Raw genomic sequence first — 72,089 nt, 5'->3', positions numbered from 1 at the left:
CTGACCTCGCATGTTCTCCTTTTCCCAGGCACGACCCACTGCATCGCCTTCTCAGCTGTCGGCTGACCATCCATCGGAGGTGGCTTCTTTGAACTGCTGGTGATGGATTGTGGAGCCCCAGATTGCGCCGGTTGAGGGGCTGCCAGGCTGTGGCTACTGACGGACACCATCAGCCCCCATGCACTCGCTGGCTTCTGTGTGCGAGGGCCGATGGTGTCAGGCAGCAGCCGCCCCAGCCCTTGCCTTGCCCCATGGCAATGACATCCCCACCCTGCCTCACCTCACCCTGCAGGACGAGCCTTCTGCCTACCGCCACACCTACCAGAGACCCACTGGATCTCCCCCAACCCTGCCCACCCCCCACAGGTGTCCCTCCCCACGGGCAACATTGAGGTGACTGCATCCACCTTGGCCACACCCACCCAATCTTCCATGACCGCCACACCCACCCAGTGGGCCACGCCCACCTGGCACCCAGCAATAAATAAGTGGGTTTTGGTTTGCAGTTTGGGCACTTGGTCTCTAAAAGGTTCGTCATCACTGACCTATGACTAGCAGATAAACGTATGTGTATTTGACTAGATAAAATAGTTGCCCTTTATCACCTCATTTAGACTGAGAATTAAAATGTTCATTGATTTTTCTGTTTTGAGCAGCTTATATCTGAAAAGTCATTTCTTGGGAAAGTACCCTGCTAGGTTTACTTTTCTTCAGACAGACGTTTTCATGTAAGAAGATTCTCCTAGAACTGAAATATCTTCTGTGAAGCCAGATGGGGGGGAAGGGGAAATGACAGTCTCCTTTAATCTAAGTGTCCATCAAGAATTTCCTTGGGTCAGCTTGCACCAAGTGCTTTGGGGACTTTGATAGAATTTAAACTTCATTCTCAGCTGTTAAGGATTGTTCCATGCATAGAAGGCTCTTCTCTCTGCTCTGTGTGAATGTGGGAGTGAGAAGGATCAAGAGTTAGTTAAAAAATCAGATATCAAGGAGTCAGCAAGGGGGAGAGGGAATGGTTCTGCACAAGCAGTGGGACGCACACATTTATGCCAAAAATTGAGCTGTGATCACCCATCGCTTGCACAAATGGAGCTGTGCATGCCCGCCCGCCCGCCTGCGCAGCCCAGTTCCAAATGGGCCACAGTCCAGTACCAGGCTGCGGCCCTGGTCTAAAATAAAACAATGCATACTAAATGTTTTTATTTTTTTATCCTGATATATGAGGCTCGAGTAGAAGCAAAATTAACTGAAATTTGGTTGTATCTATATTTTCACCAGGGTTTTGATGTAACAATATGAGAGAGCCAGTTTGGTCTAGTATTAAGAGACCAGACTAGATACCAGGATTTCTCATACTGCATTAGGCATGAAAGCGGGATGGATGGCTTTGGGCTGTGATGTCAGGCTTGAGCGACAAGTCGATCAATTCCTGTTGCAACCGATGGATCAATACTCAGTTGATTTGAAAAATGTGGACCCTGCACTTGTGGGAAAATGCTAGGGGAAAAAAATCATGCAACAATATGATGTATATATTTCCCCGGTACGTAGACCAGGCCAGGAAATGTCACAGGAAGACTAATGCTTCTTTTATCGCAGTGACTATAATAACAGAATCTTGCAAGTCTGATTGCACTGTACCTCTTCCTTCTGTGAATTCGGGAGGCATCTGCCTGAGGTGTTCCCAAATGTTATCTCCTTGTTCTGGATTTTAAAAAAATACTTCAGCCCCTTTTGCCTAGGTAATAATTCCTGCATGTCTCTGCCAAGGTTATGTTCCTTACTCTACAACAGGGGTGTCAAACTGCAGGCCGGGTGCATCATGCCAAAACCACGCCCAGCCCAGCTCCAGCAATGGGGAAAAAGTCGCAACACGTCACGTGACATGGTGAGTTTGACACCCCTTCTCTACAATATATTCTGAGTAACCAGCTCACAATCGTCAGGGCACTTTGAAGTTCTATTATTCAGAGGCAGTCCAGTCATTAGACTGGGTGATAATTTGAATAAGAAATTGAAGCTGCTGAACAGTACACTCTTGAGTTCCTCAAATACACACACACACACACACACACAAAATACCCTTAGCCAATGTTGAAAAAAATATAGGTTTATGGTACGAAGATACCAAATGCTGATACTGCTAATTATGAAGAAATATAGTCTTATCTTATTGGTAGTCCTTGACCTATTGACTTATGCTCATTCATTTAGCGACCATTCGAAGCTTTGCTGACACTGGAAAAAAATAACCTGCAACTGGCCCTCACATGTATAACTCTCATAGTGTCCCCATGGTCACATGACCCAAAATTTAGGTCCTTGGCAACCAGCATTAATGTAGTGCCTGGGATCACACAATCACCATTTACAACCTTCACAGGGGGATTCCAACAAGCAAAGTCAAAGGGGGAATCCAGATTTGCTTAGCGGCCATGGCAAACAAGGTTGTTAAATTGGGCATGGCTCACTTAATCTCATTGTTTAGTGACAGAAGTTCCAGTCCCAATTGTGGCTTTAGGTCAAGGACAACCAGTAAATGACATGATTGATGGAGCATTTGAACTACAGATATTTTTTTTAAAAAAAGTTATTGCAGCCAAAAACCCAGTTGACACATTGCAAAAGAAAGCATGGAACCTACATTTAAATGACACAGAAACAAAATTATGAGTGTTAAGGAGTGACTTGAGTCATAAAGGATACAGCCCAAGCAAAATGAAGGTATTGAGAACCATGGAACAAAATATGGATGAGGAAAATAAAGAGGAAATTATTGTGTCAGAAACAACAGGGGGTTTGGTAGGTAAAAGCATAGCTTACCAAGTGGAAAGAAGGGTAGAAGAAAAACAATTGGCTAATTGATCTACACAAGAATATATATCCTCAGAATATGAGTTAAACGTGTTTTGAAAGCATCTCTTAAATAGCAGACATTGAGCTGGGGAGCCCCGAAAGGAAATGGAATATGACATCCTTTAAACTTGCTTCCACTTACCTACCAACTAAACAAGGAACTTAGTGTCTTGGTCAAGCATTTTAAACAGATTCTTCTTTCAAAATCCTGCTCTGGAAGTGTTGGGGCTTCCGAGTGTTTGGAAAATGGGGCAGCCACACTTCTTGTGATCATAATTTTGAAGTATGGTAGGGCTGGCGTTTAAAAGCCTGCACATGATCACATCATTGCCGGTGTGTATCTGTCTTTATAAAGAATAGCTTCTTTTAGAGGGTGTGCACTTGATTGGAGCTTTTCTTAAGCCAACCAGCTTATTCTTGCTCTCTGCCCTTTTGAGTTTCACTTTTGTCAGCACTTTCTTGGCTCAGGCCTTTGGGGATCTCCTTTCACCAAGGGACAACTGCAGCATTCCAAGGGGAAAAACAAATTCCTTCTTGGCACGCCTTCCACTTTCCATAATGTGCTGTAAATAACTGGGGAGTCAAAGTCGGTGGGAAGGAGACAGAGCCTTTCGTTACTCTTCATCTGCCTGCCCAAGTCATACCTTGCTCAGTCAGAAGAGGACACCCAAAACCATTGAGAATTATGAAAACTTGCCAATTGGTTTGGAGCGGGGGGGCTTGGGGGGAGGGTGAAGGATATGATGCATGGAATGTTATACAGATAAAATGCTTAACCTAGGTTCAGGGATTTTTGTTTTTTTTAAAATAGAGCTGTTGCAAATCTAGAAATGAGACTAAAATTAATACTCTGCATAAAAAAGTGGAAGAATCTTTCTTTTCCTAATGCGGTTGCAGGGCTTTCATTGCTTGGCAAATCCTCGATCAATGTTCCTTCTAATTAATGTTAAAACTTACTGCATTGCTGACTCATAATGATTCCTTGATTTTCCAGCAACAGATCTCTGTGAGAATAAAGATTTTTATTTTTTCAAAAATGAATGGGAACTAAAATTTCATCTGTAGCCATTGGCCTATGATGATGCGTGTGGTCCATGTTCAGCACAGTGTATATATATGAATAGAAGACTCAAGGCCTTATTTGTGTATTATAAGGTGAGAGAAAAGATCATCATGTGTAGATGAAATCGAAGGAAAACCAGAAAGGAGGAGAAAACCCCCCCCCAGCATTTCTCAATATTGTGGGCACTCTGTCACTGTGGCTGCTAGGTCAGCCTAGTGCATTCACACCTGCTACAGGGGATTTTCCTGCTTGTAAAACACTACCTACAATATTTCTAGTTATCATAGGTTAATTTTCAATAAGGTTTAAAGGTTTCCCTTGCCCAGTCGGGAGGGTGGTGCTCATCTCTGATTTTCAGCTGAGGGAGCCAGGGTTGTCTGAGAGGCACTTCCATCATCATGTGGCCAGCATGAAAATATGGAATGCAGTAACCTTCCCACTGAAGCAGTACCTACTGTATTTATCTACTTGCATTTGCAGACTTTTGAACTGCTAGGTTGGCAGGAGCTGGGGCAAGTAATGGGAGCTCACCCTCAGCGTGTAGCGCTTTGGTCTCAGTAACCCAGGCTGTCGGCTTTCCAGCTGGCAATCCCACCATCTTAACCACTTGACCATTGTGCCCCCTTCCACTGAGCCATTGCGCCCCTTTGATAACTTTTGATAACTGTATAACTATCAACTATTCAATAACTATCCTTGTTTCACTTTATCCTTTCTTTGTGGGGTGGTAAGTACACATTCACACCCAGCTTTGGGAACAGTAGTCCATGATGTAAATTTCTGGAGAACTTTCGCAAAATCTCAGTACTTTTCGGTAAATAAATATGCTGGAGGCTGGCATTTTGCATACCCTTCCTGTAAATATTGGGGTTTGCTGTTGTTGGGCTCTGTTGTTTGTAGGATCGATAGGGCTTGGGGTTTTTGGAACTCTAGTGCACTGACAATTGCTTGTCATTGCAACTGTTTTTAACTGGGTTGTTGGTCATCCAGAGTTGGTGCAGCCAGACAGGCAGCCATATCAATTTTTTTCAATAAGATAAAAAATTAAAATAGCATTTCAAAAATATAAAAAGGATAATTCAGGCCAGGATCTTAGAGAATTTCAAGGAGAATGCTTTCTAGATTCCTTGTATCCCAAGGTTCCACACTGGGAAATCCATATTTAATTTTTTTTTTTAGCCAACATTCTTAAGCCAGGATTTTGCAAGTAGAAGCACATATTTTCTGGGATTACAGTCTTCTTTGCTTTTATTGACTGTTCTTTTATTTGTACACTGACAATGCTGACAACAATAAATCTGTACAAACATTATAGTTTATTATATGGTACAAGAGATTGCTCTTTAGAATCACTGAATGTTTAAAATGAAGGGATCTTCATTTCAACACACTGGTCCTTGCCCTGCTGTCAGTTTCCATCAAGAATGTGACCAAAACAGAATCACTTTTTTCTAATGGGGTAAGGGGATAGCAGAGGTGAAAGACAAGAGAAGAAATGCAGACTCATCTCAGACTTCTTTTCAAAGATCTCCTTGTAACACTCTGGTCTTTGAAGATGTGATGGGTTTTTCATCCATCTGCTCAATTAGGACCATTTGGGAACTAAGGAATAGTTGAGCAAAACAGCAGACTGGTATGGAATAACAGCATGAACAGTGTTGCGGGACTAGCCATGAAAATAAAAAACAGGTTCCACAAAGCACACAGCCAGTCAAAAGTGGCAACGAAAGGAAAAGTAGCAGTCAATTGGCAAGTGGTATTCCATGTGGAAATAATAGGTAATATTGATGGAATGATAATGAGCCATCTCTGCCATTGGGTGGTGGGGGTAGTGGAGAGAGTGGATGAAACATACTCTGTATAAGCCTTTTGCAGGGAGATCACAGGAATTTTGGAATGGCCGTAGAAAGGAAAGGTGTGTATGTCTTTCTGTTGTAGGTTGGATATTTTGAGATGTAAAAATGGGGCCTGAAAAGGCACTTTACTCAGAAAGGTAGTAGATACACCAGGAGGAACAGAGAGGAAAGGAAAACTGGGGTATACTTTCCATCTGGTTCTTGAGATCTTGTGGTAGACAATTTTTCATAAGAGTAGAAAAGGCAACAAAGATGATAAGAGGTCTGGAGGCTAATTCTTATCATGGATGGTTATGGAAACTAGGTATGTGTAGCCTGAAGAAGAGATGGCTTAGGGGAGACCTGACAGCAGTCTTCCAATACTTGAAGGTCTATCACAGGGAAGAGGAGTTCGGTTTATTCTCCAGAGCACCTGAGGGCAGGACAAGAAGCAGTAGGTGAAAGTTCATCAGAAGGAGATCCAGTCTGGAAATAAGAAGGAATTTTCTGGCAATAAAAATGGTTAATCAGTGGAACAGCTTGCATCCTGGAGTTCTGAATGCTCAATCACTGGAAATTTTCAATAAAATTGGACATCCATTTATCCAGGATAGCATAAGCTCTCCTGCCTTGGGCAGGGACTTGGACTAGAAGATGCCCAAGTCCCTTCTAGACTTATGAGTCTATAGGTTTGCAAAAGGAAGAGAGAGAATTCTATCAATAGCTGCTTTCCAGCAGTGGCGTAGCGTGGGTTGTCAGCACCCGGGGCAAGCACCCGGCCGCTGCACTGTCCCTCCCCCAGATAGTCCCTCGCTCTCTCTCCGCACCGCACCGCACGCCTGGCACACCCCCCTCCACAGTGGGCAGCGACCCGGCGGCTTGGATCGGATTCGCACAGCCAGCACTGCAGTGAGAGAGAGTGAGTGAGCCAGGCAGGGGCAGAGAGCTGCGAGTGCGAGCACGCCCCCCCAGATGTTGCGCCTGGTGCGGCCGCCCCCCCCTGCACCCCCCACGCTATGCCACTGCTTTCCAGCACTTTTTGGCTGTGCCAGTTTAATGTGTTCCATGACTTCCTGAACCCATAGTTCCTTTGTAGTTGGGGAGTCAAACTAGTTAGAATCAGTTGAGTGGGCAAAGGCAGTTGATTATTCCAAGCTGTGCAAATAACTCAGGAGGGATTGCTCCAGGGACCTGAGAAAGTTATGCTTCAGAGGTCTAAAGAAGGGCAATATACTGGAGACACTGAGTTCAGCTCTTGTTTGGCCTAGTGACTTTTCCTTTAATTTTTATAATTTTCATTAGAATAAGATTTTACAAATATTTTTTGAAAACTACAGAAACAAAAAGGACCAGAAAAAGATTATAAAAGGATAACAGAAAAAGTGAATAACAAAAAAGAAGAAAGAAACGTATCTAAAGAAGCGACTTCTGACCTTTGCAGCAGGTATTCACATAACAATTGTCATCTCCAATCTCCCATGTTGCATATCATAGTTCCCTTAAACAAACCTTTTAAATCAATAAATCCTGAAATCGTCAGCAGAAATTTAATCCACTTTCAGCAAAAAAAAATATATAAAGGGTTTTCAGTTTTTATATAAGTAATTGTAGTACCCTCCTCAATCAAAACATCAATTTAGCCATTACTGCAAACTTAGCCATCTTCACTATCCATTCCTTCATTACTGATATTTCTTTAGTCTTCCATCTTCCATTGTGCATATAATAATAACTCACTGCAGTTAAGCATATATAAAACCCATTGTCCAAGAGTCTTTTCTAGTTGAGTGGCCATAATTTCTGATGAGAAAAATTCTGATTTCATCTGAATGTTAATTTTTAAAATGTTTTTTGTCACCACTTGTATTTGTATCCAATATCACTTAGTTTTTTCACAAGTCCACCAAGCATGGTGGTTATGACCTATAAAGCCCTAAATGGCATGGGTCCGGGTTACTTACGGGAGCATCTGCTGCCGGCATCAACTTCCCTTCGTTCAGTGCGCTCCCACAGAGAGGGCCTCCTTAGGGTGCCATCGGTCAAAGAGTGTCGACTGGCGGCCCCCAGGGGGAGGGCGTTCTCTGTGGGCGTGCCAGATCTTTGGAACCGTTTACTGGTGGAGCTCCGGACGGCTCCCGACCTTCGCTCCTTCCGACGTGACCTAAAAACATATTTATTTGAACAAGCCGGCCTGGTCTGATGGGTTTAGGGGTATTTTAACATTTTGTATTAATCTATTTAATTGGGCTACTGTATTTAATGTTTCTTTTAATTTTTATATATTGTATTTTATTGTATTGCCCTGTACACCGCCCTGAGTCCTTCGGGAGAAGGGCGGTATAAAAATTAAATTAAAAAAAAAGATGTCCCTTCATATTTTTCACATTTTCAATAGTGATTAGAAGTACCTTTATACATCTTAGGCAATTTCTTTGTTATCGCATACCAATAATGCATAATATTTTAAAAGTTTTATTTTAAATTGTAATGCAATGTGAATTTCAGGTCTTTTACATTCTTTCCCATTGATCCATTTGAATATTATCACCAAAATTGTTGGCCCATTTTACCACACGGTCTTTATCTTGCTCTTCCTCCATTTCAAATCTCAACAAAAGTTTATACATTTAATGAATGCATAAAAACGTATAAAAAGTATGCACTTAACAAATTCATCATTTGGTACTTCCTTGATTGGAAACTGATAACAAACACAAACAAGCCAGCAATAAACAACAGTCTAATCAGGAATCACCAAGACTGCTCCTACCAACACTGACTGGAGAGGTCACTAGTACATAAAAATAAGAGCAACCCCCCATCCCCTTCTGGCACTGATGATGTTACCTAGTTGGGTATTGAAACATCTGCAAGAAAACCACCAAGCTCAGAGAGCACCAAGCTCAGAGAGCACAGTTTAACCTTGAGTTACAAATATTCTCTTATATCATTTAACACGTAAGGAAGAAAAAGCATAGCCTCAGCAAACGTATCCAAAATAATTTCCTCCTTCTATTTCCCCCACAACAGCAATGCTGAGAGGTGGGTTGGACTGAGATAGAGTGACTGATCCAAGGTTACCCAACTGGCTTTCATGGCTAAGACGGGACTAGAACTCACAGTCTTCCAGTTTCTAGCCTGATGCCTTAACCAGTAGACCAAGCTGGCTCTTAATTTTTTTACTAACTTCCTTACAGACTTTAGATCTACCGTAGCTTTACTCTAGCAAAATATTTGACGAAGTGCCCCACAACATTCAACATAGAATATTTAAATGCAGGTGTTCAAGCAGAGTCTAGACAGCTACCTGTCAGGGATGCTTGGAATCTTATTTATTTTATTTATTTATATTTTATTTTATTAGACTTATATACCGCCCTTCTCCTGTAGGATTCAGGGCGGTTCACAAGGTTTTTTTAAAAACAATACAACAAGTTACAAAAATTTAAAACAATTAAAATGATTACACTAACCTTGAACCAAAAACCCCAATTACAATTAAAATACAATTAAAACCCCATTTAATACTCTCAGTCCAGGCCAGAAAGCTCGAAGAGCCAGGTCTTCAGGTCCCGGCGGATTGACCGAAGGTCAGGGGCAGTCCTAAGCTCTACAGGCAGCTGGTTCCAAAGGGCCGGCGCACCCACAGAGAAGGCCCTCCCCCTGGGTATTGTCCGCCGGCAATCTTTTACCGGAGGTACCCTGAGAAGACCCTCCCTGTGGGAGCACACAGGATGAAGGGAGCTTGATGCCGGCAGCAGGTGTTCCCTCAGATATCTCAGACCCAAGCCATTTAGGGCTTTATAGGTCATCACCAGCACCTTGAATCTCACCCGGAGGGCAACCAGAAGCCAATGCAGCTCGCGGAGTAGAGGTGTTACATGGGAGTATCGGGAAACCCCCATCACAACCCGCGCGGCCGCATTCTGCACCAGCTGGAGCCTCCAAGTGGTCCTCAAGGGCAGCACCATGTAGAGAGCGTTGCAGTAGTCCAATCGGGAGGTCACGAGCGCATGAGTGACTGTGCGCATATATACTGAGTAGAGGGTTGGTCTCAATAGGCTAAAAAGCTCCTTTCAACAATAAGCACCTTTGGCCGGAGCCTTCAACATTAAAATCACACTGTAGCATGCAACTATTATCTTTTCCATTTCAATCTTGGTTTAAGCTGGGTTTCAAGATTGGCATTTCTTTGTTTTGTTAATATACGCTTTAGGATAGCCTGTGGGAATTTAAACTTTATGAACATTTCACGCTACCATATTTATGCACACAAATGATTATGAATAGAATGCTTTCAGAGAGTAAGGAGCTCTTTTGCGTTAGTTTCTGTTCTGTCTGATGCAATAGCTTTCATAGAAGACATAATAGATCTCAGGTTTTTTCCCCCTTAGGACTGTATTAAAAACCTGTTTAAAAACCAAGTGAGGCATCTAGCAAAGAACTATGCCACTGACACCTCTCTTTCTCCTTCATTGTCAACTGGTGTGTGAGCAGTAGGCATTTTGAATTTATGCCTGGATATGGCTAAGGAGAAGAGTTGAACTCAAAGACAATATACCATAAGTAAACTGGCAGTCTGGGTAATGTAGGAAAGTGAGCTTTACAGATGGAATCACCTTCTGATTAAAGAACCAGTTACAAAAACCGTTCCTGAATGTGCACAGCAGGTGCATTTTATGTTACCTAAAATTGTTTGGTAGCTATGATTTATTATCATTAAAACAACTTTATTTATTAGTCTTTGATCAGCATTATAAATAAGGGGGGGGGGAAGAAAATACTGTAGATTGCTGCAGAAAGGCCATTACCAACAATTATTGTAAAACAACAGAACATCACATCTAAGACAAAGCTTTGCACAATTGTAGTACCAAATGTTAGACTGCTACAAGCCCTTACTTCATTGTGAGGTATTTTCATAATCTTTATAAAATTTGATTTGTCAGCGTATTAGTCCTGAAAATTAGTTCTACTGTGCTTTTTTCTTTAAAAAAAAAAAGAATATTCATTCTGGTCCGAGCAGTTTTAAAAAGACATTGAAGTTGCAGTCCTATTCCTGAAGAAGATATGCAAGCAAATAACTTCCATCATTAAAGCCATCTTTATTTCAATGATGCAAGGACATTGGCACATGGGCGGAGATTTTATGCATTAATACAGAGCCTATAATAGCAAAATCTTGGGTGGAGATTTTAACGATAGCAAAATTGCTATGGCGAGCACTGAATTATCAAGAGCACTGAGAAACATCAACATTTTTTCTTTGATGGCTATTGCACATCTAATTTTAAACATTTATTTTGAATTCAAACCTTTTCACCATAAAATAGGATCTCCTGAGAATAGCTGCTCCTTTCCGCCCCCTCCCCTCAGGGTTTTGCCTATGCCATCCTACGCCAGGGCATCATGATAGAAGCTCCTCTGGAATGAGATGCTGTAGTTCCATTTGTCTCCTTGAGAAGCAGTTGCATTCCTGGTATGCAACACAGAGTGCCAGAAAAAGGACCTTGACCAATGGAATGACAATGCGCCAGATGAAGTCGAAAGACTTGAGACATTCCAAAGGAGAAGGACAGCACAGGTGGGCTTCTTTGTGGCCAATCAAACCAGAGAGAGAAGAGCAAGAAGAACACACACTTTTTATGGGAATGCCAAAATAGATTCGAGGGGGCATGCCAGTATCCAGGGCTTTGTGCTATATACAACTGCAAGAAAAAAGGATAAGAGTTAGGGCGATGGAATTAACAGGAAAGGATACTAAGTACAAATGTACTCAATGTTTCTGTGAAACAAATGCATCTGGAATATCTGATAAATATTGTCCAATGCTAATGTCATGTAACTAGTTCCCAAAAATTGATAAGTAAGTAAAGCAAAGAAGTTTTGGTTTTTTTTTAAAAAAAAATCCTGACATCATTGTAATGTAAAATTGGAGGTTGTGTCTCACGTGAGTGAGATGAGTGGTCTCTAAATCTGATAAATGAATAAAGTAAATAAGTAAAACGTATTCAGCTACTTTTCTTGATTCCTTATAGAGAATTTCAACACAAAACATATCCTAGCACAAGTGTCATCTTTCTTATTCTAAGCATTTAGCCCAAGAAAATCGAGACCCTGTTGAAAGTCAATAGACACCCCTCAAGAGTTTCCTATAAAACTTTGAAAGAATCTATTTTTATTTTTTTTATTTTAATTCCATTTATATCCCGCCCTTCTCCGAAGACTCAGGGCGGCTTACAAGCTTAGCAGTAGCCTTCATTCTACGTATATGCCTGCTTATTAGGGCTTTCACACACACCCCAAGCGGCATTATTACAAAGTCAGCTTAATTGCCCCCAACAATCTGGGTCCTCATTTTACCTACCTCAGAAGGATGGAAGGCTGAGTCAACCTTGAGCCTGGTGGGATGCGAACCTGCACTAATTGCAGGCAGCTGGTGTTACTTAAGGAGGCATTAGCCCACTGCTCCACCAAGGCTCATCTAGCTGTTGTATCTTTCCTTGATAAAGCTGTTTTTGTTGAAAAATGTTTTAACTTCAGTATGTATTTTATATGGGTGCTATTTTCCATGACGGCACATAATACATTTTAGAAGAATGCTGGATTATTTTGTACTGTTGGTGCAACTAATTAAATCTGAAATGTAAGCATGCTGCTAGAGACTTTCAAATTCCTATCTTCATAGCCATCTATGCAGCCCCACCTGCTGTGACCTTTTTGGTTATTCTGGTTTCTACGTGTTTGCCACAATCCAGTAAAGAAAATTTGAATGCTAACTATCTGAATGAAAATTAATTTACTCTCACATTACATTTCCTAACACATCACTGTCTTTGTTCATATCAATATCTAGATAAGAAACTCAGGTATGTCAAATTGCGATTTTCTGTTCTGACATTGAGTTATTTGTTACTTTATAGAACCCCTGAGTAATACAAATTTTCTAGCAAGAAAAAATAAACAATAATAAAATACATTGAAACGGTTTAGCAATGTTTGAAAATAATCTTGTTTCACAGAGCTACTTCAAAAGTGAACAACCAGTTCATTGTAGAACAAAGGTGTCTCTAAGTCATAAAAATCCACTGGGTGATTTTGGGAAGTCATTTACACTCAGTGTAACATATCCCACAGGAGTCTTGTGGGAAAAATTTGGAGATGGGAACATGACATATCCTTTCTTTTCTTAGGAAAAACAAGATGCAAGGAAATATTTAGGTTACCAGTAATCCTCATTTAGCGACTGCCTTGTTTAACAACTGTTAGCAGTTACCACAGGGATGAAAAAGTAACTTTATAAATTTCTTACATTTATGCTCTTTGCAGTTCTGTAATCACTGCTTTATTGGTTCTGATATTTTTTGCTAAATGCGGACTACCTATATTTACCAAAATTACTTCTACAAAATGTCAATAACATTTTTTAAAAAAAAAATCATAAGAAGCATATGGTCTTCTGTATCTTATAATGATTTCCCCTGACCTAGTTCCACAGAAGTTTGTTAAATTCTTGGTTTTTTTCAGTTTTAAAAAGGAATAATTGTCATTTTTATGTTACCTGTTATATTTATTTATTTATTTATTATGGGACTTATATGCCGCCCTATCTCCCAGAGGACTCAGGGCGGCTAACAACAATAAAAAACCAACAGTATAAAAGTTAAGAAAAAATTAAATAACAGCCCCAAATATTAATTACACAGTTAAAATAAAACTTTTAAAAACCCATCATCAATCCAGGTTAGCCTGATGGAAAAGGAACGTCTTGAGGTTGCGGCGAAAGGACCGGAGGTCCGGGGCCATCCGAAGCTCAAGGGGGAGTTGATTCCAAAGGGCTGGCGCTACCACAGAGAAGGCCCTCCCCCTGGGGGTCGCCAGCCGACACTGTCTGGCCGACGGCACCCTGAGGAGGCCCTCTCTGTGTGAGTGCACTGGGCGATGGCAAGTCGTCCCCGGCAGCAGACGGTCCTGCAGATATCCCGGGCCTAAGCCATGTAGGGCTTTAAAGGTAAGTACCAGCACCTTAAATATAGACTACTAACATTGTTTAGCAGCTATTGAGACATGAATTTATTTTTTTAAAAAAGAACCTATAAGAAAAACTTTACAAAGTCTAAGGTCAGCAGCATTTTGTACAACTTACTTACTTATTTATATTTCTAGAGTATCTGAAGACCCTACAGAATAATGAAGTGTCCATCTTCTACTACTTGGGAATATAAATTACATTGGTCCCCATTTTCTTTGAAAAGCCAGGATCTTGGAACTTTACTAAAAGACAACAAGGTTGGATTGATATTTCAGAGGGCAAAGGTCAACAAGGAAAAGACATGCTTGCATGACCCCATGACATGGCTTTCCTTAATGGGTAAGACTTAGATCATACCTACCATCCTGATCTTATTTCTGAATCAGGTAATTATGTCAGGTTTTTGAGATCTTCAGAAGTTTTCATCTTCTAAAATGTTATTAAAAAGCAACTACTAGGTAACTAAGATTTTTTACTGTCTTTTACAATATTCTGCTTCTGGATTATGCTGATAATGTTACATAACCACCAAGGGATTATAATGGCATGCTAATTGCTAGTTGTGTAACACAGTTCTTTTGCCCAGGATTAATATCCCAAGTTGATTATCCCAATAATGGTGTTGCTGAAGGCCACAAGTCCCATTTAGAAAACATGTCTTAGCATTGGCTTAAATCCTTCCTAACTGTTTCAGGATCACAGCTGTGGCTATAATAGTCCATCATTTTTTCACCAAAGAAACTTAATAGGTAGAAGCATTTATATTACTTGTATATTTTTAAAATAACTTCTGTGAGGAGCTTGTTTGTAATAGGAAACCTAACTGATGGTAAAGGGCTGTGCCTAAAACTTAAAAAAAATATTTTGTCACTAATGATGAAGCTTTTATTGCTGGCCGTTGACAACTTTATTTTACAACTTGGCTGTTGAATTGGGATTTAGTGGGCAGTGAAGTACAATTGTGGCCCACAGAAAACAGATTAAAGCCAATTCCAAAAATTCAGAATTTCCCAATCCTACTTTACATTAATTATATTTTAGTCAGAAGTGATATAAAAGTAACAATTCACAAAGTTTTATGTCTTGATAGTTGTAGCTAACAGCTTCAAGTTATTATTCTGAATATATTACTATGAAATACTCACAAGGACAGGAACCTTCCAGTCAGGACTTCAACTTTCACTGAATTTCTTCTTTATTTTCTGCTTCTTAATGAATAGCAAAACCTGTTAGAGGAAAAGATGAGATACTGTCTTTGGTTTCCAAAAGCAGCTCCTATGAATCCAGACTTACATATATACATTTACTATTTATTTATTTAGCCTATGGCAATGTTACATTAGCCAGGAGACTACAGTGTTAATACAAAGTAGTTTGGCTGCCAATGATTGCTAGTTCATTCAGTTCACACCCGCACACTATCCAGAGTGCAAACTAGCTTCACACTCATAAGGCTTGACAGCTTTCTCCAGTACCATCTGGGGTCTTCCAACCACCAATTTCACCTGGTATTTCGTCATTGCATTCGGGTAGGCCTGGCACTGATTGGGCTTGTGCTTCTGCTCGAAGTGCCATTTTTTCCCACCGAAGTGGTACCTATTTATGCTTTCAAACTGCTAGGTTGCAGAAGCTTATGCAAGTGATGGGAGCTCACTCTGTCATGCGGTGCTAGAACTCAAGCTGCTGGAATACAGATCTTCTCCAGCACCATTAAGCCACTGAGCCACCGTGCCTCTCTAAACATTTACTTACTTACTTACAGTATATTTATTTTATTAGGAAACTGCACCATATTGGACTGATTGGCTTAGCACCCTTCACAGTGGTGGTAAGATTAAAAATATCACATTATTACAGCACTGAGGAACCCATCCAATGTTGAGGGCAATCACAGCCTATATGCACAGCCACCGCTCCTCCAGAAGAGACAAGAATAATTTGTCAGACCTGAAAGGCCTGCTCAAATACCCAGGTTGCAAAAAGGTAACAGAATTGGGGCCCACCTGATATCAGCAGGAAGGATGTTCCAGGGAATGGGAGCACTGATAAAGAAGGACTGACCCAGAGATCCTTCACAGATGAAATAATAGGGATCTGGAAGGGATCGTCTCTTCTACATCTCCAGGAGAAGGTGGCTCTGCAGATACTGAGATCCTGAACTTACTTTTTCAGCTTGATGAGTTTGTACACTCTACGAAGGCCTTCTTTTTCTAGTTCTTCTAATGAAAGTGACCTGCAAAGCCCTGTCTTCATGTTTGCCTAAAATGGATGCTTCTACTATTGGAGTTTTTCTTGGACTCCTAATACAAACTCAGCAGTACATTCAAAAGGAGTTTGAACACACAGAAGGCCACTGCTAAAAAAAGACGGAGCTCATTGTACAGGCTTAAGGAGGATTCTAAGAATTCATTTTTCATGAGAGATGTCACAGTTTATGACCATTCTTGAGCGAGAGTATCCTGCTTGTTCTGTCTGGAGCCAAATGTAATTCATTCTCTGGGATGCAGCCATGTTATTTGTCTCTTCTGTCATCTTTTCCTGGCTCATAAACATATTAGAACACAGAAGACATATCTATTTCAAAAACTGGACTGATAAGCTGAGTTCAGCCCTTGTTTAATTTTGAAGCTTAGGATAGAATTCACATGAAGATAATTGAGTCATGGGTTGATGGAAAATAGGACTTAAATGAGCTTATAGGTGGAGGGGGGGTGGCGCACCTGAAGGAAAGCTAACATGCTAGAATAAAGCAGGTTGGAAAAGGGAAGGAGCCAAGGAAAACAATGACACTAAACAAAGTAAAAGGACCATCTCCTTGTTTTCTCTACTGACTTTTAACCAGTTTTCATCTCACTTGCCCTGCTTTATCTTCAGGCCGAGACCAGGGGAATCATAAAACAGGAATTCACGTTTTGTCCTGGGTAAACCAGACAGGAAACTAGATGAGCTAAATCTACTAAGCAATGATCTACATGAACAGAATCTTGCAAGTCTGAGGGTATAAACCGCTTACTATCATTTTTAACTGTCTGAAAATTGCCCATCTGGGTTTCAGGTGATTCAACAGCCATAGATCCAAGGCCAGAGAGGTTGGCAATGATATTCAAGAGACCTTAGTTATGAGTAGATGTTTTGCTCCACTGGTGACTGGATGCAGGCTAAGGTTGAGCTATTCAATCCACCCTGCTGCTTGATTGCATCCCTTACTGAATTTCTGGAGCTGGTACAGTATTGGATTCTCTCCAGTTGTTATCTTTTACCACAGAGCAGATGGCTTGTAATGTAACAATAGAGGATATTAGTCTTTTATCATGGTCAGTCTGGCTTATCAGTACCACTAACCTCTGCAAATGTAGAGGATAATGAAGAGGATCTTTGTTTGGTTCTGATAGACGAGGACTCAGAGTGGTTTAACAAGGAATGAGTTTATTGAATACACAAAGTCAACTGCCAACTGTCAAATGTTGCAACCCTTTTATAGAGAAAGCGTTTGAACTGTAACCAATACAAACAGTCTCTTTTCCCGCTCCCTGGTTGTGGCGTCCAATGATTGCACCTTATTTTCCCGCTTTAAACCTTGCAAGCTGCACTGTGTTTGCAATCTCTTCCATGGCTTATTGCTAACTATTTACATACATAACACCCCTTACCCCCCAGTTGGTGTCATTTCTTTACAAAATCCATTAGGTATTTTGGTGGCCTATGTATTCTGGACGGGTATCTGTTGCTTTGGCTATTAGGGACCCTTCTTTCTGGTTGACTGCTAGGCTGCTGGTTACTACTGGACCTGGGCTCTGGGTTACTGGCTACAGATGTACTGTCTTGAGTAATAGGTTGTGTTTGGGATTCAGTGGTCACTGGCCTACTTCGCAGGGGTATTTCCCAATCAATTGGACTGAATTGTTGTTGTTGGGCATCAGGGAATGTGTTATCATGCCCAACCTCTACATCGCTTTCAGGCCTAATGTTGTCTGTACTGTTTCCCCTTACTGATCTTTGGTCCCCCTCAGCAGGCACACACCCACTAGATCTTTTCCTCAGCTGGTCTATGTGTCTTTTACAGATCCTATTCCCTTCCCCCTCAATGATGTATGATAGGGGACCTAAGATTTCAGTTACCACCCCTGGAATCCATTTGTCCCCTTGGCCGTAGTTCCTGGCCCAAATCAAGTCCCCCACCTCAAATGTTCTGTTAGGAATGTCTAATTCAATGTTTGGTTGGAGTCTGTCAGGGTGTAATCTGTCCAACTTGGTCAATATTTTCCTGCCCCACCTCATTTCAGCTGGACTTTTCCCTGTAGCCGAACAAGGGGTTGTGTGTTGAGCCAACAAGAACGCAGCTAGTCTCTGATGCCAGTCTCCTCGAATGATTCTTTTAAGCGCGTCCTTCGTGGTCCTCACATTCCTTTCAGCCAATCCGTTGGAGGAGGGGTGGAAGGGTGCAGACGTCTTATGCTTAATCGAGTTGGCCTTGAGGAAATCCTGAAATTCAATAGATGTGAATTGTGGCCCGTTATCAGACACTATTAAATCCGGCAACCCATGAGTGGCAAAGAGGCCCCTTAATGCCTGTATTGTTCTGCCTGCCGTTACTGAACTGACCGGTACTACTTCTAGCCATCTAGAGTAGCTGTCGACCACTACAAGGAACGTTAACCCCTGGAAAGGTCCAGCGAAGTCAATGTGAATCCTGGACCAAGGATTCCTAGCTAGCTCCCATTTATGTGTGCGGATGTGTTGTTGTTCGGGCCTGGAACGTTGGCACAGATAGCAATTGGCAACGCATTCCTCAATGTCGTGGTCCAAACCTGGCCACCACAAGTGACTCCTAGCCAGGGCCTTCATCCTTACTATTCCAGGGTGTCCCTCATGCAATTCAAATAGAATAGCTGATTTGTGGATTTCTGGAATTACTACACGAGTTCCCCAGAGTAAGCAACCCATATGAACTGATAGTTCATCTTTCCTTCTGAAAAATGGACTGTATTTTACATCCGGGTTGGCGTTGGGCCAACCACTCATGACCCAGGCCATTACTCTCCTTAAGATGGGGTCCTTATTGGTTGTCTCAGCTATGTCTTTAGCAGTTAGGGGTAAATCAGGAATATCCTGTAGGGACATTATTTGTCCCACAGGTGCAGGGTCCTCCTCTGTTATGCTAAGGGGCAATCTGCTGAGGGCGTCAGCGTGTCCCATGTCTTTGCCCGGTCTGTATTGGAGGGAAAATGAATATGCTGAGAGGAAAATGGACCATCTCAGCATCCTGGGAGACATAATTTGGGGAGTCTGTTTATCTGTGGTAAACAGTCCCAGCAGGGGTTTGTGGTCTGTCAGTATTGTAAAGTTCCTGCCATACAGGTAGTCATGGAACTTTTTAACTCCTGCCACTATGGCTAAAGCTTCCCTGTCTATTTGGGCGTAGTTCCGCTCTGCCTTGGTTAGTGTGCGGGAGTAGTAAGCAATGGGTCTTTGCATTCCCTGGGTGTCTAAATGGCTGATTACTGCCCCAACGCCATAAGGCGAAGCATCGCACGCCAGGTAGATTGGTCTGTTTTCTATAAAGTGGGTTACTGTGGAACTACTGGAAAGGATGTCTTTTAAGGTCTGGAAACTCGCTTTGTGCTTGTCTTGCCAATGCCAAGGGGTCTTCTTATCTAAAAGCCTGTGCAGTGGTTCTGCAATGGCAGCCTTATGTGGCACAAAAGTGTGATAAAAATTTACCAAGCCTAGGAAGGCCTGTAGCTCAGCCTTGTTCCTTGGTTCAGGAGCCCCTTTTATTGCTTTAATTTTTTCAGGGGTAGGGTGGACTCCGCTTTTGTCAATCCTGAACCCCAAAAAATCAGTGGATTTAACCCCTATGCTACATTTTTCCTTTTTTAATTTTAATCCAGCCTTTCTAAATCTACCCAGTACCTGTTCCAGCCGCTCTACTAACATTCCTTCATCTTTTCCAGCTATTAGGACATCATCAAAGTAAGGGCATACTCCAGGTATGCCCTTTAAGGTCCTCTCCATCACTTCTTGGAAGATGCCTGGAGCTGCTGCAATTCCAAATTGCAGTCTGTGGACTCGGAACGCCCCCTTGTGGGTAACAATTGTCTGTGCCTCTGCAGCCTCTTTGGAAACAGTCAACTGTAAGTACGCATGCGCCAAATCGAGCTTGGCGAAGATGGCGGCGTCCTGGATCATGGCGAGGACCTGCTTCACCGTCGGGACCGGGTAAGCATGCTTTTTCATTCCAATGTTGAGGGTGGCTTTGTAGTCGGCGCAGATTCTCACGTCCCCATTGGGTTTGAGGGGTGTGACAATCGGCGTCTCCCACAAACCGCCCTCAACAGGTTCTAAAACTCCGAGGCCTACAAGCCGGTCGAGCTCGGCCTCGATTTTTTCTTTTAAGGCAAAAGGTACCCTCCGGGCCTTTAGCCTGATTGGATTTACTGAGGGGTCTAGGTTAAAATTAATGGGGGGCCCTTTGTACTTGCCTAGAGACCCATCGAATACGTCTGCAAATTCTTTGCAGACGGATTCGAGGGTCTTATTTCTAATCACAGAATTTATTCCCCCTATCCAAATTCCCAGGGCAGGAAACCAATTAAGCCCTATTAAGCTGGTCCTATTCCCCTCCGTAACTATCAAATCTAAGACCCCCTTAAACCCCTTAAAATTTACTTTAAGGCTGGTCTTCCCTTTTACGATTATTGGACTTTTTTGGAAGTCCATTAATTGAATATTTGTTGGTTTAAGTGGAATTCTTTTTCCGCTTAGTTGTTCAATTTTCTCAAGGGTTTCAGTGGAAATTATCGACACTGAAGCCCCTGAGTCGATTTCCATTCTGCAAGGGACCCCTTGCAGAAGGACTGTGATTTTTAATTTTCCGTCCGGAAAATTGTGCCCCCTTCCCCGCCGTCTCCGATTGACGCGGGCCACCTCCCTTAGGGTTGGAATTTTCACCCGGGTTTTAGGGGTCTCCTTGCCACTAGCATTAGGGGTTACCTTACCCTCTGGCCACACATCGACTTCGTTCAGACGGGTGTCCCGAACGCGATTTCTGCAGATGGCCTGGATGTGGCCAGTCTTGCCACAAGCCCTGCACTTGGCGGTACGAAATCGGCAGGAAGCGCGGGAATGGTTGCCGCCGCAGCTGCCACATCGGTTCTGGGTTTCGTTGTCGCGTGGTCTGGTTGCGGTGTCCCGCCACGGTCGTTGTGCCCCGGTCGGTGGTCTTTGCGGTGTTGCGGGTTGTTGCCGGCGGCCAGGTTCAGGCCCCTCGCTTCTGAGTTGTCTTGGTGCCATCTTACCGAATCGCCTGGAGACTTCGGCGATCTCTTCCTCCCACTGCTGATCCACCTCCCCACAGTCCACATAGCCCTCTTGGTTAATTTCGGGTGCTGCCGCCATGCTACTGCGGGGGGGGTCGCGATAGCCGGTTGACTCATACGTTAGAAGTTCGTCGAGCACGTCCTGTAAATCGCCGGTAGGTTTGGCGATTATTCTATTTTGTAATTGTTCATCACGTAAGCCCAGCACGACTCTGTCCCTGATTCTAATTTCTAAATTATCGTATTTGCAACGTACTGCGGCTTCCCTGACGGCAGCGACGAATTTCTGTATGGACTCCCCCGGTCTCTGATTTCTCTTCTCGAAGATGCGCCGCCAAAAGAGTTCGGACCTTCGGGGAGTAAAGTGAACTTTTAATTTTGCGAGGAGGTCGGCATAGGGCACGCTGGAGACTGGTTGAGGCTGGCACAGCCCGACAGCAACTCTGTAGACCGGTGTGCCGCAGATTGTCAAGAGTGCCGCCGCTTTTTTCCGGTCGTCGGTGATTCCGTTCACTAACAGGAATCCTTCGACCTGACCGATGTATTCTTCCCAATCTTCGGGGAAGTTAGGGTCGAATTCCTTCAGTGACCCAATCTGCGCCATTCGGAGAATTTTCTTATTCTGCCGCGGCCGCTCGGTTGACTTAGACACGTATTCGAATTTTGCCGCCTTTGCGCGACAATTCCGCCAATTCTCTGGTCTTCTGTCTATCCCACCTTCGTCGCCAATTGTTTGGTTCTGATAGACGAGGACTCAGAGTGGTTTAACAAGGAATGAGTTTATTGAATACACAAAGTCAACTGCCAACTGTCAAATGTTGCAACCCTTTTATAGAGAAAGCGTTTGAACTGTAACCAATACAAACAGTCTCTTTTCCCGCTCCCTGGTTGTGGCGTCCAATGATTGCACCTTATTTTCCCGCTTTAAACCTTGCAAGCTGCACTGTGTTTGCAATCTCTTCCATGGCTTATTGCTAACTATTTACATACATAACAATCTTAATGTAAATATGCAAGACTGCTTACCTAGGTTAAAGGGGAAGAAGCATTTTCAAAGTCCAGAACAAGAAGATAATGTTCAGAAGTAGCTCAGTCCTCCCTAATTCACTGAACTATATGAAGGAGGAATAAGTACAACACATTTCTGACTTGTAAATTCTGTTATTGTAGCCAATCTCAATAGAGGTACTTTTTGTTTATGGTGGAATTGATTTCCTGGTTTGGTCTATCTAGTGGGGGCTGATAGCAAGAGATGTGTGAGACAGGGGTAAGCAATTAAGATGGTCCCTCCTGGAAGCCTAATGGATCTACTTGGTTTTCAGCAGATCATGCTTTGCGATTTGGCCAAAATTATGTTAGACAATTCTACCATATGCCTTGTCCATTTCTGGAATGTAGAAATGATGAGAGTAGTGAACACAATTGCTCCCCAGGGGGCTTTGCGGTTTATTTGGGAACTCTGGAATTGCTGAAGTGATGTTTTCAGTAATGGTGACAAGAGATGTGGAATGATAAAAACTAAATACAAGGCCATATTCAGGCCTACATCATGGCAATGAAGATTGTGAAGCATATTACTTCCCTACTCTCATTGTGTTCACAGAATATTATCTTTTTAGGTAATTTGTCTTTTCAGTGTTTTTTGGATTCTGAACTGGCGGACAGAGTTCTTGACAGCATGAGCTCTGAGCTATAGATTGGATTCATACCTACCTGCCTCATTCAGGTAGGCAAGTAGGTGAATTTAAGAGGTGATGTATGCTTCTTTGGAGTGTGCGTGTTCTCTAACCTTCCTCTTTGGGGAAGGGTGGTGGGACAGTGGCTATAAAGAATCCTGTATGAAATGAAATGAATGAAATGATTTATCTAGGCTCCTTTCTGTTGGGATTCAGATCTAGGCATGAGATTGAAAACATATTGGTCACTTTTGTGAAGTGTGTCCACTAGGACCTGGATGGCAGAGTGCAGCACTTCTGAACTAATGGTTCTCTTAGCTCTGCTGAATACCTTAGGCTAAACCACCTTTAAGGGTTGAGCACAATAGTTCTGTCTTGCAATGATTCTACTACTACTGAGCCAATGGTTTTAGATGATGAAGGAAGAGGGAGTGATGAACAGTACCACTGAGCTGGATGAAGTCATTAATCATTTTGGAGTGAAGTATCATTAGTGAGATATTTATTAATGTGTTGATGATATCTAGTTACATCCACGACTGGAAAGGGATGCAGTGGATGATGTTCTAACCTGCTGTGTAGAGGTAATAAGGGGCAGGATGGGATGAATCACCTGAGGTAATTGGCCCTGACCTTATTGTCATTCAGGAAATCCCTCAAAATCTGGTACTTGTGTCTAAGATGCCAATCCATGCTCCTGTCCATCTCACATAAATGACTCTGGGCAGCGTACAAAATACAAAATCAAATAAAACAGTTATAAAACAATAATACAACAATTACACAATTCAAAACAGTGTAAACAAAGATGTACCGGTAATCGTATTATTTTACATGATTTTATGCATTATATACCGGTACCTCTCAGAGTCATGTATGTGAGATGGGCTGCTATATAAATTTAATAAAAAATACATGAAAAAATAACGTGAAATAAGTTGAAATTGCAACCTAGTAACATAGAGTTCCTATTTACCCAAAAATGTTAAGTTTAGTACTAACCTCTACACTGGCTCCAGATAGGATTGAACTCCCCTTGAAAAAGTAGGCCCTTGGTTTGGAAGGTTTCTCTTAGAGTCAACATTTCTACATGGTCAAGGCAGTGGCTAAGGAAGACTTTGAGCTAGGCTCAAAGCACTAATTGTAGTGCTGTTTGGTGTGGAAGCAAAAGAACAGAGGTGCAGATAGTCTGAGAGAGCTTTCGGAATAATGAAGCCTAAAGAATTGATCCGTGCAGGGCAAGGGGATATGTGCAAGTCCTATATAAATAGTCTTTAACTTACAACCATTTGATTAGTGACTGTTCAAAACTATAATGAAACTGAAAAAAGTAACCTACAATCAGTCCTCGTAGTTACATTTGTTACAGCATCACCATGGCCAGGTGATTAAAATTTGGGCACCAACACAATTGGCTAAGAAAGAGTGGAGAATACCGTAATGTTTCTTCCCTACTTGTGCCCTGCTTGTATGGATTCATCTGGGCATTGGGCATTTGAGAAGCTTCAATACAGGCTTGTATTGGTAAGGTTGGCAAGAGAGAAAGGCCGATAAACATTTTTGCCAGTGCTGTCTGAGAATAACTAATGTCCGAAATATCAAAGGGTTATTCTAGTGTGTGCAATAACAATATCTGTTCAACATCTCTAAACAGTAGTACCTTAACAGTCACTATCTGGCACAATATACATAAATTCAATATTACCTATGAGTGTATTTGTTGCTCCCAATGCTTTTCTCTTTCAGCTGTTGAGCTAGACAACAAAGCAGCCTTGTTCATGAGAGTCATATGACATTATGCAATGGGGAGGGTGGTCTTCAGTGCTAAAGAGGTTAAGACTCATTTACTAAAATTAGGAAGCTCTGGGTTTTATTTAGCTTTTCTGAGCTTTATAAACACAGATTTCTAAATTATAGTTCCACAAAGGCTAGAAGCATGTTCCCTAACAGAAAACCGAAAGTCCCACAAGTGAGTTTGATTTATTGGGCAGTGGTCCACAGCAGTGCCTTCTTCATGGTAGCCCCCTCAGTAATGACTTCTATCCAGCTGGTCCCATGAAGTCCTCATCTAAATGACCACCAAAGGCAAACTTTTCACCCTGGCATTTCTTGGACAAGTATTTTGTCCAGAATGGGACTTGTTTTTGTTAGACTTTTTAAAAACAGTATAACCTTTTAATTTCTGTATTGTTATTGTCCTGGATGGTTTTGTCTCTAACATTGGTTTCATTCTTTAATGATTTAAAGTAACAAGAGATGGATCTTGTTTGCTTTCGGAAGCTCATTATTATAGCGAGACTTACTAACAAACAGCTGAATTCTGCAACTCTGGAATAGCTGTGGAGTGAATGGAGAATTGGGAGATTTCCCATTTAATATATTTGCCCTCAGTTACACATTTGGATGCCTTGCTTTACACAACGGCTGCTTTTATCAGCTGTTCCTCTGTTTGAGGAAAGCATTGCTGTGATTCTTTGGCATGCTTAGTTAGGAAGTCATGCCTGCAGAGACAGTGATAAATCAATAATAAGGCTTAATGGACAAATCTATAGGTGTTAGAAGTAATTAGTTCTTTATTGACTATTAAGGACTGTTAATATTATAGTGCATGCTGTAGGTATTTTATTCATTTAAATCTATATCCTTTCCACCCAAACCTTTGTAACTTTATTTCTTGGCTGTCATCTTTTTAAAAAATTCAATCATTCTCTCTTTAGTACTTCATCTTGTTGCACACAAAAGAGGATTCTAGGTTGTTTGCTTGAAATCTCTCGTGACTACAACCAACAGAAAATGAACAAATATATTATTGCCCTTATCCATATGCTGTATACATTTATATATTTCCCAGTATTAGCTTAACAACAGCTCTCTTATTAAACTGTGTGGTTATGCATATTGACTATTCACATCCAATATATTGTGTTTATGGTGGGATATCTGGTGTCACAGCCACAAATTAGCCTTTGCAATATATATATATATATATATATATATATATATATATATATATATATATATATATATATATATATATATATATATATATATACTTAAACAACACATTGTACTGTATTTAATAGTAGGATGTCTTATTTTCTGTTCCCTTTATTTTTTTGAGCAGTATACACACACACACACACACATATTCTCTTAATGTATATTGCTCCAAAATTAGCTCAGATTAGTACTAGCATATGAGGATGTCTACAGAACTATCATAAACATGTAAGAAGCCTGTAAATTTTCTAAAGTAGCAGACAATCTCCTTCGTACTATGTTCTTGCCTTCCAAGATTATAAGAGGTACATTTACAAGATTGCCCTGTGGGTAGGTATCAGAACTGATAAATAATGTGTGAACTTGGTCATTTCTAAAAATACATTTACATGAGAAAAAACTAAGGTAGAAGTGGCAAGAGATTGCAGGGCTGGTCTCTAATTTCCATATAGGGGAAAGGGTTGAGCTAAGAGAAGAATCAGAGCCTATAAAAGCTTTCAAAGGTGAAAGGTTTCTTGGTGGTTTACGGACTGTCAGGGGTAAGTTTCTTTTGTTTTTAAATCTGCCTTTGCCCTCATCTTTTTTTATTAAATAAGTACAGTATATTCTCCTATTTTAGGGGACTTTAGAATGCCATGAGATTAAAGGCACTTTTCTATGGTGAAGAATTATTGTGCAGTCCATTCTTTGCTGTGTATTTTGAGCCTTTGCATATGGGAAGACTAACAAATTCTCAGCTGTTGGGCTCCCTGAGGATCCTGGATGCATTATCACATATTTTGTCTGTTCCTTTGCAGGTTGAGCATTTCATCAGTTCCTTCCTTCTTTCTGTTGAGAGTAGATAATAAAAAGGTGAGAAATCCAAGTGTGGTTATTAAGTGTCTATTCTTTCTAGTAAATTGCAAGTTTCTATAGGTCTCTTGTGTGCTGTAGTTTCATTTGATAAATGAGTCTGGCGTGGGTTTGGGAGGGAGGTTGTGCTTTTGTGTTTCTGAGTAAGGAGAACTTTGATTTTCCTACATATGAATTGTCGATGGAAGAACAGAACTTAATTTTGCATTGAAGTGATAAGAAGAAGAAGATTGGCTAATGTCATTGTCAACTTTTCATAAAACTCAGCTTTGCAAACAAGAATCTTAGTTGTCTATTATAAGTTGTTCTGCTCAAGGTTGCTTACTGATGCAGTTGTTTCTCACAGCATATGCAGGTTCAATACTATTTCCCTATTTACTCTGCAGAAATACTATCCAATTCATTTAACATCCTTTTTAATATATGTGACAGTTCATAATCTAAATCAGGGGTCCCCAACCCCTGGTCCGTGGACCAGTACCAATTCGCAGCATGCCTGCAACCGATCCGCACAAACAAGCAAAGCCCCATCTGCAAGATGCAGGCACCACACAAAACCACACACTCTCCATTCTGCGGAAAGACCTCTCTTCATGGAACTGGTCCCTGGTACCCAAAAGGTTGGGGACCTCTGATGTAAATCACTCTTCTTTCAGAAGACAGAGGTATGCACCAAGTTTTCTCAGTGCTTTGGTAAATGATAAGGAGCTGAGCTTCCACTTACACTAAAATACGAGAAAGTAAAGTCTTGCCCCTGTCCAGAATTTCTTGCTACTGTTTAACATGCTTATTTTTCCCCATTTTTTGAGCCATTAAAATGTGATTTGGGGAGTGGAAGTCATCTCACATTAGAAGAACCTCTTCAGCAAAGATTCCAACCACCCAATTCCATCTCAGACTAATGTAAGAGAAACAATAAAATCTAATACAAAAATATACCTAAGGAAGTAGGTATATAGACAGAAAGGTGGTGTATAAATTAATATATATGAATTAATATATAAAAGATATGTTAATATAATATAGATAGTGCCTTCTTGATATAAATAGTGCCACACAAAAATCACAATACCAGAAATAATAAGTCTTCCTATGTTGATTGGTTGTTTGTTGGGGGCAATTAACCTGACTTTGTAATAATGCTGCTTAGGGTGTGTGTGAAAGCCCTAATAAGCAGGCATATACATAGAATGAAGGCTACTGCTAAGCTTGTAAGCCGCCCTGAGTCTTCGGAGAAGGGCGGGATATAAATGGAATTAAAATAAAATAAATAAAAATAAATTGTGTCATAATAAGAATTCAGTTAGAAACAATATTGCTTGTATTCATTTCACATTCATATCCTATACTCTTTGGAAAGCAATTTAAAATATATGTGTTGTTTGTATGTATGTATATGTGTGTATACATAGTAATAAACAATTTTTGTGTCTTTTAGTGCTCTTCCGACAATGTTATATTGTTTTCAATCATTTTTCCCTGTTAACTACTTTTAGCTTCAATAAATGGTTGCAAAGTTTTTGCACTTGCCCAACTATTTAATAAACAGCGAACCATCCTTGTTTTTATTGTTATGAATCCATGTCTTCTTATTTTTTTTGGTGTTGACATTTTGCTTTTTTTAAACAAAAGTTCTCAGAAAAATTTCAGGCAAAATTTAACAGAGGTTCTTTACAGAGGAAATCTACCTATAGTGAACTGAATACTTACAAACTACCAAGAGACAGACAGGCTGCCTCACATGAGAACAAAGGGAAGTTTGCCCTGTTGCTATGATTACTGTCAAAATAGTTAAATGTTGGAACTATGCGGTGGCTCAGTAGGTTAGGACGCTGAGCTTGTCGATCAGAAGATCGGCAGTTTGGCAGGTCGAATCCCGAGTGCTGCATAACAGAGTAAGCGCCTGTTACTCGTCCCAGCTTCTGCCAACCTAGCAGTTCGAAAGCACGTAAAAAATGCAAGTAGAAAAATAGGGACCACTACGGTGGGAAGGTAACAGCGTTCCGTGCACCTTTGGCGTCTAGTCATGCCAGCCACATGACCACGGAGACGTCCTTGGACAAGCGCTGGCTCTTCGGCTTTGAAACGGAGATGAGCACCGGCCCCTAGAGTTGGAAACGACTAGCACGCATGTGCGGGGGAACTTTTACCTTTATCTTTAACAACCTATACATATCACCAGATATAGGAACTCAGAGCAGGTATACTAATGCTGTACTTTTGGAACATCTCTAACCTTAAGTCAAGCAAACTAAGCTTTTTGTATCTCTTTTAGCTGCAGCCATGAGCAGGGATTCAGAGATGGATGTTTTTGGGGTGGCTGCCCCTTTCCTACGTAAATCTGAAAAGGAGCGAATAGAGGCCCAGAACCAGCCCTTTGATGCCAAAACTTTCTGCTATGTGGCTGAGCCTAAGGAGGAATATGCCAAAGGGAAAATTAAGAGCTCTGAAGGTGGGAAAACTACTGTAGAGACTTCAGATGGCCGGGTGAGCATCTTCCATGATTTGGGTGAGGAGGGGGTGGGAAACTGTTTAATTTTAATTTAAATAACTATTTTAAGAAAATATTTTTTTTCTGGTACAGTGTGAGATTTCTGAAACTAGAATCAATACATAGCTATGTCACATACTGTATATATTGGTGCAAAACACCATCCCATAAATTCCTCCCTCAGTTATTCTAAGGAGAAGTGGGGCAAGATTGTATGTTTTATTGGGATAAGTTATTGTAAGTACTTCTAGCACGAAGGGGCAAAAGCTATAGTTTTTTCCTCTTTAAAATTTCCTTTGGGTCCCAAAGACAAGCAGACTGTGAAGTGTAATTTGCTGGGCCATTCATTCTTTTGACTATTGTCGCATCTGAAGACTAAGTTAAAGTTTTAACCACCTCGAGCTCCAATGCAAGATAACATTCCCTGAAGGCCAGTTTTAAGTGGGAAATGACTGTAATGTTATCAATAGCTTCTCGATAATAACAGAATGATGTGCTTGTTCAAAGTATTTAGTCGGGACTGAGTCTTTATTTCTGCCCTACCCGGAGCTTTTTCTGGAGCCTTTTCCTCTTGTCCTTTCAGACAATAACTGCCAAGACAGAGGATTTGTATGCAATGAACCCACCAAAGTTTGACAAAATTGAAGACATGGCAATGCTGACGCATTTACATGAGCCAGCCGTTCTGTATAACCTCAAAGAGCGCTACAGCTCTTGGATGATCTACGTAGGTTTTATCCTTACCTGTTATCAGCACTGAAGAGTATCAAATGGGGCAGATTTTTAATCACTATTCTTGGTTTCCATGCAGACCTATTCAGGCCTCTTCTGTGTCACGGTTAATCCATACAAATGGTTGCCTGTGTACAATCCAGAGGTGGTATCTGGTTATCGGGGGAAAAAGCGTACTGAGGTTCCTCCCCACATCTTCTCCATCTCTGACAATGCATATCAGTTCATGCTAACTGGTAAGTCTGCTTCAAAACCTGTAAAGGAATAGGGTTGAATAAAGAAGAGTTCTGGGGTGGCAATGGCATAGGTCTTCACCACCTCTCCCAAATATATCTACTTACATGAAATTAAGTAGAGGTGCCACTTAGCATGACTTGGTATCGCTCTCTGCAGTTTGTAAGCATAATTTTTTGCTTCTTTCTTTGGCAGATCGTGAAAACCAGTCTATTTTGATCACGTAAGTAGACATTTCAGATTTGTCCTGCTTCTTGATTACTTTAGTAACATAGTTCTGATACAGATAATCTTTCTTTACCTGATAATTGATTTTTATTTTTATTTTTTGCTAGCGGAGAATCTGGTGCTGGAAAGACTGTCAACACCAAGCGGGTCATTCAGTATTTTGCAACAATTGCAGCTGGAGAAGGCTCCAAGAAGAAAGAAGAGCCAAAATCAAGCATGAAGGTATGAAAAATACATCTCATTCTAGATGTGCAAATGATGGTTGGCTGATGCCTGAAAATGAAACCCCCCCAAACTTTAAGCAAAGGGAGTCTGACTATTTATATTCTTTCTGTCTGAAATTCCACAGAGGTTGCTTAGGTGGAATTCTTTTCATCAATAACAGTTAAAACCAAAATAACACTGTAACAAAGTGACTACGTATTAAGATTTCTTCAGAAAGGTCTATACTGCCTGGCTCTGTAAACAGTTTTAATCTATTTTATTTTAAATGAAAGAAAATTGAATTGTAACAAATAATCATTATACTTAACAGTCCTGAATGATTTTTTCATACCTTCATAATACTTACTTTCAAAAGCAAAAACCTTTGACCTAGGTTCTAGGACATAAACTACAATGATTTGGAGTTATGATTTCAGTTATTTCATCCCAAATGCTGACAGTGTAGAAATGGTTGAAGGGTAGATTATATTAAACCTTAAAAAAAATAGGTGACTGAATCATGGGTGACTTCAACCTGCCATCACTGGGGGGGTCGTCGGAGTTAGCTCGGGAGTTCATGGCTTCCATGACAGCCATGGGCCTGACCCAGGTTATTGAGGGCCCTACTCACGAGGGGGATCATACTCTCGACCTGGTGTTCCTGTCTGGACAGTGGTTGGATGATCTGGGAGGGGGTTCTCCGTCCATTACCCCTCTGTCATGGTCAGATCATCATCTCCTGAGGCTGGTTTTCCGTCATGCCATCCCCCGCCGCTGGGCGGCAGAACCGACCAGGTGGTTCCGCCCCAGGCGCCTAATGGACCCGGACCGGTTCCAGAGGGCGCTTGGGCCGATACCTATCACCCTTACCCACAGCCCAGTCGATGCTCTGGTGGAGGCCTGGGAAACGGCTGCCACCAGGGCACTCGACTGCGTTGTACCCATGCGACCTCTGACTCGGCGCAGATCCCGCTGGGCCCCATGGTTCTCTGTGGAGCTCCGGGAGATGAAGCGTCGGAGACGAGGTCTAGAGAGCGGTTGGAGGTCCAGCCGATCCGAATCCGACCGATTGCAGTTAAGAACCTTTATAAGGTCTTATCTTGCGGCGATAAGGACGGCGAAGTCTAACTACTTTGCCGCCCTTATCGCGTCCGCAGATAATCGCCCGGCCGCCCTGTTTAGGGTGACTCGCTCCCTCCTTAACCAGGAGGTGAGAGAGGATCCCTTGCAGGGACGAGCTGAGGAGTTTAGTCATCATCTGGCGGACAAAATCGCTCGGATCCGGACCGGCCTGGACTCTGACTGGGCAGAGTCTGATGTGGAGGAATCAGGCGGTCTTGAGCATGTTATCTGGACTGAGTTCGACCCTGTTTCCCCTGATGATGTGGACAGGATCATGGGGAGACTGAGCTCCACCACCTGTTTGTTGGATCCGTGCCACTCCTGGCTAGCTTATGCGGCTCGGGAGGGAACACGAGGCTGGTTCCATACAGTAATAACTGCTTCTTTGAAGGAGGGTGTCTTCCCTGCCGCCTTGAAGGAGGCGGTGGTGAGACCCCTCCTCAAGAAGCCTGCTTTGGACCCGGCTGTTTTAAACAACTATCGTCCAGTCTCCAACCTTCGCTTTCTGGCGAAGGTTGTTGAGAGTGTGGTGGCGCATCAGCTCCCTCTGTTCCTGGAGGAAACTGATTATCTGGACCCGTACCAATCGGGCTTCAGGCCCGGACACAGCACGGAGACGGCATTGGTCGCGCTGGTGAATGATCTCTGGAGGGCTAGGGACAGGGGTTGCTCCTCTGTCCTGGTCCTATTAGATCTCTCAGCGGCTTTCGATACCATCGACCATGGTATCCTGCTGCGGCGTCTCAGGGGGTTGGGAGTGGGAGGCACCGTTCTACGGTGGTTCTCCTCCTACCTCCAGGGCCGCTCGCAGTCGGTGTTGACAGGAGGGCAGAGATCCGCCCCGAGGTCTCTCATTTGTGGAGTTCCTCAGGGGTCAGTTCTCTCGCCTCTCCTGTTCAACATCTACATGAAGCCGCTGGGCGAGATCATTCGTGGTTTTGGGGTGGGGTATCACCAGTACGCTGATGATACCCAACTTTTTCTTTCCACCCCGAACCAACCCAGTGATGCCCTCTCCGTGATGTCCCGGTGCCTGGAGGCGGTTCAGGTCTGGATGGGGAGAAACAGGCTTCGTCTCAATCCCGCCAAGACTGAGTGGCTGTGCATATCGGCGTCTCGGGTTAACCAAGTTATTCCACCTCTAACGATGGGGGGTGAGGTGTTACCCCCCGTTGATAGGGCTCGCAACTTGGGCGTCCTCCTGGATTCACGGCTCAATTTTGAAGATCACATAGGAGCCGTGACCAGGGGGGCTTTTGCACAGGTTCGCCTGGTGCGCCAGTTGCGTCCCTATCTGGACCGAGACGCCCTACGCACAGTCACTCATGCGCTTGTGACCTCCCGTTTGGACTACTGTAACGCTCTCTACATGGGGCTGCCCTTGAAGACCACTCGGAGGCTTCAACTGGTGCAGAATGCGGCCGCGCGAGTTGTAATGGGGGTTTCCCGATACTCCCATGTAACACCTCTACTCCGCGAGCTGCATTGGCTTCCGGTTGCCCTCCGGGTGAAATTCAAGGTGCTGGTTATTACCTATAAAGCCCTACATGGCCTGGGTCCGGGTTATTTGAGGGAACACCTGCTGCCGGCATCAAACGCCCTTCGCCCAGTGCGCTCCCACAGGGAGGGTCTGCTCAGGGTTCCACCGGTGAGAGATTGCCGGCGGGTGACACCCAGGGATAGGGCCTTCTCAGTGGGAGCGCCTGCCCTCTGGAACCAGCTGCCGGTGGAGCTGAGGACTGCCCCCGACCTCCGGTCATTCCGCCGGGGCCTGAAGACCTGGCTCTTTGAGCTCCCGGGCCCAGGCTGAGGAGAAAATTTTAACTGGGGTTTTTAAGTGTACAGGGTGAATTTAATATTTTTAACTGGTTTTTAACTTTTGTATGTTTTGATTTTTAATTCCCTGTAAACCGCCCTGAGTCCTCAGGGAAAGGGCGGTATACAAATGTGATAAAATAAAATAAAAATAAATGAAATCTATATACGAAAGAAAGTGCTTTATAAGTTCTCCAGGAAATGAAGCTTTCTTTCCATTGCCAGTAGCAATTCTAGTTTGCAGAAGCAGATTTTATCATAACATTCTAGGTAAGACTTGTGGAAAATGTATTGTCTTCTCCCCGCCCCCGCCCCCGCCCCCACACCCTTTATCCTTTTAATTCACTTCTTCTAGTCTTTCCCTCCATTCTAACAGGTCCTTTTAGGAACCATTTCTGGGGGGGGAGTGTGAAAGGAGCAAAATGCATTTCCTGCTTTTAGAATCAGTTTCTGATTTTTTTCTTGAGGAAAATAACTAATTTCTAGTAATGGAGTGCAAAATGTCTTGAATTCTAAGCATTTCAAGTCTGAAAGAACCATTTTGATTTGGGTGAAAATGTTCTGAGCTTTCTGTGCTATTGGTAAAGTTAAAACTGAAAACATTTTGCATATTTCTGAATCTGAGTACGAATAAAAAATGACTTAGATCTTAAGAGGAAAGATTGATGTGTGTTTGGTGCAAAAAAAAACCAACAACCCAAAACCCTAGTGTATGGAAAGCAAGGACCTGTCAGAACTAATTGAAATTCAGTGAAAGTACTCTGGTAATTTAATTCCACGTTTTTCATTCCTTAGGCCTTTGGAAAAAACATTTAAATCCATTCTAAATCCATTCATTGGAAAATCAGTCACATTTACTTTAATTAAGCTCACTTCTGTTCAAGATTCTGCAGTGCTTTTTTTCCCTTGCTTGCTTTTCATCATATATATTCCAATACTTCTGCAGGGGACACTTGAAGATCAAATCATCAGTGCCAACCCTTTATTGGAGGCCTTTGGGAATGCCAAGACTGTGAGGAATGACAACTCCTCCCGTTTTGTAAGTGATGAATCCTTGGCAGGAGATACATTTACTTGCAGCCTCTCCAGACAACCTGTCCTGCTTCTTCTCTTATTCCCCATAGAGCAATTCAAGCTGGCATAAAAAAGTTCCATCTTCAATGGAAGGCTTTTTAAAAACATAATTCAAAACCTAATACAAAGAGGTAATTGGTATGTCGGTATTTCAGCTTGGGTATAAATGTATAACTTCCCTCCCTGCCCAAAATGATTATCTCCAACTGGGCTAGTAGGTTTATTTGGCTCAAACTTCATGCTGTGATATTTTCACAGGTACTGCCCATTCTTATACGGGGGAGTATATTCAAAAATAAAGTAATGAGAAAGAAGCTTTAATCCTCCTACTCTCACATGCCATATCCAGTGGTAACAAAATGGGTTAGTTGCATGTTCTTATATATGGTATGGTAATACATCATTAGACCCTGGACATGACTGTAAGTTATTGTGGGTGCCTGTTATATGTGAATCAGGGGTTATGGGCCCTTCAGATATATAATACCAAAAAATATGTCCTTACAGGAAGTGGTCCTCCAACTAAAGAGAAGGATTGTTTGCTTATTCACTTTCCATCTTCCCAAAGCTTTTTATTTTTTTACCCAATAATCACTATTCATAATATAACAGCTTCCATTCTTGGAACAATTCTGATATATTGAGAAAATCCTCACTGAACTGGTACAGGAGAGCCATGTTAGTCAATGTTGGCCAAAAATCAAAAGGAATCTGGTGGCACCTTTTCCAATAATAAATTTATTGAAAGGTATATTTATTTGAGCTGCCACTCACTTCATTTTATGAGTGGAGTTGGGCAGTTCAACAGAGAATGGATGATTTACATGTTAGTTTTATATTGCATATTTTAAGGTTTCTGGAATGTTTTGGAACATTAGCTTAATCTTGGCTTCAGTAGCCATCTTCTTCCTTTTAAAATCACTTGTAGGAAGGAGAGGAAGGGATGTGAAAGAAAATACCCCAAACTGGAGTATTTGTGTTAATCCTGCCTATGTGGTAAAACATTCTATACTTATTAAGAAATCCTTGAAAGAAAAAGGTTTCAGCTGAAATAAGGTTTAAAACACACACAACACAAGAACATTTGTTAAAACATGCTGACTTACCTATTTACTCTTCAGCAACAAACAGTTTTTTAAAAAACATTACCACCTTCCAGAGATAAAATGAAACAAAAACCATAACAAAATATTCAGTTGCAAAAATAGCTCTAATCCATATATTAAACATCTCTAGATTTCTAGATTTTTGAAATAACTGTCCTATCTTTCTACCCTGTAGGGAAAATTCATTAGGATTCATTTTGGTGCCACCGGAAAGCTGGCTTCGGCAGATATTGAGACGTGTAAGTAGCTGAATTGGAGAATAGTCTACATAATGTCTACAAAATTGGACTCAAGAACATTAATTGGACCTTCTGTTGTAGATCTTCTGGAAAAGTCAAGAGTGACCTTTCAGCTAAAGGCTGAGAGGAGTTACCACATCTTCTACCAGATTCTCTCCAATAAGAAGCCAGAACTAATTGGTAAATAGGATTCCATTTTACCTTTCTGAACCTTTCATCTTATTGATAATGCATGTGGTAAATATGGTGTGAGTTGTTTTTTCCCCTCCGCTCTGATGACTCTTTCCTGCATCGGAAAGCTCATATATATTAAGCCCTAGAATTTCAGAAAGGCATCCCCTGTGTCTTTCAGAAATGCTTCTCATTACAACAAATCCTTATGACTATCCGTTCATAAGCCAAGGCGAAATTGCGGTCCAGAGCATTGATGACCAAGAGGAGCTTATAGCTACAGATGTGAGTGAAAATATGATTATGCTGTAGAACAAAGAATGTCATTCCTGTCTGAAAACATAACTATGGCACTTTCCCCCCATTAGACAGCCATAGACATCCTGGGCTTTACCTCTGAGGAGAAAGTTGGCATTTATAAATTGACAGGAGCAGTGATGCATTATGGCAACATGAAATTTAAACAGAAACCCCGAGAAGAGCAGGCAGAACCAGATGGCACAGAAGGTAACAAACTCCATAAGTTAGCCTTCAAACCTTACAGATCAAATGATTCAACTGCATGATTTACAAAAATCCTCTGGAAAAAAGCATATTAACATTAGGAAGAAGAATGATAAAGGGCATCTTCTCAGCTTTCAGCAATGAAACATGAGTTTTCTCTCACATTCTTTGAGATTTTTTTATCATACGTAGCAGCATTAAACTGATTACTTTTGCTTTGAGTGCCTTATTGACTGAGAGGTAGGAATATGAGTGAAAAAAGAAAGAGTTTTGAAAGAGAGAGCGTTTGAAGCTGAGATACTCCTTCTATGGAAGATTTCAAATGGAACACAACTAACTTTTTAAATGTGTTCTGGTTTTTGAGCAATAAAGATTAAATGAGAGTAAGGATTGATTCTTGACAAAGGCTGATTTTCACAACTGTGCTCTGTCCAGAAATGCCAGTATTGCTTTCCTGCTTCCAAGTCATGCTGCCAATTCACTGGTTGTATTTTGCACAACCCCGATTATTCTACTAAAGTTTCACAAAGACTTGTTTCTTGTGGGTTCTTTACAGAGGCTGACAAGACAGCTTATCTGATGGGCCTAAATTCTTCCGATTTGCTGAAAGCTCTGTGCTTTCCTCGGGTGAAAGTGGGAAATGAGTATGTGACCAAAGGTCAAACTGTAGATCAGGTAAGTACAGGTGACAAATCAAAACCATCTAGTAGTCTATATGTCAAATATATACTTCTTCCTTTCAGGGTGTTCATTAATTTCCTTCGAAGGAAATTTTGTGCCATTCATCCTATTTAGATTGCATCCCTGGAATACCATTTAGTGGGGGGGGGGGGAGTTCCACTAACAGGAACTGTAAGGAATATGTAGTGAATTTCAACCGGAAGACATTTCGGCTAGGAATAATTCCAAATGGAAGCAAATATGGAATCTGCTTGTCTGCAGCACTGAAGTTGATTTTTCCTGCTGCCAACTTTAAAAAATTCAATTCAAGATTGCAATGGTCTAGCAGGGAACCAACAGCATTTGCAGGCTCTGATTGGTCACTGTTCTGCTTGCATTTCCCATCCACATAGACCATGCTGGCTGGCTGGCTGGCCCTTCTGAGGGGCCAACCTATCAATACCTGCTTTCCCTTTGAAGATGGTACTGTCCCCATTAGCTCCTCTCTTTTTTCACTGTTGAAAAAGATGCTTTTATATCCACTTCCCACATTCTTGTCCTTTGATGCTAAACAGATTTTCTCCCCAGCCTGTTATTTTACCTTTATTTCTCTGTTGCTACAAAGGGAACAAGTTGGGTTTTTTTTAAAAAAAAATTCCCACATTTCACTGTAGGGTTTAGGCTGGAAAAGTTCAGTTTTGAAAAAGAGGCATGGGTATGTTTGCAACGGGCTGGAAGTTGGTGGATGGCAACTTTATCTATTCCTGTACTCAAGAAGTGGCAGATGTCCCGTATTGGCAATTGGGCAAACAGAACATGAGGATCTGCTTGGAGAGATAATAACAAACATATAATGCCAATTACCATTCATATTTCTCAGGGAGAGATATGAAGATCTCTAAAATAGATTACAGTCTAACTTAAGTACATTTTAGAGATCCATACAAATGCTTTCTAAAATTCTCTACCACTGATTTTTCCAATTCCCTCCTTTAAGAAACAACTGCTCAAAGACAGAAATATCCCTTAGCTGACAGAATAACACAGATGATAGGAGGGATGATTTCTCTTGGTTGTTTTTTTTTTTAATCTCATTTATATCCCGCCCTTCTCCGAAGACTCAGGGCGGCTTACAAGCTTAGCAGTATATTTTAACTGAAGCCTGGGAAACCAGAAGGCTGCAGACTGCTGGACAGTTCTAAGAGAGGACATTCAAGCTTACCCCTTCATTATTTCATAGCCAAATAAATGCAGCAATGCCAAACTTCATCCAGGAGAAATCCTCTTCCCTTTTGAAATATAGAGTAATTGCTGGCTAATTGAATTGAATGAGATCAGGTAGAAAGAAATGCAGGGAAATATAATTGGCCTGGCACTAATATGTGCATAGAGAGGCAGTATGTTCTAGTGGTGAAGGCATCAGCCTAGAAATCAAGAGATCATGAGTTCAGGTCCTGCCTTAGTCATAAAAGTAAGCTGGGTGATGCTGGGTGATGCTGGGCCAATCACTCTCTCCCAGCCCAGTTCTCACCTCACAGGGTTCTTGTAATGGGGAAAATAGGATGAAAAAGGAACATTAGATATATTCACCGCCTTGAGTTTTATTTGTAAAAGTAATAAAGCTGGGATATAAATAAATAAATGAATAAACAGTGGTAGTGGTCTGTTTTCCTATCATTAATGTTAACTCTTCATTTGTCCCTAATTGATTATGATTATAGGTGCATCATGCTGTCAATGCACTTTGTAAGTCTGTCTATGAAAAACTCTTCTTCTGGATGGTAGCTCGTATTAATCAACAGCTGGACACCAGGTTGCCCAGACAACATTTCATTGGAGTCTTGGATATTGCAGGTTTTGAAATCTTTGAGGTATGCAGATCTATTACAAACTCTTGTTTCTCTGCCTCCTAAGCTTCATACCAACCCATGGTTGGAACAAGTGCCATCTAGTGTTGAGGATAAGAATAACAACCTAATGTTGTCTATAGCAGAAAAGCAGAAAGTTTGAAATTATCTTTTCATTATTAGTATCTTTTGCCCAAAATCCCTGATGAACTAAATTTTCATTTAGCAGAGAATCTATGAGGTCTAAGGAATATCATTCATTGAATATATTTTGTTGTTAGTTTAACAGCTTGGAACAGTTGTGCATCAACTTCACCAATGAGAAACTGCAACAATTTTTCAACCACCACATGTTTGTACTAGAACAAGAAGAATACAAGAAAGAGGGAATTGAGTGGACTTTCATAGATTTTGGAATGGATTTGGCTGCTTGCATTGAGCTTATTGAGAAGGTAAATTGGAATATTATCTTCTAAGTAACCATTCTCTATGGCTTTCCACACCAGTTGGTAAAAAGACACAACTGAAATAAAACTATGGTGTGTTTTTTTTAACATAGCCAATGGGCATATTTTCCATCTTGGAAGAAGAATGTATGTTCCCCAAGGCAACTGATCAGTCTTTCAAGAACAAACTTTATGACCAGCATCTTGGCAAATCAGCCAACTTCCAAAAGCCGAAGCCTGTCAAAGGCAAGCCTGAGGCCCATTTCTCTCTTGTGCACTATGCTGGGATTGTGGACTACAATATTGGTGGCTGGTTAGAGAAGAACAAAGATCCCTTAAATGAAACTGTTGTGGCATTGTATCAGAAATCATCCATTAAGATTTTAGTAAATCTGTATGCAACCTTTGCTGCCCTAGATGAGGGTAAGTTTCAAGAGCCTTTTCCTTTCTCTCTTGATTCGATAATCAAAACTGTCTTGAAACTTTGTCCTATGTTGTATCACAAAAAGGTTGGGTAGAAATGATGTTAACAAGAGAACTAATTACATTTATATCCTGCTTTCTAACAGAAGGTACTACTAAAAAGAAAGGTGCCAAGAAGAAGGGGTCATCTTTCCAAACTGTTTCTGCACTTTTCAGGGTATGTAACTTTGATTTGACTGGGTTGTAAGAAATATCGTGCTTTTTTATACAGTTGTATACAAAAAATGCACAACTCTATTTGTATCTTTTTATAATGATAGTTTGGAACTAATGAGTGTTGGTTCAATTGACAAGAAATCTTAAGAGGCTGCAGATCATGTTAACTCACACTTCCTATTTTTCTTCTTCCTCCAAAATGTTTAAAATAAAATTGAAAAATTAATAGAATGGCTCTGAGTTTAAAAGGTTCTATGCTTTAATAGCTTTAATATACAATACTTGAATATCTCAAGTTTTTAAAAATTATTTTAAGAAGTACTGATAATATTTTACAATCGTTCTATTCAAAATCACAGGAAAATCTTAACAAATTGATGTCCAATTTGAGAACAACTCATCCACATTTTGTGCGCTGCATTATCCCCAATGAAACTAAAACTCCAGGTAACTTACAGGAATCTCTTGTCTGGATTTCCAGAAAAGCTTCAGGAGAAAGTGAGAAAAAAGCTGCCATTTTTCTTTGCTTTGGTCTTGCACAGGTGCGATGGATCACAAGCTTGTCCTACATCAACTGAGATGCAATGGAGTGCTTGAAGGAATTCGAATCTGCAGGAAGGGATTTCCAAACAGAATCTTATATGGAGATTTTAAGCAAAGGTCTGTCAAATCAAATTCTTGTAAAGATGCCTGTTTGCATACTAGACTCTTCTTAGGTGAATATTATCTGAAAGCAGTAGTGATGCTCTATTCCTCATGCTATATATCAGTGATGGCGAACCTTTTAGAGACCCGAGTGCCCAAACTGCAACCCAAAACCCACTTATTTATCGCTGGGTGCCAGGTGGGTGTGGCCTACTGGGTGGGTGTGGCTGTGGTTGTCATGGAAGATTGGGTAGATGTGGCCAAGGTGGGTGTGGTCACCTCAATGTCACTCGTGGGGAGGGACACCTGTGGGGAGCAGCTGGTTGAAGAGGGACAGTTGCCACCTCTGAGGCATGGCGCAGGTGCCCACAGGAAGGGCTCTGAGTGCTGCTTCTGGCACCCGTGGCATAGGTTCGCCACTACTGCTATATATTATAATTTTGATGCAAATGTATGCAAAGAAAAATATACATCTTTGTGCTGCATTACGTAGCTACTTTTGCCTGTAGAAATTTTCCTAGGGTGAATTTTGCTATAAAAAAAAACACAAACAGAAATCAACAAAAACACACTTCTGTAAAGTAAATTAATTATATCCTGCCACATTTATAGTGCTAAGACAAAATCAGCTTTGATTATTTTTTTTCCTTTTTTCAATGGACAAGGATGTTTGTAAATCATAGTTTCATGCTTGCACATCATGCTCCATGACAAACCAGCTTTATTACTGCTCAATTTTATGTTTGTACCAACTTTCACGAGCAGTTTTCTGAACCATGAGAAGATATTTAAAGACTGCCAGTGATTCAGAGCTTTCCTTTCGCCACCGATTCCAACACTTAAAATGATGCGTGTCTTTTTATGTTTAATCGGGCAGATATCGTGTCCTGAATGCTAGTGCCATCCCAGAGGGCCAGTTTATGGACAGTAAGAAAGCCTGTGAGAAACTGCTGGGCTCCATCGATATCGATCACACTCAGTACAAATTTGGGCACACCAAAGTAAGCACTTTTCTGAGCTGAGGACTTGGGGGACAAACTCTACATACACAAGACAGCTCACCTATTTTTTGCATATATATTTTTTTTCCAGGTGTTTTTCAAGGCTGGTTTGCTGGGCCTTCTGGAAGAGATGAGAGATGACCGCCTCGCTTTGCTCATCACCCGCACACAGGCTGTGTGTAGGGGGTATCTCATGAGAGTGGAGTACCAAAAAATGGTTGCAAGAAGGTAGAGTACATTTCTCTTCCACAGGTCTTGTTAATGTAGGCCGAGGCTTTCAGGATACAGGCAGTCCCCAACTTACAACTATTTGTTTGGCGACCATTCAAAGTTACAAGAGGACTGAAAAAAGTGACTGTTTTTTTCACAGTTACGACCATTGTAGCATCCCCATGGTCACATGATCAAAATTCAGATGCTTGGCAACTGGTTCATATTTATGATGGTGGCAGTGTCCTGGAGTCAGGTGACACCCCCCCCTTTTGCGATCTTTTGATAAACAAAGCAATGGAGAATCCAGATTGATTTAACAATTGTGTTACTAACCTAACAACTGCAGTGATTCACTTAATAACTGTGGCAAGAAAGGTTTGTAAAATGGGGCAAAATTCATTTAACAATATTCTCACTTCGTAATGGAAATTTTGGGCTCAATTGTGGTCGTAAGTAGAGGACTGCCTGTAATTAGATACTCATCCATATTTTTGCCAAAGGACCTAAAAAGCTTCTCCAACCGTCCTAGGCCATAGTTTACTCCACATGTCACATCATATAATTGTTAACTATGGTTTCTGTATAAGCCATGATGTCTCAAGTTTACCTAACAAGTAAACCACAGAGCAATATCTGAGGGAGCGGATGTGGAACCATCAAATATATAGCACCAGAAGTTATGTTCTTATAGAAGGTGGCCCCCCAACTTAAAAGAAGGATTTTTTTGTTTATTTAATGTTATATTTTATCCAGTAATAACTATATTATAATATAATATCTACCTGTTACATTCTTGGAACAATTGAGATATACTTGGAAAAGCTTCAATGAATAACACCTATAGTCATCTGTTAATATTAGTCTATGGTGTTAGTCTATGATGCCAAAAATCAAAAGGTATCTAGTGGCACCTTTTCCAATAGTAAATTTTATTAAAAGGCATATTTTTGAGCTGCTACTCACTTCATCAGATGCTTGGAGTCTGACTGAAACTTGACAACTTTATAGTCAGGCAACCTAAAAAGTAATGATTTACATATTAGTTTTACATATTAGTTTTGTACCACAGATTTTATAGCTTTCTGGAGTGTTCTGGAATGTTAGTTTCTTTTAACTTTTAATTTTATCTTTTTTTTAAAAAAATTTAATCCAGTTTACAATCTTGGGCTTTCCTGATAGTTTTCTATCATGTAATAGCCAGGCTAAATTTCTTTAGCTTTGTAGCCCAGATAAGATTCTCAACTAAAATTTTTCATCTCTTTCCTGCCTCAACTGCCATTTTCAGGATTTATATTATCGATTTTAGCAATATAGTTAAAGATGGGATTGGGAAATCAATGTTGGTGTCATAATGTAACTCCACAGCCTTGTTTAGTAGAACCTATTTTTATTAATCTACAATAAGTAACTTTCTGGAATGGTTTCATTACAGGGAAGCAATTTTCATGATTCAGTACAACATTCGCTCATTCATGAATGTCAAACATTGGCCTTGGATGAAGCTGTTCTTCAAAATTAAGCCACTGTTAAAGAGTGCAGAGGCAGAGAAAGAAATGGCCACCATGAAAGAAGAGTTTCAGAAAACTAAAGAAGAACTTGCTAAATCAGAAGCCAAAAGGAAAGAACTGGAAGAAAAAATGGTGTCTTTGTTGCAAGAGAAAAATGATCTGCAGCTTCAAGTACAATCTGTAAGATTAGCTCGCTAATTTTTTTCATGATTGGCTTTAGGAAATGTATTGTCCTAATTACAGGCAAATTACAGATAATTACAGGCAAAGGCCTATTTGAATTGTTGTTTTTTTTTAAAAAAATGTGTTTGTCAGATGGCCAAAAGTCAACCATAATGTTGACAACTATATTTTTTTGTAAGCAGTGTATTTCACAGCATGGACAAAGACATTAAGGAAGCCTGATCTCTGATCACGAACACTTCTCTACCCATCTTGGATAGATAGAAAATTGGGCCTTTCTTTCTAACTGTAGGTAGAGGAATCTCTCCCCCCCGCCCCGTCTCTTACACACACACAAACACACACACACACACACACACACACACACACACACACACACACACACACACACACCTCTTGTTATCTACTGATTATATTCTGGGTCCACACCACTTAGGGCTTTAATTCTTTGAGTTAAAAGAAGTTTCTAGAAGCAAAGGATGCAGGAAAGTGTAATAAAATTGTACTACTGGACACGTGCCCACTAGTTTTTCACTGCAATGTAAATCAACTGCAGCTTCTGCAACTTTTTCAAAAAAATAATCTCAAATTGAGCATCTTCATCAATCTAATTCTGATGGGGTATTCTGAGATACAGTTCATAATTAGTTCTTCTTAAATTAATATTTCAATTACAGCAAATGTATTATGTCTCCTCTTGAATGGCCTTCCTTTCTCTGTAGCTGATGCTTGTGAGCACCAGAAGCAACATCATTCTTGCTACATGCAAAAGAGAAAACCATTCCAGCACCTGCTTGGGAGAATCTCTCTCTACAACAATTTAATTAATTTTATCTTGTATTCACCTAGGGCAATGATTTAGCTAAAAGCAACCCAAATTTAAAATAAATAAATAAATAAAAATGAAATATTTTCATTTCCCCTGATCCCAAATACTTCTTTGTAAATCAAAGAACAAGAAGGTTCAACAGCATACCACTGTAGAAGCCATAGTTATATTGTCCAAGTGTCTCCATTTGGTTCCCCCTGCTTTCCTGCTCCATTATTTTCCAGTTTCCATTTATTTTTGTTATTTAATTGCAGCACGGTTTATTCAGTTTGAAACAATGTTCTTGTGCATTTGTTAATGAAAAAAAAGTGTAGAATTTTGAATGCACGGAGAAAAAATATGTAGTTGTGGTGAACAGCTGGACCAGTGTAATGTGAAGATGAGAACTGGGTTTCAGTATTAAATCTTTGGGATTTACTTCAGAAATGGCAAAAGGCTAAGTATGATGGACTGCTGGGATGTATATGCAGCTGATGAGATTTGGCTTCTTTCCTTAAATTTTCCCCGAAGCTCTCTTTCTATCCTGCCTAATGATATCCAAAAGCTTAACAATATGTTTGTTATTTGAAAACTAAAAATAACTTTAATTCATATTATTTAAGCAGAGCCATGAATTATACCTGAGCAAATTAAAGTTGATAATTATTGCTTTAAGGAAGGACTATTTAAGAAAGTGGAAACATTCTAAGCCAGGGATCTTCAAACTTGGCCCTTTTATGACTTGTGGACTTCAACTCCCAGAATTCCTCAGCCAGGCACACTGGCTGAGGAATTCTGGGAGTTGAAGTCCACAAGTCATAAAAGGGCCAAGTTTGAAGATCCCTGTTCTAAGCAATAGTTAATAGAGCCTTGGTGGAGCAGTGGGCTAATGCCTCCTTAAGTAACACCAGCTGCCTGCAATTATTGCAGGTTCGCATCCCACCAGGCTCAAGGTTGACTCAGCCTTCCATCCTTCCGAGGTAGGTAAAATGAGGACCCAGATTGTTGGGGGCAATTAAGCTGACTTTGTAATAATGCCGCTTGGGGTGGTGGTGTGAAAGCCCTAATAAGCAGGCATATACATAGAATGAAGGCTACTGCTAAGCTTGTAAGCCGCCCTGAGTCTTCGGAGAAGGGCGGGATATAAATGGATTTTTTAAAAAAAATGATATATTTTCTTTAATAAGGAAAGTGAAAGTCTGGCAGATGCTGAAGAAAGATGTGACCAATTGATCAAGACTAAAATCCAGCTGGAGGCTAAAATCAAGGAACTGACTGAAAGGGCAGAAGATGAAGAGGAGCTGAACGCAGAACTGACTGCCAAGAAAAGGAAGCTGGAGGACGAATGCTCTGAATTGAAAAAGGACATTGATGACCTTGAGCTGACGTTAGCCAAGGTTGAAAAAGAGAAGCATGCCACCGAAAACAAGGTAATGTCATTTAATCTGAATGTCTGTCCATAGTTGTTGGTGAAAACCTGCAGGTGTTTGGGTCAGTCCAGTGGTGAATACTTCCTGCAGTGAAGAGAGGGTATGGTCTTCCTTGAAGGAGACAAAGATAAGATCCCTACATCAGTCAACCCAACAATATTGAGCAATGATCAACAGTCTCCAGTCTCTTGTTTGGAGGGAAGATTGTAGAGAAAAAAGATGGGTTGAAAGTGCATAGAAATTTGGAAGAATGTGATCTTTTTGAAAGCTGGCTTTTTCAGCAAGTCTTAGGACTAGAAGAGACACGGTGGCTCAGTAGGTTAGGACGCTGAGCTTGTCGATCAGAAGGTTGGCAGTTTGGTGGGTCGAATCCTGAGTGCCGCGTAACAGAGTGAGCGCCTGTTACTCGTCCCAGCTTCTGCCAACCTAGCAGTTCGAAAGCACGTAAAAATGCAAGTAGAAAAATAGGGACCACTACGGTGGGAAGGTAACAGCATTCCGTGCGCCTTTGGCATCTAGTCATGCCGGCCACATGACCACGGAGACGTCCTTGGACAAGTGCTGGCTCTTCGGCTTTGAAACGGAGATGAGCACCGGCCTCTAGAGTTGGAAATGACTAGCACGCATGTGTGTGGGAACCTTTACCTTACCTTTACTTAGGACTAGAATTTTTGGGAATTGTTCCTTCTTGTAGTGTTGGAGTTTATGAAATGGAATTATTTTGTTTATCTCCTGGGCTCCCCCATATTTTTCATTATATTGTGTTGTTATTAATATTGAATTTTAACCTTATTTATGAAAATGTAAATCAACAGAGCTGGTCCTGATTGAAGCAGTATATGATGCCAGTAAATGAATAGATATTGCTTGAAAAGGTAGTTAATGGCTTTATATTGTTGATGAATGAAAGGAATTAGATTTATTGGAAAACCCACAATTCTAGATTAATTAATTTATTGCATATGCAATCATTATCAGGTTTTCATGTGGTTTTCAAGTCACAAACTAGGTTTTGCTGTTTTCTGTAGGTAAAGAATCTAACAGAAGAAATGGCAGTTTTGGATGAAACCATTGTGAAACTAACCAAAGAGAAGAAAGCCCTCCAAGAGGCTCATCAGCAAGCTCTTGATGATCTACAGGCTGAGGAAGACAAAGTCAACACCCTCACAAAAGCCAAAGCAAAACTGGAACAACAAGTTGATGATGTGAGAAATTGTTCTTTATTTTTCACTGTGGGTTATCCCAATATAATTAAACATTGAGCCAATGTAATCAAACATTAAGCTTACGCCTCTTGTGGTGTCACACATTCTTCTTCTTCTTCTTTTTTAATTTAGGGAATAAACTCATGTTCAGAATGTTTCATGTTCAGAATAGAATAGAATATTAAAACCTTAAAAAGTCTGATTTACCATGAAATCTAATTATCTGCACAACAATGAGGTGACTCCTTCATATTTCCATGGACTATGTAAGAACAGAGAAGAAGGGTCCTTTTTCTTTACAACCCAATATACAGTGAATATACACTGGGATTATACATTAGGCGGGAGAATACAATAATGAAAACATCCATATCTCTGCTAAAAAAATGTCCATTCTTTGTAGGGGAGTGCATATCACACAGCATATCACAAGGAAAACATACTGTATAAATTGTCCATATGAGAGTCCAAAACTAACATTAAACTTCTGTTGCAGCTGGAAGGCTCTTTGGAGCAAGAAAAGAAAATCCGCATGGATCTTGAAAGAGCCAAGAGAAAATTAGAAGGGGACTTGAAACTAGCTCAAGAATCTATTATGGATCTAGAAAATGATAAACTGCAGTTAGAAGAAAAACTGAAAAAGTATGTCATGCATACACTGTAGCTAAGCATTAAACTATAATTACAAGATTATTTTAACTGATTTCTCTCTTTGGTACACTTACAGGAAAGACTTTGAATACAGTCAGCTACAAAGCAAAACTGAGGATGAACAAACTATGAGTATACAGCTGCAAAAGAAAATCAAGGAACTACAGGCATGAATTGTTTCCATCATATTTAAATTTTTGTTCCAGGTTATTGCGATTTAGTAACCACAATACACAGAATGTTTGGTTATATTCCATCTTTCTTTAGAAGTGGGGATAATAATAATTACAAGGTTCTTGGGGAGAAATTGATATGTGGGTAAAAGTGCCAGTCCAGTCTAAATATCTGGCTGACTGTGAAACCATAATAATAAGAAGAATCAGCAAAAGTCAATTGCAAAAGTCAGTTTTACTTAGAACATCTTATACATCCTGTGATGATACGTTTAACAACACCAAACAACATCTACCTAGTGCTCTTCTTTGGAAGGATTCAGTAAGTGATAAAAATGCCAAACCAGTCTAAACATCTGACTGACTGGGTGACAAACCATAATAGTAATTGTCTTCCTTATTTTACTGTAAAATTGAAATTTTACTGAATGAAGGCTTAATACTAAAGTTAAGGAGACTTGTTTGTTCCAGAGGTATATCTTTTCAGCAGACAGCTAATGCTAAGATTAATGCAATACAATCACTTTTAAATAGAAAAAAATTGCAATTACATTGGGGAGACGGCAAAACGACTGAGGACTAGGGTGCATGAACACAAACTCGCTATTAGAAGACAAGAACAACATTCACAGATGTGGGCACACATGGCTACACACAACCATGTCTTTAATCTAACAGGGACCGAGGCAATTGCCAGTGACAACTCTAAAGGTGGCCGCTTGTTTAAGGAAGCTTGGTTTTCAAACCACTCCTCTATCAACCGGCACATAGGCCTCCCTCCTGCATACCAGGCACTAAGGAATTGGGAAGAGGAACGATGTGCGCGATATGAAGGCAAACAGCGCAAGCATTCACAGAGCGCCTCATTGTATCAAAATCAAGATTGCACAAACACACAACCACCCTGCATTGTAGAACACAGGGAAGAAGAGCAACAACTATCTAGAACCTCTGGTATAAGAACACGGGCAATGACTAGAGCTATGGCTACAACACATGGAACTATCAGCAATCCACTTTTGACAACAGACACTCAGAGACAACTACATCCCCCAAAAACAGATGCGCAATAACTCAAAGAAATACAGCCAGCCTCAACAAACAGATCGGTGACATGCTCCATGAGCAGAGTGCAGACACCAACAGTATAAATGCGATCTCCCCACCCCAGCGTTTCCATCCTGATGACGTTGGCAGTTAGCCAATGAAAGCTTGATCTTTTAGCAATAAAAACTGTTTTAGTTTTTCTTATTTCATCCCAGTGTTCGCTTAGTTTGCTAATTTTAATATGCCTGGGATTCGCATTTTTAATCTTATCAAGGTATACATACATACATACATACATACATACATACATACATACATACATATATATATATATATATATATATATATATATATATATATATATATATATATATATATATATATATATATATATACACACACACACACACACACACACACACATACCCCATTAAATCTTTCCATGTTTTCCATTATATCACTCACCTTCTGATGTCAAAAAGCCTACTGTTTTTTCCACAATTATAGATGTTAGCTTTACTTTTTTCATTCCAATTACCTCAAGGCAGGATGTCTGAAAAAAACCACTGAGACATATCTTGACTTCTGGTGTCAAATACCTCTGACTTTCTTCAAAAAGTCTTAGTTGAACTGTTTAATTAAGTATTAATTAATTTAGGTTGGGAGCTGCTTAATGTCACTGCCCTTTTTGCTTATGAATAGTTTTCTTCACTGATGATTCTGCACTGAATTACCAGCACTACCACCACCACCCAGTTGCTACTCTTAACTAGAAGAACCTTTCTCTCCACAGGCTCGTATTGAGGAGCTGGAAGAAGAGATTGAGTCTGAAAGAGCAACTCGAGCAAAGGCAGAGAAGCAGAGGGCTGATTTGTCACGTGAACTGGAGGAAATCAGTGAGAGGCTTGAAGAAGCCGGAGGGGCCACCTCTGCCCAGATTGAATTCAATAAAAAACGGGAAGCGGAGTTCCAAAAAATGAGGCGGGATCTGGAGGAATCTGCCCTGCAGCATGAAGCCACTGTTGCAGCTCTTCGCAAAAAGCATGCAGACAGCACAGCTGAGCTTGGGGAACAAATTGATAATCTTCAACGTGTCAAGCAAAAGTTGGAGAAGGAGAAGAGTGAGCTTAAAATGGAAATTGATGACCTGGCCAGTAACCTTGAGTCCGTTTCCAAGTCTAAGGTATTTAAAAATAAAATCAATTAGTAATCCCAGAGTGCAGATTCTTGGTTATACCCAGCTGTGTAAACACAAAGACATATATGTATAAGAAATCATCTTAATTCTGTCTATTACAGGCAAATCTAGAGAAAATGTGCCGCACATTAGAGGACCAGCTTAGTGAATTAAAAGTCAAATCTGAGGAAAACCAGAGATCAGTCAATGATCTGACCACACAAAAAGCCCGTCTACAGACTGAATCAGGTAAGGAAAACATTGAAAATGGGCCAAAATGCAAATAAAGGCTATTCCAAACCTTTTTTTTCATCATCAATTGATAGTAAGTGGGAGGCATTAAATCTACATGTTCCCACCTCATTTTATCTACAGTTTATTTTCACACCAAGGCCTAAAACTGTAGAGATACTAATTCATGCAGCTGCACTAATTCATATTCAAGTACTTCATTTCATTCATGACAATAAAATATTTTTGATGAAGAAGTAGTCCTTAAAGTTCTTTGGAAAATTGTTGATAGCCTTATCATAGTCTGAGACTGAAGTAACAGAAGATGGGAAATGGTAAATTATCATGTCAGCTTATATAAGAATGAAATAAGAAAATGTGATTCGGATTTACACATTCAAAGCTTTATTTATGCTAGAAGAAACTCCCCAGTTTATACTGAATGCCCTGCTAAGCTTTGAAATGTGCAATTTGATAATAAGTAGTACATGCATTTTGCACAAGAAAGAAGAACAGCGTGTCTGATTTATTTTATATATCTGATATAACTTGTATATGACAATATATTTCACACCAGTGAGATGGGAGATATGTGGGAAGTACTCTCATAAATCAAAACAATTATATCAAGTGGCAGGATCTGTTTTCTGTTGTCTGGTCTCAGAAGCTAAATTGTTTGGGCTTGGTTAAGTGTTGGGAGATCACTAGGAAAATCTTTCCTAGTCCTGGAAGAAGCCAGTGACAAACAATCTTCATGATTTTACAAACTCTTCATGGAGATTCATTGAGTCAAAAGAAGTTGGATTTGACACAAAGGAGATTTTAATTGGTATTGCTTCCAGGGATCTATATTTATATTAAATATGTATTCTTCTTGCTTAAAGAATAAATTTTTAAAAAAATCTTCAAAGGTGAATTGTCACGTCAACTTGAGGAGAAGGAGAGCATAATATCACAACTTTCCAGAAGCAAGCAAGCATTTACTCAGCAAATAGAAGAGCTGAAGAGGCAGCTAGAGGAAGAGACCAAGGTATTCATTCATAAGCAGAAAATGCTGCGCAATATTTTTTATAACGTTATTAAACACAATGGCACTGTCATTTTCAACACTTGAGCCATGTTTGGCAACAAGCACTCTGTCTTCCAATGTGCAATTTTTGTCATGATGATTTATCGATAAGAGTTTATTTAACAGAATTGAGGTGACCCCTTAATGAGCAGAAATCTTCTCATGCATCATAACTGAATCAAATGCTTGACATGTTTAAGCTCAGACTCAGTTCCTCGCATGCTTATCTACATAAAGTCTCATAGAAATCAGTGGGAATTATTTTTCAGTAGACAGTCATAGGATTTACTGTCGATGCATTTCAATTTTAAACTCCCCCTTAACCTGTCAAGTATGAATTCAGTACTTGAGAATACCAAGAACCTTTTTGATTTAATCTGTCCAATTATACATAAATTGCTGAGTTAAAATATTAACTCAAGCTCACCATGATAATACCTTGCATTGCTAATAGATATTTTCTACAACAGAGAGCCCACATTTTCAAGAAAGGAAGCTAATTTTCTTGTAAACTACATGATTATAAGAAATTCCAAAGTGTTGAAACACATTCTTGGACGTTCATGGAGAAAGCTTGAGTAGTGCCTTGCATTCTCATGACAATTTGAGACTAAGTTCTTTGCACAAAGAATACAAAATATAAGCATTAATGCTTGTGTATGAAGTTTGTACCATGCCTACAGTGAATACATGTTATAATCTGAATTCAGGAATGTCATGGTTTACTGTTAATTCTTAGGCAAAGAATGCATTGGCACATGCTTTACAATCTGCTCGGCATGACTGTGACTTGCTCCGAGAACAATATGAAGAAGAACAAGAAGCCAAGAGTGAGCTCCAGCGTGCCCTGTCCAAAGCCAATGGAGAAGTTGCTCAGTGGAGAACCAAATATGAAACAGATGCTATCCAACGCACAGAAGAGCTAGAAGAGGCGAAGTAAGTGAGGAGTGAGGAAAAGTGACAAACTAATACCATTTTTACATGCTAGCTTTCCAACTTTTATGCAATCAAATTATCCATTTGTGTGACATTCCAAAAAATAAAAAATAAGCTGCAATGCCTGGTTGACACCAGACTATAAACATGGTTTACAAACTGTAGCTTATTTTCCACTAAATTAAAACCATACAAACTGTTAGCTTAATGTAATGTGTGACTCTGGCTACTGTATTTAACTTTGCTATTAGAGAGATTTACTAAACATAAAAGTCTCCAAGCACGCAGTTACTGTATATGTTAAGTGATACTCTACTGAACAAAACTGATTTGTAGAGAACCTAAATACCTGATGGAACAACATTATTTCAATCTGACTTCTTTAAGGAAAAAACTTGCTCAACGACTTCAAGAAGCAGAAGAGCAAGTTGAAGCTGTGAACTCCAAATGTGCTTCTTTGGAGAAAACAAAGCAGAGACTGCATTGTGAAGTGGAAGACCTAATGGTGGATGTCGAAAGGGCAAATGCACAGGCAGCTGCTCTAGACAAAAAACAGAGAAATTTTGACAAGGTATATTTTGGTGTATTACAATTTTTAAAAGTCTATTGCCAACAGGGGTATGACTAGATTTGAGGAATGGAGGCATAGCATGTAAATGAGCCTTGGTGGAGCAGTGGGCTAATGCCTCCTTAAGTAACACCAGCTGCCTGCAATTAGTGCAGGTTCGCATCCCACCAGGCTCAAGGTTGACTCAGCCTTCCATCCTTCCGAGGTAGGTAAAATGAGGACCCAGATTGTTGGGGGCAATTAAGCTGACTTTGTAATAATGCCGCTTGGGGGGAGGTGTGAAAGCCCTAATAAGCAGGCATATACATAGAATGAAGGCTACTGCTAAGCTTGTAAGCCGCCCTGAGTCTTCGGAGAAGGGCGGGATATAAATGGAATTAAAATAAAAAATAAAAATAAAATAAATATGGAATGTGGATTTTGTAAGCCTGGATTTAGGATTTAGATTATACAGTAGTGTAAACTTAGTTAATATCATTCTCAGATCTTCTCTCTGTGTAGTAACCTGTATATAAGCAAGCCTGGGTTATTATTTAACCATCAATGATTTGTGTTAGTTTCACCTGCACCTTCTTAGCTTAATTGAGATATCATTAGCTGCTGTGTTCAGACCAAACTATGGGATACGCAAGTCATATCTTGACTTGTTTAGGATTAAAGGGTATTACCTGACACTGTAATATCAGCGGGGTTTAAGAAAGTGATGTGTAGGTAGAAATGCTACTGAAATGCGAGACAGATTTAGCAAAGGAAAAAAGCAGACAAAATCAACACTATAGTAACTGACTCAAACATATCGGATATTAAGATTTTGGCAGAATGGAAGACCAAGTACGAGGAGAGCCAGTCAGAACTGGAAAGTTCCTTAAAGGAAGCTCGCTCTTTGAGTACTGAACTTTTCAAAATGAAAAATGCCTATGAAGAAACATTAGATCAGCTGGAGACAATCAAGAGAGAAAACAAGAATTTGCAGCGTAAGTATCATATCTTGGCATTTTGTTGGCATTTTAACTCTAACCAGTGCAGTCGGGCTGTATAGGTAGTCTTCAACATACAACCACAATTGGGACTGGAGGTTTCACCACTACATGAGGCAGTGAGTCTCACACCCAATTTTACAACCTTTCTTGCTGTAGTTTTCTAAATCATTGCAATTGTTAAGTGAATCTGGCTTCCACCATTGATTTTGCTTGTGAGAAGCTGGATAGGAAAGTTGCAAATGGTGATCACATGACCCTGGGACACTGCAAGTGTCATAAATACATGCCAGTTGCCAAGCACCTGGATTTTGATCACATAACCATGGGGACACTACGACAGCCGAAAGTGCGAGGACCAGTATTAAGTCCGCTTTTTTAGTGCCTTTGTAACTTTGGTCACTAAACAAATGATTGTAAATCATTGACTACCTGCCTTATTCAAAGACAGAAATTTTCCATTGTGAAACCTTTATGATGTGAAAAATTATTACTGCAATAACTGCCAAGTTGGGTTTGACTTTGTGTATGAAAGCTTGAAAGAATATTTAGGCAGACGTTAATGAAGACAAAAGACCATCCAGCACTATAGTCTGCATTGAAAATTGCCAAATTTCACCATGTTCTCAATTTCATACCAGGAGTAATCTAGGCTAAAATAAGGTGCCCTTGCCTAATAGTTCTGCTTTCAGCAATGATGACTTCTTTCAGAGATGCAATAATGAATTGAATTAATTTTGCATAATCTATCTGAACATTTCAACCTTTTCCATGATTATTGTCCCATGAATAGTTTTTTTGGTATATTTGGAACCGATGATGAAAATGCAGACCCTTTTGGGGTGACAGAAAAAGGCATCAGTCTCAGCTCTGCTTAAGCCTGTTTACTCTATGGTCACAGGCAGATTGCTCTTCTTTTATTCATTTAATCAACTATTTGTGTGCTTTAATATTTTGTAGAAGAAATTGCTGATCTCACAGAACAAATTGCTCAAAATGGCAAGTTTATCCATGAACTTGAGAAAGCCAAGAAACAGGTAGAGGTAGAGAAATCTGAGATGCAGATGGCTTTGGAGGAAGCAGAGGTAAGAAGTTAAATACGGATTTATTTTAAACAAAGTTTGTTAAGTACACTTTTATAAGTGCCTTTTTGAGGGGGAACTGAAAATGCTAATTCACAGCAGTTATTTAATTCTGTGTTGTATATCCATTTATTTATAAAAGAAACCTTCCATTTTAATGCTAGCTCATTTTACAGTGTTCTTCAAAAAGGAGTCTCAAAGTTTCTCAAACCCAGTCTCCATATGCGTTTATTTTCCAATAGGCAGCTCTTGAACATGAGGAGGCCAAAATTCTCCGCATTCAGCTTGAGTTGACCCAGGTTAAATCTGAGATTGATAGGAAGATTGCGGAGAAAGATGAAGAAATTGATCAGATGAAGAGGAACCACCAAAGGATCGTGGAAACCATGCAAAGTGCCTTGGATGCAGAAATCCGGAGTAGGAATGAGGCTGTAAGGATTAAGAAGAAGATGGAAGGTGATCTAAATGAAATGGAAATCCAGCTGAGCCACGCCAATCGCCTTGCGGCTGAGACACAGAAACATCTGCGGAATGTTCAAGGACAGCTCAAAGTACTTTCCATCAATTAATGTTTTATATGAATAATCAAAATTATTGGCCCAAGGATCAACCCTGATAAATAATATTCTTGTTTGAAATTAGGACACACAGCTACATCTGGATGATGCTCTCCGAGGCCAAGAAGATCTAAAAGAGCAATTGGCCATGCTTGAACGCAGAGCTAATCTGATGCAGGCTGAGATTGAGGAACTCCGAGCAGCTCTGGAACAGACAGAGAGAGGAAGAAAGATGGCTGAACAGGAGCTTCTTGATGCTACTGAGCGGGTGCAGCTTTTGCATACTCAGGTATGGATGGTGTCATGATAGCATTATAAGAACTGTCTTGCAAAACCTTGTCTATCATGGAGCGTCCAACATTGGCCTACAAGATGCTCAAAAGTATAGTATGATGGATATAGCTATTCTGTTGTTTATTGTAACTTTTCACAGCAAGAATACTGAGTCTGTTTGGAAGGTATAACCCTAATAATTACTAGGAATTATTGCAAAAATATTCAGATACATTTTTTCTCTCTCTTCTTTAGAACACTAGTCTCATTAACACAAGGAAGAAGCTAGAAGTTGATATTTCTCAGCTTCAAGGTGAAGTGGAAGATGCTATCAAAGAGGCCACAAATGCAGAGGAAAAGGCAAAGAAAGCCATCACAGATGTAAGTCTCATTTTTACCATATGCAAAACAATCTTCTCAAATCAGACATCCTGCTTTTCAAAACTTATTCTGGGGGAAAAATGAGACTTTTGCAGATGGTTTAGGCATTCATTATTAATGTAAGTAATCTTGTACAGAAATCTAGTGGGAAATCCAAACTGTGTAGCTCACTTTGTTTGCTTGTTTGTTTACAGAATTTATAGGCCACTCCAATTGAATTATTAGTCCCCAAATCCATAACTTGGGTAAAACCAGAAAAAGATGACAAAATCAAGTTAATATTTACAATTACATAAATCAAGACTAAATACCATAATACAGCTGTATATCAACTGTAAATCTAGACATTCAAAGCCAAGGTTAAACCCCTTAAATTCACTGAGAAAAGGGATAATTTATCAAGCTGTTTATGGGATGCTTATTCCTGATTCCCAAGTTGACCTTCTCATCTTTATTTTACATGGATTGACTTTGGCAATTTGTTGATCTACTGCTTATGTTTCAAGGCGGCCATGATGGCAGAGGAGCTGAAGAAAGAGCAAGACACCAGTGCCCACCTGGAAAGAATGAAGAAGAACCTGGATCAGACAGTAAAGGATCTCCAGCTTCGTCTGGATGAGGCAGAACAACTTGCTCTGAAAGGGGGAAAGAAACAGATTCAGAAGATGGAGGCCAGGGTAAACACTGGGGTTCAGAGCTGTGGCACATATAGCTAATAACTTCTGGCAGCACATATCTCTTCAGAGACTCTGCTATTATATGTTCAAGATCAAATTGTATCATTTCAACTCTAGATCCGAGAGCTAGAGTCTGAACTTGAGGGAGAGCAGAAGCGAGCTACGGAAGCCATCAAAGGTATTCGCAAATATGAGCGGCGAGTCAAAGAATTAACTTTCCAGGTAAGAGGAAAGGAAGTAGTTGGTTAACAGAAATTCCTTCCTTTGTATATGCTAACATTTTGTCACATTTCTAGGGTGAGGAGGACAGGAAGAATGTGATGAGACTACAAGATTTAGTGGATAAACTTCAGTTGAAAGTGAAATCCTACAAGAGACAAGCAGAAGAGGCTGTAAGTTATTTATACTTTTTTGGCACTTAAAAACACCAACAACAGGGTCTCAAAATAGAAATGAGAACCAAATTCATACATTGCTCTTTCAGGCTAACGTGTTTGTGTGTGTTTGTGTGATTCTTGTTTGATTATAGGATGAACAGGCCAATGTTCACCTCTCCAAATTCAGGAAAACACAACATGAGCTGGAAGAGGCTGAGGAAAGGGCTGATATTGCTGAATCTCAGGTCAATAAGCTCCGAGCAAAATCCAGAGAAGTTTCTACCACAAAGGTAAAATGCCTCTTTTGTCTAGTGCTCAACCATTTTTCCTACACAAAGGATGGAATGGCATTACAGCAAGGAATGAAAGGAATCTGACTTCTTAGGAAATTTCTGGAGCATTTTCATTAGAAATCTATATATAACTAAAACTCTGTCATGAAATGGTGAAATGATGCATCATAGGGCAATCATTTTTAACAAGGTAATTCAAATAGGCTAACTTACAGAATGTGACCAAAACCTGGGACCCATGACCTAGAGGGCATGAAATTTGAGAAAGTTTTGTTTGCTTCAGTGCTACTGGCTGTTGCTGGGCTGATGTTGCAGTTACATGATTTTCATTTTCAACATTCCATGACAGTTTCTCAGTCAATTTAGCAATCCCTTACTCCCTCCCTCACCCAGCAACAGCCACTTACCAGCCATTTCTCTGTCCTACATAGAAAAGATACACTAGGAGGAAAAATATCCTTTATACAAATCATCCTTAGAGAAATAGGGGAATAAATGTCAATCTTCCTGAAAGTTAGCAGAATTTAATTTAATTTCAGCTAATAATATCTACCAGCATATTTTCATCTGTGCCTCAATAGAGCAGATCCAAGCAATCTCCAGGCATAAAAGAACATTAGATGCACCCTGGGAGACATGCAGCACTGCTCTTATAGATTGAATTTGAGTTGCTTCAAGAGCAAGTAGATTTTTATAATATGCAAAACCTCACACTATAAAGGAAAAGGTTCAATACCTCAGCCTGAAGAATTTGACTCCAGCAGAGAGGTAATTATTGCCTCTGTGGTATGCAATTTGTATGATTGCATTGGTTCAGGCAGCCATGTCGGGCAGTCATGGTTTTGCTTGCTTCTTCCTTAGGGTAGAAAATTGAATGATGATTCAAAGTTATTTGAAGTCCTTAACTTATTCAGTAAAGGCATTGGTTAGCTTCCTGTAGTGAATGCTGTTACCGCACCTTTTCCCAAACAAAATATTCTAATTCTGGGTATACTGAGAATATTAAAGGCTTACCAGGGCAAGCAGTTAGAAATGCTCCCCTGATTTATTTTAGCTCTTTGCTGGATAGCTAGGCTTGTGAAGCCACAACTATAACAGCCATTCATTCGTACAAATATACTCAGGGGAGAAGTAGTATGATAATGCCAGCCTATTCAAAATACATGCACACAAGCTTGTTCCACATTATCTCTCAGTACCAAAGGCTGCAAAGGCTGGAACAAGCTTATGCATGTAGAACTCTACGTTTGGGCTGTATTGAGTACCACCTGCAGGATGTGCAGATAAGATAATCCCAATATGTAGATGTAAGTCTTACTTCAGACCATATGCTGACTTTGGACCCAAGCATGCTGAAAGCCAGTTGAAAGCCAGCTGAAATCCCCAGGAAGGTGGAACTGAAGCCAGGTTGCCAGTCTTGGGTGTGTGGCCTCTCCGCATAGGACAGTGATATTTTACATAAACGTGGCTTACAGAAAAGATACAGGTCAGACTATGCCACTTTTCATTCTTTAATATTTTCAGCTCTCATGCAAGAGGGCAAATGAAGCAAAGTTACAAGTCTTGTTTATGTCTCTTTTTACTAAGATCAAATGGCACCAACTATATCCTTCCTTTACTTGAACTGTTGCAATACATCTGTCTTGGGGTAAGGGAATGAAGCTGCAGCACCCCTTTGTCTGCAGATTTGAAGGCACACAACCTTGCTTATTTACATTGAGAAAACCTTGTATGAGGATAGATTTGAATATATATATATATATATATATATATATATATATATATATATATATATATATATATATATATACACACACACACACACACACACACACACACACACACACACCAACTTTATTTTTGATTGTTTGTTTGTTTCTGGCAGGTTGTAATAGAAAGTGAAGAATGAATCCATTGCTGGACTGAAGATGGGAATATATGTAAAATGCATATGTCTTCCTGATCTTTCTTGAAAACTGTAGTAATCTTTCCTTAGTCTGACCAGTAGAAAATAAATTGTGCTTTACTTAATAACTAAGTGATTTTTGTTTTCTGTCTGAATATGGTGCGGTTTCTATTTGCTAATGTTTGATATGTTCCTTTGCATGACATATCAAGAGTTACACTCCAAATATCAGTGGAGACAATTTATTTTTCACATATTGTATATGTATTTTATTTTCGCTTTCTCTCATGTAACTGTTTACCTTCCCCCAATATTATATGCAGAGTCTGCCTAATTATACCTCTCCAGCAAAATCCTCCTCCACCACCACCTCAATCTCACACTGCAGTTTATTTGTTTACCTGTAGATGGAGCTATAGTCACCAGTGACACCAGTCTCAATGCTGACAAACTGATTTTAGTCCGAGGCGGATGAAAAGAAGCACTGTAAAGGCAAGAAATTAACACAAGTGGATTAGCAGCACAGAAGGAAAGGAGGAGTTGGATGAACACAGATGCTGCACTTGTTGTTCAGAACAAATGGAAGAAAGAACTTTTCTTTCATTTCCCAAGGGGGAAAAAAAGCACAGCTTTGTTAGTTTACAGAGAGGCCTATCCATGTCATAATAGTCTCCTCTACGATTATATATATATAAAAAGAGTTAAAATCCACCCCACCCCCCACCCCCACCCCTTTGGAATAAAGAAGAATGAAAGGAGGGAGTGGCAGAAAGAGAAGTGGTTGAGGAAATGAAAAGACAACAGTCCACGGTACGTGGGCACAAATACTGGGAGTGAAGAGGGTGAAGGAGACGGGCTTTCCTGAGCAGCCCCAAGGTTCCCCTCCTTTCCCCCCCTCCCACTTCATTCACATTTCCTGCAGCTTTCTCTGAAATACCAAAGTAAATTATGCCTCAGCTTTGTGTCCTGCTCTCTTAAGAGTCACAAACAACTTTTAGAACTCTGATTATATATACACTGCATGACTGAACCCACATATCAGCAAAGAGATCCAGTATAACTATTGATGTATGTGTGTCACTTGTCTCCCTCACAATTTAGCCACTGCAAGAGGCAATGGGAACAATGAGTTTTTCTTTCACTCCCCCTTTCTGCCTAGATTGTTGATTTTAGGTTACTTACTTTTACCTTTGTTACCAAACTCAGACTGAACGCTGAAGTTACCTAGATGCTATGCCAAATCCAGGTTTAAATATAAACTGAAAAGGTCCTCATTTTTATCTAAGTTCTTCTGTAGCCTCATGAACATTACTTTCTCCATTAGCTTAGCTATGTATGGAATATTAAAAAGAAGCCAGTTAGGTGTACCAGTTAAAAGACACTAGGCTAGAAACTAGGACACTGTCAATTCTAATCTTGCCTTAAGTACAATGCTACTTGGGTATCTCGGCCTCTCTCTCTCTCTCTCTCTCTCTCTCTCTCTCTCTCTCTCTCTCTCTCTCTCTCTCTCTCTCTCTCTCTCTCTCTCTCTCTCTCTCTCTCTCTGTGTGTGTGTGTGTGTGTGTGTGTGTGAACCACAGAAAGCAAGCAAACCACTTCCGAAAATATTGCCAGGAAAAATGCAGGGATTTGTCCAGGCTGTTTCCAAGAGCCAAAGCTGACTTGAAGGTAGCAAAACAAACAAACAAAAAACAAAATGTTGATTAAAATCAGCTAAGTTTGAAGATGGCTTAAGTAAGAGGCTCAGTAATAACATTTCATCTGTTAAATTTTATGCTATCATACTTTTCAGCTTCTCCATTGTAACAGTCATTGACAATCTTACTCCTAACCTACATGCTTAAGTCCACTGATAAATCTATATAAGACATGGTGAAACGCTTACGTTAGGGGCAAAAATATCTATCTATGTAAAATTATTCCACATTTACAGTAAAGAACCCATTTGTAGACATTCTCCTATAATAAATCAGGATATTTTACAAATGGATATTATTTGTGGCAATTGATAAGTTTATATGGTTGCTTAGATAAATAGGGTCTGTCTTTTTAAAATGGTGTTATCAATAGTATTATGACATCATGGTCCATTTTAACATGCAGCAGGCAGCCTCCTGTGGAATGTCTTCCATGTCTATTAAGGGTTACATTAATTATATCAAGAAACCTCTAAGACTGCCTATAGTTAGCCTATTGGCTCAGGCATATATCCTTTCTATGTAAGGCAATATAACCTTGTCAAGTTTCACTCTCCCTCTCAGCAGCTACAGTACTTGTTGTCTCGTAGGCTTCTATACTAGGAACCAAAACTGCAATGAGGCACATCTTGAGGAAAATGTTTTCTTGTAATGCAGTCACACTTCCACAATAACTGAGCAGGGCTCTCACAGTGATTCCTAACGAGGTAATTCCACAGATGAAGCGATGCGCTATTCTTTTCAACAGATTTGCTAGTGGAAGAGTGGGAAGTACTACAAAGGGATTTGAGATGTTAGAAGCAAATTTTAATTCATGGTCTAAAACAGTTGCCAGTGCAAGGCAATATGGTATCTCTAGGCTACATTGAGTGATAGCGCCACCTCCTGATGATGCAAAGATTGCTACTGTTAGAATGATTTGGACCCGTAGCAATGTTGGCATCTCCTAAGCTTTGGCACCCTAGTGTGCTCCATCTTAGTCTAAAACATATATATTACATTGTCGCCATCTCTCCATTCCATATTCTAAGCAGCTTTTTTATGATAATGTAGAGTGTGGATCCACCCTGTGGGGTGGGAATGAGAGATAGGAACAGTGTGCATGAAAATATGAGTTCCTGAGAAATGTAATCTAATCTGAGCAATAACTAACAATACATGGTTTTATGATGAGAGCAGAAAGGAGACTGATTTAAAAGAAATACACAATAGGGACAAGCAAAGCCTAGGGATTGGCCTGGGGGCTCTGATAATTGTACTATGCTGGGAGAGGGAGAGTCATTCTGTTAATACTCCTGGATCTCTTGATGTCTTTTAATATTCTTGCGAATGAAGGCCAATATACACACCCCAGGATAATGTTGCAGGATCCAGTCTGAGGCGGTTACCGGAACCAAAAGTTTATTCTTCCAAGCTTCGGGCTCATGCTTGGCCCAAAGGAAACTTCTGTCTCTCCAGAATCTTTTGATATTCTTATTTATACTGCTTCATTCCCTCTTATAGATCTGTTTGCAGTCTAGCACTGATGCTGGACGGACAAGTATTATTGGTGGGAAAAATGGCTTTTCATAAGATTTGTTTAGTAATCCAATTGCACGGCCATCTACAGGGCAGAGATCTGGCCTCTATGACTTATGTGCTGGTACTGTAAATCTAAAAGGTGGCTTATCATAATGTGCAAAATGCACTTTTTGTAGAGCAGCCAATAAAGATGGCCTAGAAATTAGAATGTCCCAGAATTTGGCAGCAAACATAGTGAGCAATGCCTCCTAAAGGTCTCACATGGCTCTCACGTTTAAAGAGCTTCACTGGTGGCTGGTTGTCTTCCAAGTCTGATTTAAGATGGTTGGGGGCAACCCTCTTTTCCCAACTATCTCTAATCAGGCTGATTGTTATAAAACAGAGCAGAGTATTCCTCTTTGACATTCCTCTCTGGTTTATTCCTCTGTTTCGTGCAATGTCTTTTGCAGTGCAAGAATTGTTCTGATTTGTTCCTGACTTTGTGTAAATGACTCCAGAAGCTTTGTCTGAAGCATGGGTGTCAAACTTGATCGTGTCACATGATGTATCGTGATTTTTTTGCCTTTGCGGAGGCAGGGTGGGCGTGGCCTGTGCAGTGATGCATCCGGCCCACAGGCTGTCAAGTTTGACACCCCTCGTCTGAAGAATGGAGTAAATTATTTTAAATATTAAAAATAAATTTGAATATATAAATATTTAAGTATTAATTAATGGTAAGTGTGTGTGTGCGTGTGTGTGTCTGTGTGTGTGTCACAATGATTATCAGATGACTCGATGAAAACTTGTAAAAAAAATATATTAAAAAGACCAGAGTTATTTTGGATAGTGAGATGGGTGGAATATAAATTTAATAAACAAATAAACAAACAAACAATAAAAGAAAAGAAAAAGAAAAAAGTAGAGATAAAAATGAAACCCTAGTTAGCTACTTCAGTACTTTTGTTCAAATAGGAAAGGTTGCTGTGTTTAAAGACCTTGACACAGAGAGAAAATTCCTAGAGATAATTGATCCTCTTATTTGAAAATCATATCCTCCCTGGATATGATGAAACTGTTCCCAGCTTTTACGGCTTATGCTGCCACTGCAGCCGATCAATCTGAGTTCGGAATACAGCAATATGAACTAGATGTTTCATTTTTTAAAAAAAGGCTACCTCAGTTGTATTTCTTAATTTTTTGTATCTTTACTTCAGTGCCATTTATTTTTGTTGATGGAAACACAATGAATCATTTCAGGTTCATACACGAATGTGTTAGAGAGAAACTAGAGAGGGAATTGTGTTCAGTCTTATCTTTCATCCAAAGTGCTGATGGTGAATCTAGAATAACCATAGAGGGAAAAGGTGGTAACAAGAGAAACAGCCCAACAGCATGTACTCAATCTGTGGACAATACTCTAAGAGGGAATTGAGTCAAATCACATAGTTACTGTAAATAAAAGCAAGCAGGATTGGGTTGTGCAATCTTGAAATGCAAGTGCAGCTGTTACCTGCCTGCTGGTGGAGCTACTTCTGAATAAAATTTGCTCCATGAAGTAATAAAGTAACTGCTGATGTTCTCCCCAGTTTTTCCCCCCCAATCAGCTTCTTTTTTATTTTTTTATCTTCCTTCCAGTGTTCTTAGGATTCTCTTTCCATTTCTTTAGGAAAAACTACTCAATTCTCAACTGAAGTTGTAAGTGTCAAAACAGGCTGTGCTCCAAAGATTTTGCAGGTCACTTCTGGACAGAATTTCCAACAAAATAAATATTTCTTTTTTATGAATAACTTACCACAGCTAACTGATGTATATGTATGTATATAAAGAAGATTCTGAAGGAAGTAAATTATGAAGTCACACACTTTCTATGGACTTCCTCTGCTTTGAAACTTACAAAGCACTTCCACTGAAGTTGCATAAGAAACAATAAGTAAATCATTCTTTATTTCAGTGAAATGAAAAATATTGCACCTATTACTTATCCCAATTTGGATTCAAGAATTCAGGGAATAAATATTTACTGCTTTTCATGATTGACTCAAGTTCCTAAGGACAGAGGAAATCATTGACAACAGGGAGCTATAGAAAGAACAGAACATTACAATTCCCGAGGGTGAGAACAATTAATCAGTGGAATGACTTGCCTCCAGAAGAGGTGAATGCTCCAAAACCAGAAGTTTTTAAGAAGAGACAGGACAGCCATTTGTCTGTAATGGTGCAGAGTCTCCTGCTTGACCAGGGGGTTGGACTAGAAGACCTCCAAGGTCCCTTCCAACTCTGTATTCTGTTATTCCCTTACTGTGTCTGCTTCTCCTGTTTTCAGAGTATAGTAGTTGCCATTGTGCTTAAATAATGTGTATTAACATGTCTAAACACTGGGTGGTGTGCAAGAATCTTAAATGGTGAAAGCATAAACAATAACATTAAAATAAGTTATTGTTTATACTTTCACCATTTAAGATTCTTGCACGCCACCCAGCATCTAGAAATGTTAATATAATATTCACATGTTATATGGACCTGAATTGTACTATCTTTTTCTGTAATGAAAAGATGCTTTCATTTGATGTGCAATAAATAGTGTGAGAAAAATCAAACCCAACAACCTGTAGTCATAGTCCATCCAGCCTGAATCTCCTGAAGGCAGTTGACCAATTTTAGCCAATCATTCACAGCAACGTTTCCCATTTTAGGACTGCCTGGCACAAACTTGCTTTCAGTTTCTTTAAGATGGTTTTGTATCACAATGGGCATTTTGGGCCTGAGATCCACAATGTAGAATCTGGAGGTAATGATGTGAACACCTCTCTTTGGCTTCTGATTTTCTTATGTTAAATTTTTATTTCAACTAAAAAAAAGCTGCCATACTGCAAAGCAATAGAGTAGATAAGCAATATAGTCATTATGACCATCGTGAGATTTTTCTGTACATAATTCAAGGTTTCATACAATAATGCTGTGCTTTTAATTGAGGACAATCTTGACATACTTAATAAAAAGGGAAGCATCATAGGAATTTTCTGAAATACCACACACTTACCCACCCACCCCTACACAAACACACTCTCACAGTAGTGGGACTGCAATATTCTAGTCCAGAAGCTATCAAGATCCAAATGGAGGAATGTCTACTTATCTGCCTTTGAACAGGGAACAAAGATAGACTACCAAGCAAACCTGCTAGAATGAATTACAGTAGACATAACTTGGAACTTGAATGGCAATGGCTAAGTTCTAACATGCAGTGAACCTGCAATTTGATGGATGTTGGTTTAGCAGTTTGGGTATTTAATGGACAGGATCTGCTGACTGAGAGGTTTCCTGCCACATCCCTGGCCTGCTTTTCAATTCTACTGTACGCGTTGCTACTTCTAGAAAGTGTTCTGCTTCTTAGATCAACCAAGTGAATCGAAGAGCCAGTGTTTCTGGCTCTTGTGCTCCCAAACATGCTCCTCAACCTCCATTTGGCTTCTTGTATGTGATGATTCATTTTGCCTGAATGGTCACAGCTCATGCTGCTTTGTGATCTTTGGCTGAGACCTGAATGCCTTTTTCACACTTTTGATACAATTATTTCCGGGCTTGAAAAATCCTGTTTCTCAATAAATGGAGTCTTGGCTTTAACAGGCCTTTCTTCCGCCCATTAGTTCCCATGGGTCCATTAAACTGAAGGCTCACTGTACTCTAATTGACAGGTCTGATCCTTCAGAGAAAGTGAGATTATTCTTGGCTCCTTTTGCACTATTACTTCACAGCCTGCTTCTTAGACTGTGATCAGCTGTGATCGGCTTTCTTTTATTCTGGAATTTTTTCCACTGGTGATTTATAGACTCTTGAAGTGTCATCTTGCTATTTCTATGCAATATAAGGCAGCCTTTGTGAATTATTATCATACTGATGGCTGGGTGGCAGTATAAGATGATGTATATCATCAGTAAGGAACTCTTCATAATATTATGCTTTTCAGCTTTTTTGTTTGCTTGCATAAACAGGCATGTAGAACATCCTTAAGTGTTTTATTGTGGATGAAAGCACCATATATCTCCACATCACTGAGGGGGGTAATGAGAGGATGTGTCCCATTTGCCTTGTCACATCTCTACCTTTTCCCACTCCCTGATCCTTTATTCATTTTGCTTAATACAGTGACAGCTGTGAGCATCCAAGTAAGTATTAGAAAACACTGTCCAAACTGGAGCAAAAGTGATGGAGCTAAGAGGGCTGACTGAAAGAAGCCAAGCCATGCATGTAAGGGATGTAAGGGATTACTGTAGAATCTGCCCTTGCACCAATCCAGGCCCAAATGGTTCTGTTGCAATAGCTACCCAGCGCCAAAGTCTTTGCATTCCTCTTGATCAATATATAATCTTATCTGCACATCTGCCCTACCAAGAAACCAGTGATCCTGATTCCTGAAGAGTGCAGGAGTTTCAAATTGGAAGAAAATTATAGCTAATTCCAAAAAGATGAAAGATGGGTGTGCGCTAAAATTGTGTCTCTTTGTGTGTGTGTCTGTTAAAATTGTTTCCAAAGTGGTCAGAATGGATAAGCATCCTTCGAAAAATTGCCTGCCCCTTGCAGCCTTCTCTCCATCAACAAAGAATGGAGACAGCACAAGGTGTTTTAGATTTTAGTCCTTTAGAAGTTTCTTGGATTTTCAGGGAATTCTATTCATTTCAATGACCCTGTGTCCTATGCTTGTACCAACTTAACTACAAGGAAAAATTATGGGCTGAAACAGTGGATGATATCAGATAGTGTGTTACTTCAGTCCATCTTATTGTGACTATAATGCATGAAGGCTGGAAGGACATAATTATCAGAACTCCTCCATTTCCAAGGACCATTGGCCCATGCAGAATAGATTATTTGTCTGGGTTATGTTAGTAATTGTGTCATCTCAGTACACCAGACCAGGAAATTAGCTCCATTTAATGATCAACTCAGTAGACCAGACCAGGAAATTGGTTATGTTCATATGGATTATAATAACAGAACCTTGCAAGTGTGATTGGGCCATACCTTCTCCTTCTTACAGTTCAGTGAATTACGCAGGTATCTGCCTGAGTCATGTCTGGACATTCTAGTCTTAAAAATGCTTCAGCTCTTTTTGCCTAGGTAACCGCTCTTATATATCTCCATCAAAATAATCTTCCTTACTCTATACGAATAAAGATATTTAGCAGGGCCTGGGTATACTGTATACCCATAAACCTCTCCTTGAAAGTAGGTATTACTGAAATAATACCTGAACAATAATGCCCATTCAGTTTACCTACTGTCCTTTACCAATCAAGAGCAAAACCACATAAAGTTGACAACGACAATGACTTTAGCTTGTCACTTGATTATTTTTCGATTCTTACATTTTATTAAAAATTGACACACACTGTTGGAGAGAAACTGTCCGAGCCAAGGGGAGGAGTAAAATGGGAAATTAGTCTGGAATCCCTACATGAGCACAACAGGGCAAAGTCTGACACCTCCCCTCCCCAATGCTGTTGAATCTTATCTAGTCTTGCCCAAGTGCAAACCAACAGAATGAGAAAATTATAGGCTTGAGCAATAAAATAGCTAATTGAACTTTTCACATGTAGATCTAGTTGTTCGTGCCTGACACAAACATACCCTTTAATACAGCAGTCTCCAGCCTTTCTGGCTCGGTGGACTGGTGGAAGCAGTACGGGGTGGTCGGGGGGAAAGAGGGAATGGTTTCGCACATGTGCCACTTTCACAAATGCAGCTTCATGTGCACATTCGCCCACCACTTCCATGGCCCAGTCCCCAAAGGGCTCTGGACAGGCCGCAGCCTGGGAATTGGGGAGTTGGGAGTGGAGCATGGAGAAAAGGGAACTTCATATGGTATCTTAACTACATGGGGTACTGTCCCCCATTCACAAACATACTAAAACCTAAGAAGGTTAGACCAGGGGTCTTCAAACTTGTCCCTTTTATGACTTGTGGACTTCACTGGCTGATGAATTCTGGGAGTTGAACTCCACAAGTCATAAAAAGGCTAAGTTTTAAGATCCCTGTGTTAGACTATCAAGACCATCCTAAGTTGATTTGCTTTCATTTTGAAGAATTGGTTTTTTAAAAAATATAAATAATTACCAGAGAAGCCAAAGCCAATGGAAAGAGAATAAATGATCCATCGAAATAATTTCTATGCATATTAGTATACTATATTAATAAATACACATTTATTTAAATCATAGAGAGCTACCTGCTTTTTACCACTAGAGGGACATCCAGTCCATGAGATGTCTATTTTTTTTTCTGTGACAGTCTTTGTCAGTCCTCTCATCATCATCTTTTTTCAACCCCTGAACCTTAAATTCTTACTTTTTCAACATAAAAACAAAACATTCTAAAAGTTTAGAGATTATCCAGATTTATTCCAATTTTTATAGTTAGCAATAACCCATTGCTTTGCATTAAAAACTTATATGACTTCAATTTCTTGGCATTTTCTCAATGTTGAATTATATATATGTGTGTGTATTTATTTTGCCCTAGTTTTACAAATAACGCAACTTCCTTCTCTTATTTTCTCCACAACCACAACCCTGTGAAGTGGGTTGGGCTGAGAGTGAGTTTCGGCCAAAGTCACCCACCTGGCATTTATGGCTAATATAGGGTTTGAACACAGACTCCGGCTTTCTAGCCTGGTGCCTCAGCCACTACAGTAGACCAAACTGGCTCTCATATTATTTATTTGTTAATAGTACAGTATTTTAACTATTATTTCACTGTTATTTTTATTTTTATTTATTTTTATTTATTATGGTTGGTCACACAGTCAGCCAGATGTTATTTATCATTATTTATCAACTATTTATTCTAGTATTATTTATTTTTTTTGAACAACAGCAAGTATTTATATAAGCATCCACAAACATTTTTGTGGATGCATTTTTCTTTTACTGTCCTGCTAAGAAGGCGAGTAATAGTTTGTATTTCAATAGTAATCTCAGAACAATAAAATATTTCTCCTCAGTAACAATGGAAATGCAGGACAGTATCCCATTAGATTAGTACATTGCTTTCAATGGTGGAAAAAAACCCAAGTCTTGTTCCTATTCCTTCTCTTTTGGGGCCTACTGCCCCATTTAGCTTTAGATTCTTTCTAACCTGTGGCTAACCACTGGGGTTCAACTGATATCATCAATATGAGGTGTGGCGAAGAGCCTAAGCTATGCCTGTTATCTCCTGTGCTGATACTCCCCTCAGGCTGAAATATCACTTGCCAGATATAATATGTGTTGAAGTGGTCATCTGACAAAATCAGTCTGTGATGAGGCAATATGAGCTAGATTTATTTATTTATTTGTTTTTTAAAAAATTGCTATGGTTTCTTTCAGGATAAATCTCTTTTTATAACATTTTATTGAAGAAATTTTTAACAAACTAAAAACCGTAAAGGATAATAAAAGTGTATTTCTTCTTTATTTTTTTTAATATAAATATTTGCAGTGGCAGCAATAAAAACAAATGATACGTTTATTTTATTAAACATTAAGAAACAATGCCAAAATGGACAATGGCAATGGCCCAAAACAGACTGAGTTCCAACAACCTGATTTGTCAAGATAATCTGTTAGATTCCTACGACAATGGTCAGCCTTTGTGGAAAGAACATTCCACTGATGGACAATACAGACATATGTTGAAACATCTACCGTGTTTCCCTGAAAATAAGACCCAATCGGAAAATAAGCCCTAGCATGAATTTTCAGGATGCTCGTAATATGAGCCCCACCCCCAAAATAAGCCCCAGTTAAGATCGTCAGCCAGTTGCACGCATTTAGTACCATATTTCCATGAAAATAAGGCCTAACTGGAAAATAAGCCCTAATGTGTCTTTGGGAGCAAAAATTAATGTAAGACCCGATCTTATTTTCGAGGAACCATAGTAGACAATTAGTTGAGTAGGTATAAATCCACCCTTACATCAATTCTATTCAGGATCAGATGTTGATGTAATTGTATTATGTCTGTATTTATTCATGAAATGTTCCAAGTGCCCCTCTCTTAAAAGACTTTAGGTGCACAAGGAGCAAAAGCAAAAAGTTGGTGCAAACAATACATACACAAATACAAACATAAAATCCCAATGTTATATTATATTTGACAGTTACAGATTAGGTTCCACTAGTTCCCTACCAGTCGGGTTCCAGAGAGAATCTGGAACAGTCAGGTTTTTACAAGCTTCTAGAAGGCCACAGAAGCAGGAACTACTATTGCCTTGTGGAACAAGCTTTTCCAAAGCAGAACTCCCAGAAACAAACTGGTCTCTTTGGGTTTCCCATGCCCTGTTCTCCTGTACATAGGAACCATCACCAGGCATTCCCCATTTGGATGGCTAGAGTCTGTTTATGTTAGGAAATCTTGTAGGTGATCAGATCCTGAGCCACGTACAACTTTATATATAACTACTAGCATTTTGAATTGCAGTGGAAACAAACTGGTAGCCAGTGCTGCTCCTGCATGGCAGTAAAGAGGCTAACTCATAAGTCATAGTGTCTACTGCATTTTGTACCACTTGAAGTTTCCTGGTGGTCTTCAAGAGTGGGACCATGTACAATAAAGCAAATAATGGTACTTGATACAAGAAATGAGAATGATGTAAGTGACTGTATTTGCTGTCCCCTGCTCTAGGTAAAGCATATTCCTTTGCCTTTAATAGGAACAAATGAAAAAACCCTTCTATTATTTATTTATTTATTTATTTATTTATTTATTTATTTATTTATTTATAAAATTCATAGACCGCCCATCTTACCTCAGGGTAAAGCTGGGCAGTTTACAGACATAAAAGATAAAAAATATATAAAATAAAAGTATAACATAAGTTAATACTTATTTATATTTTTAGTTCAAAAAAATCCAAACACTACGGCCTGATTAAAAGATTCTACACACTGTTAAATAATATTTTATTGAATACGGTGATCCTGTATGCTGTTTAGTTAAACAGGTGGTTAAATGGTGCTGTTTAGAGTGCTCAATTCAGGCAGAGGAAATTCGGATTCACCTTCTCACTCAACCATGAAGTTCTCAGGGTGATCTAGGGACAACTGCCCTTTCAGCCAGTCAGCTTCCAAAATGTAGCTGAATGATGTCTGCCTTAAGATCCTTGAAGGAAGAATGAACTACTAAACTAATGATATACTCATATACTACAGATGGTTAAAAGGATACTTTTGCTCTATTTATTACTATGAACACGAGAGAAAAGGAAAATGTCTTAACTGGTTAAGCAACAGTGACAGTCATGAAATGGCAGAAAAAAATAATAATACTGTATATGCTTCAAACTAAAGGGAGTCTGTAAATACTGAATCGTGTTACAACAGCTATCTGGGAGGAAGAAGTG

The 72,089-nt window shown here is 40.0% G+C and overlaps 1 protein-coding gene across 1 annotated transcript; it reads left to right on the top strand.

Annotated features, from left to right (window-relative positions):
- Positions 1-28,916: 28,916 nt before the first annotated feature.
- LOC308663893 (myosin-3-like) lies at positions 28,917-59,609 on the top strand (the record flags this gene model as incomplete). The annotated part of the gene is made up of 39 exons (XM_081320688.1): positions 28,917-29,120; positions 29,708-29,851; positions 29,936-30,092; positions 30,286-30,313; positions 30,426-30,540; positions 34,406-34,498; positions 35,815-35,878; positions 35,960-36,058; positions 36,231-36,334; positions 36,418-36,556; positions 37,110-37,228; positions 38,935-39,084; positions 39,342-39,512; positions 39,620-39,929; positions 40,076-40,146; positions 40,505-40,592; positions 40,688-40,805; positions 41,668-41,791; positions 41,883-42,019; positions 43,437-43,692; positions 45,691-45,933; positions 46,962-47,138; positions 47,635-47,780; positions 47,866-47,956; positions 49,803-50,192; positions 50,309-50,435; positions 51,329-51,447; positions 52,226-52,422; positions 52,810-52,993; positions 53,799-53,964; positions 54,928-55,052; positions 55,292-55,600; positions 55,692-55,895; positions 56,135-56,260; positions 56,767-56,937; positions 57,055-57,159; positions 57,234-57,329; positions 57,467-57,604; positions 59,493-59,609. The coding sequence occupies 39 exons, from the start codon at positions 28,917-28,919 to the stop codon at positions 59,514-59,516; spliced, it is 5,829 nt and encodes a 1,942-aa protein (XP_081176814.1). The 3' UTR covers positions 59,517-59,609.
- Between the last annotated feature and the right edge of the window lie 12,480 nt (positions 59,610-72,089).

This window comes from Vipera berus (genome assembly GCF_964194415.1).
Source record: "Vipera berus genome assembly, chromosome: 2".
NCBI classification, from domain to species: domain Eukaryota; kingdom Metazoa; phylum Chordata; class Lepidosauria; order Squamata; family Viperidae; genus Vipera; species Vipera berus.
Note: the sequence above shows the minus strand (reverse complement) of the source record. Positions and strands in the feature narration are given on the sequence as shown.